The sequence below is a fragment of the Schistocerca piceifrons genome, chromosome X, assembly GCF_021461385.2.
Source record: "Schistocerca piceifrons isolate TAMUIC-IGC-003096 chromosome X, iqSchPice1.1, whole genome shotgun sequence".
Taxonomy (NCBI): Eukaryota; Metazoa; Arthropoda; class Insecta; order Orthoptera; family Acrididae; genus Schistocerca; species Schistocerca piceifrons.
The window spans coordinates 809,614,799-809,686,887 of NC_060149.1; the positions used below are offsets into that span (position 1 = coordinate 809,614,799).

The 72,089-nt window shown below is 44.0% G+C and overlaps 1 protein-coding gene and 1 pseudogene across 1 annotated transcript; both read right to left on the bottom strand.

Annotated features, from left to right (window-relative positions):
• Nucleotides 1-3,670: 3,670 nt before the first annotated feature.
• On the bottom strand, nt 3,671-38,922 carry LOC124723020 (U-scoloptoxin(01)-Cw1a-like). Its single transcript, XM_047248196.1, has 4 exons — nt 38,822-38,922; nt 36,594-36,659; nt 5,494-5,604; nt 3,671-4,453 (listed from the first exon to the last, which is right to left on the bottom strand). The coding sequence occupies exons 2-4, from the start codon at nt 36,657-36,659 to the stop codon at nt 4,274-4,276; spliced, it is 357 nt and encodes a 118-aa protein (XP_047104152.1). The 5' UTR covers nt 38,822-38,922; the 3' UTR covers nt 3,671-4,273.
• A 4,721-nt stretch (nt 38,923-43,643) lies between these two features.
• Nucleotides 43,644-43,757, bottom strand: LOC124723933 (annotated as a pseudogene).
• Between the last annotated feature and the right edge of the window lie 28,332 nt (nt 43,758-72,089).

The window sequence follows — 72,089 nt, forward strand, 5'->3', positions numbered from 1 at the left end:
AGATCAAGAGGTCCTGTATTTGATTCACAGCCAATCGTAGGATTTTTTTCCATCACTTTTCACTTTTTCCATCTGTGTCAGTATTTGCTAATTTGAAAATCATAGAATTGCAATGTGGTTGACAATCCACATTAAACTGCTGGCTCCTCTACAAAAATGCCTAGGTAAGTTAGTTCAAAGGTCAGAGGAAGGCAAGGGCATATCTCCTCCAGTAGGACTAAAGTGTTGCGGTGTTTAAAGCAAGCCCTGGCTTACTGACAACTTTACAATTACCCATTGGTTTGAAAGGTACACTATCAGATAAAAGGAATCCAGATATCTGTTAGTGGACATTAATAAGTGGTGTATCCACACTTCACCTTTATGATCACTTGAACTCTTCTGGGGGCACTTTCAGTGACGTATCTTTATGGCTGTGAAAGTATGGCTGCCCATTCTTCTTCAAGAATTGAAACCAGAGAAGGTAATAATAGAAGGTAATAGTATAGGAAACTGAGGTTTGAAGCTAAGCTGATGTTGTATCCTATCCTAAAGATGTTCCATTGTGTTCCGGCAGGGATTCTGGGCAGTTCAGTCCATTGTGTGAATTTTATTTTCCACATACCATTGCCACACAAATGCTGCTTTACAACAGGGTGCATGGCCATGCTGATACAAACAATCATCATTTCCAAACTCTCTCTTAATGTATGTAGTACACAATGCTGTACAATGTGTTTGAATCTGTCAGCATTTAGTATCTACTTCGCTACAATAAGGTGACCACACCCTGACCATGGAAAACACACCCATATCGTAATACCATCTGCTCCATACTTCGCTGTTGGCACAACACAATGGTAGGTAACTTTTTCCAGGCATTTGCCAAACCCAAACCCTCCTATGGTATTGCCACAGAACACAGTGTGTCTCATTGCTCCAGATTACTCATTTCATGTCATCCACTGTCCAGTGGCATCAATCTTTAAACGAAATCACATTTTATTTAGTGCTGACTACAAATGTGTGGCATATTAGGAGCTGTATAACCACTGTACACCAACCTTTTTAACTTGCTACACACAGTCATTGTCAGGACCAGTTTTCCTTTACAAGTGACTTAACATTTAGTGCCCCCTCTCCCTTCCTACACTCTCCCCTGTGTCAGTTTTAGATACTAATTGTGACATTCACTTGTCCTTGGCAGACATGTCGCTGATGTCACAATATGCAATGCATAACCTGAAACATAAAACACTTCACTAATTGTTACCATCTTTATCATGTGTAATAGCTGTGCACTGTTACTTGCCCCAGACATGACAAATATTTTCAGTGCCTCAAATATGGAAGGGATCAACTTTCATAGGCGAACATGTGAACTTAGCTGCTAGAATAATGTACGTCACTGAAAATTACAAATAAACAATTGTGAAGAAATGTCATCAGAATCTTAAGCCTCAGAGCTCAAAAAAACCCCAAACAGAATCTAGATACATGCCCAAGATTGAAATATATTACATTTGTGGACATAAGCTGCATAGGAAGAAGATTCCAAACATCCCATGGCTTAATCTCAACAGACTAGGGAAGGACTTAGTTATAACACAGATCCAAGAAGTAGCAAACAGAAAATTGAACGTGAGGTGTGGTGCTACAGAGGAAATCCCTCTCAAGGACAAAAATAATGAATACTGGGGAGACTCAACCTTTAAATGCCAGGTCAGTGAAACAATACATTGGCAGATCAAAGTCTATGTGTTTCATATGTGTCTCAAACAGACTTCATTCCACACAAGAATAATTTATCACTTTTGCATTATAATGTACAGAGTTTAGAAAACAAAATAGATGCTTTTGAACCATTTATCACGGGACTATCTCCACATGTAGTAATAGTTACAGAACACCACAAAACAGCAGACAACATTCAATATTGAAATTAGAAGGTTGCAACCTAGCTACGTCCCACTGTAGAATACATAATGAAGGTGGTAGTGTTGCCATCTACTCAAAAAAATGTAAGTTCATAACCACCACAGAAAAAGTGCTACAAGGGAATTCAGACTCACATTTTGCACTGTTCCTTTATGTCATAGGTTTATATAGATCTCCCTGTGGAAATTTTGATGCTTTTCTAAAATCACTTCATAAAGTTTTAAGTAAATGAATCTCGGGTGGTAGAAGTGTAAATTTTGTCATACTGGGAGATCTGAACATCAACGCTTTACATGATGGTCAGGAAAGCAAACTTTTTACAGATTGTATCCTATTTCATGAGGCTAAAGATCTTCTTGGACTGGTACCCACCAGAATAGCCAACACAAATAGTAGTTCAATTGATCATGTTATCACGTATTATGACTACATCATCTCAACAGATGTTATAAATCATCACCTCTCAGATCCATTAGGCCAAACACTAATGCTAAAGTATAATACCAAATTCAAACCAAGAAAAATGTACAAGTACAGGTGAATACTATCTGCAAACAACATTGCCACACTGAGACATAGTTTAAGCCCCTATGTCAAAGGAGCTGTTTTCAATGACTTGTTACGAAACAAAGTTAAGATATTTACAGGGGATACTTTTAAAAAGTGAGTTAAGCAGTGGCTTATCCAAAAATGCCCTTATAACTTGAATTTATCATGAATTAAAATGTAATAAGAAATAAGGTAAACTAAAAAGAATTGTAATTGTAAAAACTTTATATTTAGTTAAAAATTCACGTGCATAAAAAATTATGTGCTACAAGCAACAAATTGAAAACTGAAACACAGAGCTAGCACTTGGGCACCCCTCTTACAGTTGTGGTGCCTCTGGCATCCCTCTAAGCTTGGCGCCTCTAACAGCAGCTTGTGATGCTTGGGCCTCAAACTGGTCTTGGTCATTGTGGTAGCTGGGATGCCAGCAGCACTTTTGAATTCGTGAGTGTTTCTTTGGCTGATTTCAGGCGATTTTCTACAACCATCCTCCACAGTGCTCAATGGTCCTTGTCATTCAGAATATGAGGTCTTCATTTAGCTGCAGCAGTTGCTTCACAGACGCATCAGCAGCAGTCACCTTTGAAAGCTTTAAGGGATGAAACAGCTCTGTTGCGTCTGTTACTCAGGTGGCATCCAATGACCAGCTCACATTTAAGTCACTGAGCACTCTTGACTGACCAAATCTGCTGTTACTGCTTCTCTACTGACAACACAAATCTCCCCACTTCCTTTTATATTGGCAGGTCTGCCTTTTAAAACCTCTAATGGTCATTTCTGTATTACATAGGGGTGTCCAGATACTTTTGATCATATAGTGTAGATTAGCGGCATTGGTTCCAGTCTTATATAAATAGACCTCACATCCATAGCTTGAGTATATGTGCTCTGTCTAATATAGCATTACTACCAAACAGCGATCAAACTATAAAAAATAAATAAGTAGCTCTGTTTTGTCATATTCTTTTAAAATGTATTTTTATTTTTTTAAACTGTTTTGTGGCTTTTCAAAATGTACTTGTACTGATTGAGTTATTAACATATGGACCATAATTTAACAGGAGGTTTTAAAAAAATAACAATTTGAGTATAAAAATGATGCAAGAATGATTTAATTTCTTCCATAAATTGTACACAAGTTATATAAATATTGATGTAACAACTGTTATGACTGAGAACTCTTTTTTGTTCTTTTTTTTTAACAACACTGACAAATTCTTTACATATCTTTATACTACAACAAACAAACACAGAATGCAGGAAACTAAAAATCTCTGGCTGAAACTGGCCTTGAATAACATGACAAATCTTGTGACTTAAATACTGCTGGATGAAACAGCTTCACCCTCCAGTAGAAACTGGAAATTATGGTAGAGCAAAAACTCATACATTAAAATAACTAATCAGATGTGAGTACCTGTAATCAAAATTTACTTATTTTAATTCTGTTGAGAAGAAATGGAAGAAGGAGGAGTTGTGAGACCATATAAGTATAAGTATAAGTGAAGGTTAATAAGTCCTTTTATTTCACAACTTTCTTCCTCAATGTTGCAGATCTAACTACTTATACATTCCTCACAATTCTCCTTCTCCTTTTTCTCTCTGTAAGTAGAAGAGAAACCCTCGGCTCATCACATTTCATATTCATATTCATATTCTGCTTTAATCCATGTTTGTTGGATATGCGAGTATTTTGACTTTAGATGGTTATTAGCTGTTTTTTTATTAGCTCCTCCTATGAAATGATTTATGTGCACCTGTGACATTCAGATGTGTATTTTCTCATGAAAATTAAATTCAAGGTTTTCTATATGTAATTTCCGTCTTTGTCCTTGTATAAGTCATCATTTATCCCATACAAATCTGTTGAAGAAGGACAATCAACATTGTAAAACCAGTCACAAACGCGAAAATTCTGGTTGAAAACTGTTCCATTTGGGCAAAGAAAGCTGAACTGCTGGCCTGAAGGAAGACACCAGTGCCATACCTGCAACAATGCAATGCATCTTTTCACATGTGCAGCATTTGTATTTAATATAATAGTAAACTTAAAACAAGGTATACACAGTATTGTCAATGGTGGTAAGTATTACACTTTCAAAATGTCTTACAGACGATAAATTTCCTTTTAGTTGAAACTAATGAGAATTTTTAAGTCATGAAATATGAACATTATAAAAGCCATACATTTTTTATGATCATGTGAGAAAACATGGATCTTAATGGAGAAACAAAGGTAATAGCAGAAAAAGGAACATAAGATATCTAGTCTTTAAATATTACATATTAAACTTTAATTAAATAATTTAATGAAATAAAAAGTGTGGCTTATGCCAATATTGGACAATTGCTCACAACAAAATGGCAGGCACTCATATTATACAGTTTCTTCCTTTCTTATTGGCCAACATTGTGTTTTCATGTGTCAAACATGCTAAGTGACAATTAAAGTTATTTGTAGTTAAAATTTGTCTTTATGAAACTGACTCTGAAATAAGCTGAGTGATTTGATAATTTCTTTGCATGTTGCTTGAGGATGTACTTCCATTTATAGTGAGACTTTTATTAGATTATTTAGAAATAGAATGTCCTTTTCCTGAATTCCTGAAGAAACAATACCTCTACAACAATATTTACATCTCAAACTCAGTAGGAGGCAGTGCCATTCTAAATTAAGTTCACTCATTTATACAATATCAGTATGTTGCTGCACAATCTTCATGCATCTCATTTCACTGATATTTTGCTAATTCAAAAAGTTATTTTGAAGTAACAAACATAGTTATGATTTCAAGCAAACCAATATTTAAATATTTATCACACTTTATCTGTTCATGGAATCAAATGGGAATTGGCTCAATTTTTAGATGTTTCTCATTCTGAATAAAACTCCAACTTCATCATTAAAATAATAAGTATGAGATAAAAAGGTCTTAGACATGATTTTCAATGCAAAGAGTTGTTTTATTTCATGCAAATATGTGACTTCTTGTTAGTGAATGGTTCTCTTGTACTCTGTTCACTTACTTGGCACTGTGTTTCAACATCTGCATAGTAGCCAGGACCTCTCTGATTGCAGGTGAAGCTGAGACCTTGTGGAACTTCATTGTATGTGGGGTATTCGAGCCCTTGCTCTTGCTGGAAAATTTCACACATTATGGTAAAGATATTAGCTGAGTGGAGTATGTAACCTTCGTGCATTTTAAGTTAAATTAATGTAATATAATTTATCAGAGTCTACAGGACTGTGTGAGCCAAAGCTACTTGAACTTAAAGTGGGTCATTACAATACATAGAAAGATGGTAAGAAAATTTACAAACAAAACAGTAAGACAAAAAATTAGAAAAAGAGCACAAAATGATTTAGAGTAATACATAGGCGACAAGAAATAATATGTTAGCATGCAAGATTCTAAACTGGGTCTAAATATAACTCCTCTACAGAATGAAAGAAATGTACCACAAGGAAGCATTTCAATTTTGATTTGTAAATATGGGTTCTATTATTAAAATTTTTCATTTATGGTGGAAATTTATGGAAATGAAATGTGTGGAATAGTGGAAACCTTCATTCCTAACTGTTAAATACATTTATCCAAGTGCTAATTATTTTTCTGACTGGTGTTCACTGAGTGACTGTGGCAGTTACCTTTGGATGAGTGCATATCATTAACCACAAATCTCAGAAGGAAACGTATGTACAGGGATGGCTGAGACAGCAGTCTAGGACTACTGAAGAATTATCTGTACCAAATTCAAGACCTGGCAGCTCAAATCATTAAAACTATTCTTCCCTAGTTTAAAAATAGTCACTTAAGTGCACTAAGCTGCCCATAAATATCATAACATAGGGTATAACTGAATGACAGAATGCAAAACAAATAAGCTATACATTTCAGAATCAGAGAAGATTATTCTTACAGTATTTTAGTTTTTGTGCACGATTATGCATGTGAGACTCCCAAGAGAGCATTTCATCTGTTTTCAGTATGACGATCAACAACGTTTGAATGATTTTTGATAACCTCATGAAAGTGAAATTTTACCTCTATGAAAGTTCCATGTCAAAAACTGAGTGCACTGTGTTGATGTTAAAAATGTATTAGTTATCTGTAAGCCATAAACTAATGCAATCCATTGACATATTTGCTAAATCATTTACATTACATTCTACATCCTTCACCGTGACACTTGTATCATCTGAAAATAGGAAAAAGGATGAATCACTTGCCATGTTGAGTGGCAGATCATTGATGTATGTTAAGGAAGCAGGAAGGAGTCACAGCAGCATCCTATGGTATCCACATGCTGTAACTCTTCAATCACATTAAACTCTGGTCTTTGTTTGTTGACAATGATGGATAACTTTCTGTCACTTGTTAGAAAACTGAAATGGACCATTGTTCACTTATCCCCTAACTCCATAATATTACATATTACAAGACTGCAGCATGATTTACACAATGAATGATTTTTATAGAAAAGAAAATACCAGCTGCCTCCTGTATATTTGCTATTGATGTACACTCCAAATTTAATTTATTTACCAATGTTTGAAGAAAGATTTCCTAAACAGTTAGTGATGGAAAATCTGTTTAAATCAGGTTACAGAGGTCGATTACTAAGGGCATCTAACTTTCTTGTGGAGAAAAAAGGTAGCTTCATGCAGCAGCCAAGAGATCAGATGGTCTGAATAAGACTAGGAATTACAAATTGTACAATAATATTCTCAACAAAACCAGACAGGCATTGAAGAACATGTTCTTGAGGACAGAAATTTATAATTCGAGTGCAGCGCAGAGGAGGTTTGCGTTACGGTATGATGTGTTTCTCGTGGTTAGGGCATTGTACCACTATTGCACTTTTACTGATCATCATGTGTAGTGACAGCAGTGCAGTGCAGTGGAAGTTTGCGTTACTGTATGGACGTGTTTCTCGTGGTTAGGGTATTGTACACCTATTGCACTTCTGGATCATTATATAGGTCCAAAATCGGTAACTGTCAGCTCAGTAGATTGAACACGCATTTCTTGCTGACATGATGTTCGCCGGTTGTTACACTGTTTGATCCTCTTATGGGGCTTGTTTAGGCCTTCTGTGAATATGTGGTGCCTGTTCCTTCGGAAATGTCCAAAAGAACGGACACTACGCATTCGCATAATTGATATGCCTAGATGGGCAATGGAGCTACGTTCTTCAATGTGGATGCACAAATGCGTCCGATCTCCTGTGGAAATCTCAGAGTAGCGAGCGTGAGTCAGCGCTCGGTGGGAGTGTGAATCGACACCGTGAGGCGGTCCGAGATAGTTCGCGTAGTGGCGATCGCGCTGTGTCCCGAATAGTGCAGTTGTTAACGCACCTGCCTGGTAAGCAGGAGATTCCGGGTCGGAATCGCCGCTGACTTCGCGTAATGTCCCTCTGCAGCTGACGCCAGTGATTCCCTTCAGTTTACATTACATGCTTCTACTTTCATCGAATATACCAAAATTAACCACTAAACCACCTCGACTGCTGCAGAATGTTTTGGTTCCGACACTGGTAAACAGCTAACCAATAGTCGAGAAAAAACGGAGAGAACTTTTGGTGAAGGAGAAAAATGGCTCTGAGCACTATGGGACTTAACTTCTGAGGTCATCAGCCCCCTAGAACTTAGAACTACTTAAACCTAACTAACCTAAGGACATCACACACATCCATGCCCGAGGCAGGATTCGAACCTGCGCCTAGAACCGCTCGGTCACCCTGGCCGGCGGTGAAAGAGATTCCGAATTTTCTCTCGTATAGAATAGGAAACATTGGCCAGGAACAGAACTGGCATTTACCTCCACTAAACTCGAATGTCGTCACGGGAAGGCAGGCACGCGATACGACGTTTAAAATTTACTTTCTACGAGAATATAAGGCTATCTATTATTTAGTTCACCTGTATTATCTGCGTAATTGAGGTGACGTGACTTAACACATCACGCGGGAAAAGACTGGAGGCGGACGTCGGCGTGAGAAACCGGAATCGCGAGCGGCGGGCAGGCGCACGCACTGACGCAAATTAGCGCAGCGCTGGTCCAATTACGCGCGGGAAGGCGCCCCAGCCCACACGCCGCGTCTTCTAATCGCTGCCCTCTTATGTCGTAACGCGCAGGGCGCTGCACTTTGTCTGGTCGCAGGAAACGCCATTAAAGGCTCACTTGCCGAGAGCTGATACCAATTCGCGTGCATCAAGCAGCTGCATTCCCGCAGTAGGCGATTTAGCTTCCATTCCTGCTCCTAGCCCCTTCCTCTAAAAATTTAAATTTTTCACAACTTCCGTTAGCTATGCCAGTAGATTCTAATCGTTTGTTGCGCTGGAAACTTGCGTGCCTATGGAGTATCGTCTCAGTTGTGTGCCTGGATTCGTGAAAGGTCACATTTCGTAATAACTGACGGAAAGTCATCAGGTAAAAAAAATGGTTCAAATGTCTCTGAGCACTATGGGACTTAACTTCTGAGGTCATCAGTCCCCTAGAACTTAGAACTACTTAAACCTAACTAACCTAAGGACGTCACACACATCCATGCCCGAGGCAGGATTCGAACCTGCGACCGTAGCGGTCGCGCGGTTCCAGACTGTAGCGCCTAGAACCACTCGTCCATTGCGGCCGGCTCATCGGGTAAAACAAAAGTAATATCTGGCGCTCCCCAAGGAAACGTTATAGGCCCTCTGTTGTTCCTGATCTACGTAAACGATTTAGGAGACAATGTGAGCAGCACTCTTCGATTGTCTGCAGATGATGCTGTCAATTACCGTCATGTTAAGTCATCAGATGATCAAAACGTATTGCAAAATGATTTAGACAAAATATCTGTACGGTGCGAAAAGTGGCAATTGACTCGAAATCATGAAAAATGTGAAGTCAACCACGTGAGCGCCCTTAAGTATACGCTAAATTTCAGTTACACGATAAATCACACAAATCTAAAGGCTGCAAACTCAGCTAAATACTTGGGGATTACACATTATAATTACGAATAACTTAAATTGGAACGATCATATAGATAATGTTGTGAAGGGAAAGCAAACCAAAGACTGTAATTTAGTGGCAGAGTATTTAGAACTACGTAACAGATCTACTAAAGAGACTGCTTTTACGCTTGTCCGCCCACTTCTGGAGTACTGCTGTGTGGTGTGGTATCGGCATCATCTAGGACTGACAGAGGACATCGAAAAACTTCAAAGAAGGACAACTCGTTTTGTATTATCGCGAAATAAGGGAGTAAGTGCCATGGATATGATACACGAATTGTGGTGACAATCATTAAAACATAGGTGTTTTTTCTCTGCGGCAGGCCCTTTTCATGAAATTTTAATTACCAACGTTCTCCTCAGAGTGTGAATATATTTTGTTGGCGCCCACCTACATAGGGAGAAATGATCGTCAAAATAAAATAAGAGAAATCTGAACTTGCATGGAAAGATTTAAGTTTTCATTTTTTGCGCTCGCTGTTCGAGAGTGGATCGATAGAGAAGTAGGTTCAAGTGGCTCTATGAACCCTCTGCCAAACACTTAATTGTGAATTGCAGAGTAATCATCTAGATGCAGATGTAGACGTAGAAACTTTTGCGGTACGGTTTTCAGCGTGTTTATAAGACCGAAAAAAAGTTAAGTTCTTTTTTCAGTCAACTTCACGTGGCAAGTTAGCCTACTGCTGCGCCCGTGGAGTATTATTCCTGTAGTAAGACTTCCTTGTTTAGACATCGGGGCAAAATACCATGTCATCTAAGTACTGTCTGCTGTGAAAGTGACATTGTGAGAGACCGTCTTTCTTTAAAAAATTTGGAATATAGTCACATCATTAAGGCAGTAGCAATGATGGTAAAGTTTACTAACAGTCAAAGCCGAATTCATGTCACAGATGTACGGAAATTCTACACACTGTTGAAAACTGAAAGGATACGAGAAGTGTCGTCCAAACGCTACAAACCATTATCACAAATTTACCTGAGAAATAAATACATACAAACACGTCAAACTATATGCATAAGGCAGTACATAGACCTGTTTTACGTTATCCTTTGTCTCCTGTTCTCTAAGTGCGAAGCAACATCTGACACAATTTGTCTCCTTCATGGACTGTGCGGCTGGTCTCGGCGGAGGTTCGAGTCCTCCCTCGGGCATGGGTGTGTGTGTGTTTGTCCTTAGGATAATTTAGGTTAAGTAGTGTGTAAGCTTAGGGACTGATGACCTTAGCAGTTAAGTCCCATAAGATTTAACAAACATTTGTACATGTTTTTGTCTCCCTCATCAGAGGTGACTTTATGACTTTTTAATAATTTTCATTCTAAACTTTTATGTACAGGGTGATTCAAAAAGAATACCACAATTTTAGGAATTTAAAACTCTGCAACGACAAAAGGCAGAGCTAAGCACTATCTGTCGGCGAATTAAGGGAGCTATAAAGTTTCATTTAGTTGTACATTTGTTCGCCATTTCAGCCAATAAAGTTTTTGGTCCCTTTTTCTTCGAAGGTGCTAATGTAACTGGACTACAGTATCTGGAGATGTTAGAGAATTGGCTGTTCCCTCAGCTCGAACAAGAAGCACAACAATTCATATTTCAGCAGGATGGAGCGCCACCACATTGGCACTTATCTGTCCGTAACTACCTGAACGTCAACTACCCGAGGCGATGGATCGGCCGCCAGGCAGCCCGTGACAGAGCACTTCATCACTGGCCTCCAAGAAGCCCTGATCTTACCCCCTGCGATTTTTTCTTATGGGGGTATGTTAAGGATATGGTGTTTCGGCCACCTCTCCCAGCCACCATTGATGATTTGAAACGAGAAATAACAGCAGCTATCCAAACTGTTACGTCTGATATGCTACAGAGAGTGTGGAACGAGTTGGAGTATCGGGTTGATATTGCTCGTGTGTCTGGAGGGGGCCATATTGAACACCTCTGAACTTGTTTTTGAGTGAAAAAAAACCTTTTTAAATACTCTTTGTAATGATGTATAACAGAAGGTTATATTATGCTTCTTTCATTAAATACACATTTTTAAAGTTGTGGTATTCTTTTTGAATCACCCTGTATTTACGTTCTTATTAATGCACAGTGGAGGCATTTTCTTATTCCAAGTATTCTAAAACCTAATTTATTTAGTTATTCATTTTTTTAGTTCCGTAATCTGCTTCAAACGCCGGTTCTGTAAATTTTCTCAGTAGCGTTTCACGAAGAAGACGTCGGCTTCTCTCTAGAGGTTGCCATTTGAATTCACGAAACATCTCTGTAACAATCAAATGTTGATCGAACCTACCGGTAACAAATCTAGCAGCTCTCCTCTCAATTACTTTGATGTCTTCCTATAATTTTATCTGGTGAGGATCCCAAACACTCGACCAGTACTCAATAATGGGTGGCAACACGCGGTCTCCTTTATGGATGATCTGCACATTCCTAAAATTCTCCCAATGAACTGAAGTCAACCATCCGCCTTCTGAACTACCGTCCTTACGTGCTCGTTCCATTTCGTATCTCTTTGCAACGTTACGTTATCAGCATATTATCCGTACGGTCGTATTTGTCTGCGCTGTTTCTTCTCGACCCTGGGACATGGGATAGGGTATGGACCCGCATCCGTTGAAGGTTCATTGAAGGCTGCTTTGATCTTGACTGGCGGTGCGGATGACATTTCGTAGCCTTCCATTATCCAGCACCAACAAACTCCTCAAACAGCAATAGGTTCGTGAACGCAGTTGCTGACGAGCTGAGTGGCCAAACTTAGCAATGCCAGCCAAGTTTTACTTCAGTATGTTTTGCAGAGAGAGCCACAAACGTGTAAGACGTCTAGTCACATAATGTCGACTACAAGCGGAGTGCCAGGGTGTTTATCGCCATTGCGAACAAATGCCAAACGTTATACTTTTGGGCGCTACCAGACAGAGCATGCGAAATAGACTCCTAGCTAGATAGTTTGAACATCAACGGCTGCATCAAGATGAGATATTGTGCTTCCTTCGGGCAACTCAGTATATGATACTTCAGCAGAAATATATCTGGCCGCATATGGTGAAGAATGTGTATGCCGTCTTCGAGGAATGACAATTAAAACGGACAACAGCCGTCATCCACCAGCAATTGCTGACGTCGTTTTCCGGACTCGCATACAAAGCGCGTGGGGAGAGATTCCCTAGGTATATTGAGACCCACTATGACACCATTCTTGTGAATTTAGGCATCTCTATTTGAAGTGCGTGAGAAATTCATTCCAAACAGAATACTTTCGAATAGATCGGGGAGATCATTCAAGTTCCTTAATTAGTGGTCAACCATGCTCCATGTTGAAATGAGACAGAAATGTGGTTCTCGATTACTCGCTGTACCTAACGCCGGTCACTGAATGGCATTTAGCACTTAGTTGATTCTAGTGATTTAATCCCGAACGTCTCATGTGACGCAATGTAGCCGGCCGAGGTGGCCGAGCGGTTCTAGGCGCTCAGTCCGGAACCGCGCGACTGCTACGGTCACAGGTTCGAATCCTGCCTCGGGCATGGATATGTGTGATGTCCTTAGGTTAGTTAGGTTTAAGTAGTTCTAAGTTCTAGGGGACTGATGACCTCACATGTTAAGTCCCATAGTGCTCAGAGCCATTTGAACCATTTTGACGCAATGTAAGGAAGGAAGAAAGGAAGGAATGGACATAGGTTAGGGTGTAACGTTCCATCGACGGGGACATCCTTCGTAAATGGAAAAAGGGGTACAACATGAACATTCTAAAGAAGATTGAGATTCACATATGTTTGAAAAAATACAAGTTGCAGTTTAAACGAACAAACCGGATTTTGAAATGAAATATACAGGGCTGAGAAAAATTGTGTCACGAAATTTTAACCGTGGATAGTTGATGCCAGTAGGAACCAAAATTACGAGTACTAATGCTGTGTAGGTCGACAACGCACAATTTTTAAACTACGGAAACTTGGCGCCACGCGCTCCGATTGGTCGCGGAATTGCCCTGTTGCCGGATGCTCTGGACAACGCATGACCGCGAATGCTTTGCCTGCCAGAGATCGTGATGTATCCAAGGCAGCCCGCATGCTCGGTGGTAGCGCACAAGCCTTCCACTCTGGGGGCCTCGAGACGAATCCGCCGGGCTCCCGACGCATCCATTGTAGTTTCATGATAAGATGTACCGGGAACAAACCCGTCAACAGCTGTTAGATCGCGTACAGAAAGTCTTTTACAAAATGCGTCGGCCCTGAAAAGGGCTTCCTTGTTGCTAGGACATTGTTTACTTAAAGCAGATGCTCGAACTGGCGACCCTCTGACGCGACACAAGCTTGGTAACCTCGAACGGTGTTTTGCTGAACTCTTTCAAAGATTCATGACATTGCCCTGATGTGATTGGCTGTATGTTGAATGCGATCCATTAATTCCGCTTCGTTTCTAGGTGGTTCGTGACCAGGCGGGTGAACTAGTACCTTGAAGAATCCCCACAGGAAAAAGTCTGGTGGCGTGAGGTCTGGTGATTGTGGGGGCCATGTCCTGCGAGCACCTCTGCCAATTACCCGGCCGTCGAAGAGTTCATTTAAATATCCTTGCACAGCACGACTGATATGTGTGGGCGCCCCGTCATGCTGCAACCAAATGCGTAGCCACATGTCCAGGGGAACATCTTCCAACAGGCCAGGTAGAGTTTCTTGCAAAAAGTGAAGGTAATTTGTCCCGGTAAGTCGAGGATGTAGAAGAACCAGGCCTATCACATGGTCAGCCACAATGCCTGACCTAATGTTGAGCGAAAATCGTTCCTGGTGCTGTGGACGTTCGTGACGTGAGGATTTCTCCTTGCCCAGTAATGAACGTTTCGAGTGTTGTAAAAGCCATCCCGATGGAAGGAGGACTCGTCGGTAAACAACACAATGGCGGGGAAGTCGGGATCTCGTGCAGCACGTCGAAGAAACCACCGGCAAAACCCTAGCGTATGTTCATAGTCCGCCACAGGATTTAGGTCTTGGATAGGGTGGAAACTAAGTGGATGCAGACCATCATCCCTCAAAAGCTCCCAAACTAACCGATTAGTGACCCCATGTCATGTCCAACCGCTCGAGTACTTGTCGTAGGTACTCCCTGGAAGCGATGGAGAACAGTTTCTTCTAATGCAGCATCCCGCGGTGTTCGAGATCTTTCAGCATCAGTATAAAATCCCACTAACGAGTCTGTTTCGCCAAGTCACCGGTGAATTGCTGTAAACGTTTGAGCGTGTGGGTGGTGTCTTGCTGGGTAACGTTCCTTATACAACAGTCGAGCTTCATGCCCATTACCGTCGGCTAGTCTATAAACAAAAACCATATCTCGTTGTTCTTCAAACGAGTACTGTGCCGCCATACTTCCTGTATGACTAAATCGCAGGTGATGTGGGTGTGCTCCGAAGCGAAGCTTACGTGTGGATGTCTCTGACGTGAGATGGAGACAAACAGCAAGACCTATTCGACACGTGTGCGTAAAAAATTGGGGCAGTTGCAGGGCGAGGGACGTTGGTATGTGTGAACCGACAACCATAGCGCTGCCCGCCAACCGACGAACGGCAACAGGGCAATCCCACGGCCAATCGGAGCGCGCGGCGCCAAGTTTCAGTAGTTTAAAAATGGTGCGTTGTCGACCTACACAACATTAGTAATTTTGGTTCCTACTGGCATCAGCTATCCAAGATTAAAATTTCGTAACACAGTTTTTCTCGACCCTGTATATCGACAAATTCTCTTCAGTGCATAGGTAATTATGAACAAAAGGTACCATTAACATTTACATCAAATAAGAAAATCGACTTCAATCAAAGATGGTAAAATGTAAGGACAGACTATATCTCTGACAGGAAAAGAAATTGATACTATGACATTTGCCTGATTACGTTATAAATATGACAAATCAAAATGATGTCATTGTTCATAAATAGCGTTAAAGACCCGTAAACATAAGTAAACAGAAAAAACTTTTTATAGCCAAGATCGCATTAATTAATACTTATTATTGACCACTGTTCTTCAGAAAAGTTTTTGGTTATAACCCATGTACCATTATAAGTTTACTATACAGCACATTACACATAGGTTTGTCAAAAGTAAAACCATATACAGATAAAAAGTACCCAGTGCAAATGGATATGTTCACAAACAGAGCACTCTACTGAGGCTTGTTAGTTCTTAAAATGCACGACATATAGTAAATATCCAGCACCCACAAAAACCTCAAACCGCAATATCTTCGTGAACAGTGAGTGGCAAAATTTAGAAATTTCAGACGAGTCCCGCTGTGACTGCAGTGCGTGAGAGCTTCACTCCGCCGGCCGGAGTGGCCGTGCGGTTCTAGGCGCTACAGTCTGGAGCCGAGCGATCGCTACGGTCGCAGGTTCGAATCCTGCCTCGGGCATGGATGTGTGTGATGTCCTTAGGTTAGTTAGGTTTAATTAGTTCTAAGATCAAGGCGACTGATGACCTCAGAAGTTAAGTCGCATAGTGCTCAGAGCCATTTGAACCAGCCTCACTCCCAGCAGTCACTCGCGAGCAGGTCAGTCACATCATTCAAGTGACCTTTCTCCAACTGAGATGTAGCCATGACGTACAGAACATGTGATGTGAACGTAAAAATTTGTACAAATGTGCGTTTTTACTAAATATCGTGCACTTATAGAACTACCAAGCCTGAGTGGAGTGCTACGTGTGTGTACATGTCCATTTGCTCAAGGTACTTTCGATATGGTTTTACTTTTGACAAACTTATGTATAATACACTGTATATCCTCCACCATAATGGTGACATAGCATGAGTGATAAACTCATAATGGAACACGGTTTATAACCAATAAATTTTTTGAAGATCAGAATATGATATTTCCAACCGTCGAAACCGGTCGTCAATAATGAACATTAATTAATGCGATTTTGGTTACGAAAAGTTTTTTCAGGTTAAATGTAGATCACTCCTTCCATTTTCTCAATACGGGAAACTTCGATTAAGCAAACAGCGTGTATACAGACAGCGAATTTATTCATTCAGTGTTTGAGAATGAATGAGAGGACTTAACGACTTGCAACAAACTTTACACATGCATTCAAACCTTCACGAATTTCTTTTATCGCTTACAACTCCTAAAAAATGACGACAGGAAAAATATTTATCACTTACTTCTTTTCCACTTTCCGTGCAGTAAAAGTACGGCATGAGGTATGACGTTATAATTTATTACTTTTTTAGTAATAACTGTACGCGATGCATTTTACAGACAGTATGCACATATACCACTGAATATAAGTTCAAAATTATATCATTGTATGACGCGAAGTTCAGGAGATATGAAGTCGTAAACAATGAGACACGTGAAAAACTGCCGTATCATGCATGACGCTTAAATTTATTAATTCTTTGCTACTGGCTCAATTCACAATAAATTCCGCAGACAGTATCCACATATGCCGCTGCGGGTACCTACAATATTATATCGTTGGACGACACATAGTTCAGGAGACGTGACATCACACGATGTGAGATGCTTGAAAAACTACGGCATCGTGCATGACGTTTAAATTTGTTATTTCGTTGCAACACACTTTGTAGACAGTATCCACATATGTCGCTGAACGTACCTACAAAGTTATATCATTGTACGACACATAGTTCAGGAGATATGACGTCATAAACATTTAGCAGAAGGCCAAATGCTGCGTGGTATGGCCGTAAATAAATACCTGGTTAACGCCGAGTTTCTCCGCTTGTACACAACTTTATGACCATTGCCCACCCCAGGCCTCAGTGACGCCAGGTAACGTTCCGAGTGCCTGACACGATAAGGGAAGTATTTAAATGGAGCAGGAAAGAATGGAGGGTCATTCTACAATACGGGCCGTAAATGGGCAAATCAAATGACAATATACTTTGACGAAGGGCATATTGTTATGGCGCGGCGCCTGGGAACGAGCATCTCAGAAACGGCGTGTTATTGTCATGCTACTGTCGTAAGCAGGTATAGAAAGCGGTTGACAGACGAAGAAAGCACGAATAGGCGATAAGGTGTTCGCCGTCCACACCATCACAGAACTTGGTGGTCGGAGGCTTGACCACTTCGCAAAGCAGCACAGGCGGCGATCTGTGGCAAACCTGACGGTCGAGTACAATACTGGTGGAACACAAGAACGAATATTTCGGAGCACACAGTTCACTTTGCACCGCCGATCGTGGGGCTCCGTAGAAGATGACCCGTAGGTGTTCCCATGTTGACCCAACGACAACGTCAATTGCGATTTCAGGTGGCACGGGATGGTCAAAATTCGATCACGGATCATGAAAAACGTGTAGCCGGCTCTAGTAGATTACGTTTCTTATTACATCAGGTTGCCGCTCGGCTAGCCGCGCGGTCTAAAGCGCTGCTTCCCGAACGGGAAGGTGTGCCGATCCCCACCACGAATCCGTCTGGCGGATTAGTGTTGAGGTCCAGTGTGCCGGCCAGCCTGTGGATCGTTCTTAAGGCTGTTTCCCATCTACCTCGGCGAATGCGGGCTGGTTTCCCTTATTCCACCTCAGTTACACTGTGTCCACGATTGCTGCGCGAACAATGTTTCCACGTACGCGTACATCATAAGTATTCTACCACGCAAACATTGGGGTTACACTCGTCTGGTATGAGACGTTCCCGGGAGTGGGGGTCCACTGGGGGTCGAACCGCACAATAACCCTGGGTTCGGTGTGGGGTGGCGGTGGGGTGGTGGACTGCTGTGGCCTTTTGTGGGGTTGTGGACCACTGAGGGCTACGGCGGGTCGAAGCTTCTCCGTCGTTTCTAGGTCCGCGGTTTAATACACACATACATACACACATACATTAGATTGATACGTCGACATCCAGGCGTCCAGTTGTTCTAAACATGCCCCGCGCCACAGAACGAACACAGCAGCAGCTCAGCAGGGCGGTGGCAGTACTATTATGCTGTGGATATATTCATGTGGACTTCCATGGGACCTTTGGTAATAATCGAAGGCACTATAACAGCTATGGACTAGGCCATTTGTTCCCAAACTTTCTGAGACCCTTACCCTTGAGTTAAATCAGACATTAGCTGGTACCCCGCCATCCTGTCCCTCTGTCGTCTGAAAGTCAGTATCATCTCTCTGCTTGGAAAGAACCTCCGTTTGAGGTTTTGAAGGATACGTATAGTACCGCCACCTATCGGAGCTTCATGAAAACTATAGAGACTGAAGCGGAAATATTCCACGATGTCCCGCAACAAATTCTACATTTTTTCAACTAAATCAGCCGAGAAAAAAAGTACTTCATTACTTGTTGATTACCCCTCGTAATTCCATTTATAGAAGCTGCAGAACAGCATACAGAAAAGAAAATATTCAAAATAAATAAACGCTTTTAAAGGGCACTGTTGTTTATAATTTATTGAAGTCCTTATTTTATTTTATGTATTTTACGGTTTCCAATTCATAACGTTCATCATCCGGCGTTCATTCCTCGTTATCATCGTACCGGGGCCGTTCGCACCTACAGGACTCCTCTATTTTGCTCTCTTTCTCTAACTCTACCACCACTCGACCTTTGTACCGATCTGTAGCAGGTCCTTCCGGAATCCATTCCTTTTTCTTAGGCTGCCCAGTGGCCTTCTTCCAACGATAACTAAAGTAAGCTCTTTTACAGACCGTGTGAGCGTTCATGTGACATCTCCACATATCACGCTCATTTGTCATCAGGCTTACGTTGGTTAGTCTGCTGTACATGTGATGTAATTCACGAGCGAACATGATCCACCAGTTTTCCTGATGCACATCTTGCAGTGGACCGAAGCATTTACTTAGTATTTTCTATTCAAAAACAAGGAGCTAGTGGAAGTTTTGTTTTCGGATACCTCCATTTAACGTAATTGATTGGATAAAGGTCTTATACATCTGGAAATTAAACTTTCAGGAGAGACTATAATACTTTGGATTTTGTTTGAGTAAGTGTGGTAAGATAGATTCCTGGTTTGCATCCTCACTTTAATTTCTATCTGGCATGATTTCAGTGCTTATATTCTCTGATTAATTCGTAGACCTTGCTTCCAGTTGTCAGTGGCAGGAGTGGGCCTCTTACACCAGGATGATCTCTGTTACTGATGTGATAAACTGTCTTCGATTCATTCAAAGATAGGCAAATCCTACTCTAAACAGACATCCATTTACACACGGAAATTATTTTTGCGTACATTACACTAATTGATTTTCCTGGTGGTGGTATTTTAGTGACATATGATAAGATACCATTTATTAGAAACATTAAACAGTTTTACTAAAGTGCAGTTATTTTTGTGTCCTAATGAACGCCTTGTTATGACTAGCAGAGGTTGTTAAAAATTTTTATTGGTTAGAAGATATAGTCATTGTCGGGAGACCGAGCGAGATGGCGCAGTGGTTAGACACTGGACTCGCATTCGGGTCGACGGTTCAATCCCACGTCCGGCCATCCTGATTTAGGTTTTCCGTGATTTCCCTAAATCGCTCCAGGCAAATGCCGGGATGGTTCCTTTGAAAGGGCACGGCCGACTTCCTTCCCCGTCCTTCCCTAATCCAATGAGACCGATGACCTCGGTGTCTGGTCTCCTTCCCCAAACAACCCCAACCTCATTGTCGGGAAACAACCAATATGGCTATGGACTGCAGATGAACGTAGATGGGAGAAAAATAAAAAGTCAGCGGCTTTGTTGAACACTGACAGCAGCGCAGAACCAAGATTTAATGTGTATCCTGAATGAAAGAGATAAAAAGTTCAGGAATGTACTGATGAGCAAAGAAAATATCCGCCTAAAGTTTCTGTAGATTTTCGCGAATACCTCTATGAGCGTAAATTCAATGGACATACTATTTCTGTTCAGTACATCATTTAAAAATTCTATTGTCTCAAGTAGATTTTCTCTGTGCTAATGTCGCAAATCTTAAGAAGACGCAATTTCCGTGGAAGTAGCTCGTATCTACTAATCACATCTTAGGCGTTGAAGTTTGAAAGATTCAATATGAATTTGTAATAGAATGTCAGAGGTGGTTTCTGACCTGTGCTCGGAATGCTCAAGTGGTAGATGGGGTTGACTACAAAAGGCAAATATCCAATCCATTATTACTGGTTTTCCGCCTTGAGGTTACTGCAATTTAGTTATAGAGAATTACACCAGACGCGTTTCGCTTTTATTTATAAAGCATCTTCCGTGGTTATTGTGCAAATTGAATTCATGTACATTTTTGGTTGTTTTAGATTAAAGACAGCGTTTTGTATATAAGGTTGGAGTGCAAGTTAATTACGGTGTTTCTTTGCATATTCTCCAAGCCACTGAGTCTCCTCTTCCTTGTTGGCAGCGGTTGGCGTCGAAAGACTTCGTTCCACATATACACTTGGTAGTTTTTGCCATTCTGCAGTATTTCTCGCGCTGCAGTTGGGTTATTTAGACTTCACGTTTGTAAACTGAACTGAAGTTGTATGTGGTTCTCTCTCTGCACAGTATTATAGTGTTTATGTCTGGTCGTTTGTTTTCGTGCAGGTTTGATAACAATTCAGCTCAGAGTTTTAATCGATATCCACATATAAATTCCGGAAGTCCTTATGCAGTACATTCTGGAGACTATTATGGATCAATTATAGCGATTTTATGTCCTATTTGATTCGTATATGGAATGAGTGAAATACAATTTTCTGCATGCGTCGGTGTACACCCTGTTCTCACATTGTCTTAGCCTAATTGTTGCTAAGCGAGATATGTTCTGTAGGAAGCTGAAATGTTTCTCATTATTCCTCGAATATAACTTCTCTGAATTTATCCAACAGTCTTTCGTGAGAACTAGGTCAGCTGTTTTCTAAGAATTGCAATGTAAGGTCCTGTAGCTTGGGAGCTACACTTTCCAGTGGGTGTTAACTGCGCGATTATAAATTTCATTTATGTTTCTTGTCGTACCATTGCAGTTGCAGCTCTGTTTCCCAGACTACTTCTATTTGCAATTCTTATCACTGATTTCATGCGTTTATTCAGTTTAATATCACAGTCAGGAAGTTTTATCACTGTTGAATAGTGAAACATTAATATTAAATTTTAAACATTTCGTTCTCACCGGCCGGAGTGGCCGAGCGGTTCTAGGCGCTTCAGTCTGGAACCGCGCGACCGCTACGGTCGCAGGTTCGAATCCTGCCTCGGGCATGGATGTGTGTGATGTCTTTAGGTGAGTTAGGTTTAAGTAGTTTCAAATTCTAGGGGACTGATGACCTCAGAAGTTAAGTCCCATAGTGCTCAGAGCCATTTGAACCATTTCGTTCTCGTTGGTAGATTGCTCAGTTCCACGTGTCTTCCAATAAGAAAAGAGGGAGATGATTCCTTGTTCTGAAAGACATCAGATATGTGCGTTACAATAACACGACTTTCATGACTTAGTAAAATCATCAACTGGAATGAATTCGTATTGCTTGGAAACTACGCTCGTATACTGGTCTGATCGTTCTGGTTAGGTCTCTGTGGTTTTTCCTAAGCAACTTCCTAGTTTGTTTCGCGAATGTTCCTTCACCCGAGGCAAATGGCAGTTTCTTCTACCATCTTTGTGCTACTATAATAAATCTCTGCTGTAACAACCGCACCATCGACGGTCCATTAAATCCTAACGGAGATACCAAACCTGAACAGAAGATACAAGACAAGCGAAGGAAAGTTTCCAGTGAGACAACTGAAATAAACTCGTGACCGTTAGAAGATGACGATATCTGAATCAGTAAGGTGCTGCAGAACTCTTGTCCACTGAATATTATCAGTTAAACGCTGTTTCTTTAAAATAACGTCTCGTTTTCGAACTGCTATAGCATGTCAGATACGTTGTAAAAGCGTAATAGCTACACTTCATCTGAAGTAGCGATCTCCTAATGGAAATGTATCTAAGGTTTACTTGATTGCTTCTCAGATTTTACTCGTTATCACTCGTGACCTTCAAACGCTGTGAAAGATAATGTACATCTCTGGTCTGTAGTTTTTCAGCAGTGGTGTTCGTAGACCAGTGACGAGTCGATGCAGAGCATGAGATTCCAGTGCATGTGAATATCAATGTTCAATGAAAAACTGCAACTCTGAAAACGTAATTACGACTGGTACCTTTGGTTCTTATTGTTCGATACTCAGAGAAGCATCTGTGAGTGAGAGCAGCTCGGTCGGACGGACTTCTTTCCGTTTGTTCGGGAAAAGTGAGCGCCGAGTATTACGCAGCCACAGATTAGAATCTCATTTTACGAGACGCACCGAGGGAATGTTTTCTTGCTTTCTCGCATTTCGCAAACGCCTTTCCTCCGTTGATGGTTGTCTCACGCTGCTTATTAGACCTGCACAAATGATGTCGCATTTCGAGGTCATTTTCAGCGCGAATGTGAAAAGCCTTACTTTTACAGAAAATGCATTTTTTGATGATTTTGATTGTACCATGATTGTGAAATTCATTTGGATGCAATGGCACCTCAGCGTGTCACAGATATCTAAGCTCTTAGAAGTGACACACGCATCCGTTTCCTAGACTTGGTAGACATGGTAGGAGTTAACTGGAAATCCGTACTCTTCGAATACCTTACAACAGAGTCTGGTGTTGAATATCTCTATGGCATTACCTCTCCTCTACTTGCCAAGTATTAGTAATGTGAAGTTATTAGGCCTCGAGCTGGCTATCTATGTGCCGTGTACCATCGTAGTAGCTCGCGTTGGAAACTTTACAAGGATACCAATTAGATTTTTTTCATTTTATTTTTTTTATTTTTTTTACATTTATGTTACGTGAACGTGTCCACTCAGGCATCTCAAGATTGTGAATGTTGTATTACGGTTTATTTTTACAATTCAGAATATAAATTAGTTAAAGTCGCACCCTAGTACGAAGTTACATAGGCTTAACAAACGACAGATTCCGAGAAGAAACCAATTTTACATCCACATTATCCTGAAAGGAGTAAGCAAGACGAAAATGGAACACAGGGTACAAAGAGGTTGCATGCTATAAAAATCTTACTGGCAACACAATAAGTAATGATAAAAGTACGTCAAGTTGAGAACTCAAATATCAGTGTTCCAAACCAGTTCGCTGCAGATCCCAAAAGTTGTTGAGGAACTCGACTTTGAAGCTTTCTAGGCGTCTTCAGTACCCTAAAACAAGGTCGTTCTTTCATTGGGCCACATGGCTCTTTAGTAGAATCCTCGCTTGCCATGTGGGTAGCATGGGCTCGACTTCCAGCCATGATAAATTTTTAAATAAAGGTACTTGTTCTACGAACATTTTCATGATACGTAAGCTATACAAAGACGAAAAAAAATTAATTTTTAGACATTCTTTTATAAAAGATCGGTAATTCAGATTTCATATTTGCAGTGAAACGCTGATAGTCATAATCAGTCTTAAATGATGATGATGATGAATGAGAACTGGATTTTTGTATGCGATATTCAATAGGGAATAAAAAGCCTTGAATTCTTTCAAAAATGACAATTGGATATGTGATTCTTAGTTTATATTTGATGAATTTTGTATTGATATGGCGTAGGTATTCGAAATGAACGGAAGAAACAAAAAAAAGACTAAAATCAAACTTGAAATAGCCATACAGCGATTACCAATATCGAGGCCTACTGTTTTTTTCCCCCAGCTTTATGCATTTTAAGCTTCACGGAAATGCTCGTAGAACATACACCTTTCTTTAAAAATTTGCCTTGGCTGGGAATAGAACACAGACCCCCCCCCTCCCCCACAGGGCAGTGGAGTCGTCTACCACCACAGTACCACACCACCTCTCGAAATACATAAATTACTTCAGTGTATGAACGACGCTCGGAAAACTTCAAAGTCGATTATCTCGAGAATTTTTGATAGTTGTTTTGAACTGGTTTGGGATATTGTTACTTGAGGTCTGAGCTTCGAGTACCACAAATATGAAAAATTACAAAAATCTGATTCCAGTGTTGTCTACTTGGTACTTATGTTGGGGGATCACAGCAAGAGACTAGTATGGAAATCAGAACGTCTTAGACTCACTGATTAAGGACTTTGGAAATTTATGAAACTGTTGATTTTGGTATTTGCTTCAAAAGAAATGTGTTATGTAAAACACAGCAGCTTTTTTCCGAACCATAAATTTTAATTAATGCCTGACACGTTTTGTGAGGCATGCCATCTAAGAAAATCACTAAATAAAAAGAAGAATGTAGATGTACATATATCTACTGTTTAGTCACATCTGATTCTAATGATAAATACAATTTTTGTATATCTTTACAGATCTGAATATCTTATACCTTACGAAACGCCTGCATTGGCAGAAGTAACACTGATACTGAAGAAACATTAAAGTGAAGACAGCAGACAGAAATTATGAACGAGATACATCAGCGCTCTACCACTACGCTGTATTTCTTGTTGCCTCTGCGGTAAAGATTACATTGTTTCCTGATTAAGCGACACAAATTATTAGAGAAGATGCAATGGATACCCGTAGACCTTCCACTTCTCGTGGTAAATTTGAAGCAAATGAATGATACGAAGGCTATTTAGACAGGTCCGACAGGTCAAGAAATGGAAACGACACTGAAAATCGGATGAAGCTTTACACAATGTGTTGGGCAATGTCTCTAACACGCCTATCTACCACGTCACGTCGCTCTTTTCAGTTCTGAGTACACAGTAAATACGTAAAAATGCCTAGAACACCAGTGTCTCCCGCCAGGTGAAAAATGGAAGTGAGCGTATGGCAATGTTGGCCGGGAGGCCCCAGCAGGGGAAGTTCGGCCGCCAAGTGCAACTCTTATTTTAGTCGACACGACATTGGGCGACTTGCGTGCTGGTGATGAGGATGAAATGATGATGAGGACAACACAACACCCAGTCTACGAGCGGAGAAAATCTCCAACCCGGCCGGGAATCGAACCCGACCCCGCTTGCTCAGGAGGCAAGCACGTTACCACCCAGCTAAGCAAGCGGACTACCGCCAGGTGTGGATGCCCGTTACGAGATATAGCCTGATTTTATGCAACCCCATATAACGCCCCTGTCATGCATTTCCTTCTTCATGACAGTTCTTGGCCTCACACTGCAGGGACAACGAGCGTGCCCCTGCAGCGTTTTCGTGGGAAGTGTTTGATCGACCACAAAACAGCCCCGACTTGGTTCCGTCTGACCTTCATCTCTGCTCACGTGAACCGCTAGCTGTGAAGATAACTTTCTGGCACCGACAGCGAACCGCAGACCAGCGTAGAGAAATAGTGGAAAGCACGGGCGCCTACCTTCTATGACAAGGGTATTGGAAAGTTGGTAAAACGCTTCCACAGATGTTTGCGTAGGAGCGGCGACTATGAAGAGAAGTAGCTGGAAGATATAGCAAACTGTTGCAAATGAAATATTTTTTATTTTCACTGTGGCTTCCATTTCGAGACTGATCGGACCTTACTTTTCGAAAAGACCTCGTTTATTGAAGATTCTCTTCACAGAATAATAATTCCTGTTTAGAAATGAACTCTCCACCATTGGGTATGAAAGAAAGTAATCCGATAGACAATGAAGACAAACTCAGCTTCACCATATGTAAAGCCAACCTTTGGCTCAAGAGAAATTCGTGGAAGGGGAACTCCAGTCACTTATGTGTGGAGGTCACTACTGAGGTAACACACCTTCGGCACCTCATCTTTGAGAATAGTGTGGGACTGGACCGAAGTGTAGCTTTATCAGTTCGTGTAGTGTGTATCCCTTGTTGATAAGGGAATATTAGACTCAGAAAACTAGATGAGTGAGTGTTCACGTTTACTCAGGTACCTGCAGCTGTATCCACTCAAGTGCAGAGCTCCCTCTTCTCACGTTATCCTGTCACACAAACATACACAGCCAAAGAAATACTCTTTATCAGGTTAAGTATCAGTTAACATCTGACAACTGGCGAGAAATGGGAACAGTTTCTTCTCTTTAACGTTATTTTCTTGTTCGTAAACAAATAAGCGTCTTTAAGTCCTTACAGTGACTTCGTCGAGACATACGGAATATCTGCTCGCATTGATAAACATAGAGAAGCGAATCATCGACAGTATATTTTTTTGCGTGCTATCATATTCGTAAAATGTTTTAGGTGAGCCGCAGAAATCTAAAATTGGTATGACCAAATGGAGGTTGAAGCCCTACTTTCCCGAGTGAGGAGCTCATGATCTTAACCAGTTTACCACCTTCGTTAGTTTGTGTTTGTCACATTTTCAGTGTGACACATAGAACATAAATTTTCAACTTCCTGCCAGGTAAAAGAATTCCGCGTTCCGTACAATATTTCGACAGCTGCCCTAAACATCTTCACTATGTGCTGTGGTGTTGAGTTCGTTAATAAACTACAGCCAGCCTATGCAGCGGAGCTCAGCGGTCACAGTTCGTAAAGAAGACGAGAACAGCCATCCAATACCGTGCAAAGAATAGACGCAATAACCCTGCTGAACACCCAGTAGCCTCCGGTTCTTAGGTTATTATTATTGTTTCTCGTCGAGACATAATTGAGTCATTATAAAAACTTTTCTTAGGAGATCGGGAACTGAGATAAAATGTATGCATTTTACCGAATGTATCCTCTTCATGTAATTGATCCTCATTACCCTACTGCTACCGCCGAGTGTCCTGGAGACATACTGTTTCCATTTTTTATCTGTTTGAGGTCGCTTTAAACACAGTGTTAGGCTCGTAGAGTCTCACTTACGAAAATTCACATCCACTTATTGTAAAGCCACTATCTTTTTCAATACTCTTTCGACCACAGGCAATCGCTCGTTACGTATAGTTATACACTGAAGAGCCAAAGAAACTGGTACACCTGCTTAATATCGTATAGAGCCCCCGCGAGCGCACAGAAGTGCCGCAACATGAGGTGGCATGGACTCGATTAATGTCTGAAGTAGTGCCGAAGGAAACTGACACCATGAATCCTGCAGGGCTGTCCATAAATGCGTAAGAGTACGACGGGGTGGAAATCTCTTCTGAACAGCAAGTTGCAAGGCGTCCCAGATATAATGTTCATGTCTGGAGAGTTTGGTGGGCAGCGCAAGTGTTTAAAGTCAGAAGAGTGTTCCTGAAGCCACTCTGTGGCATTCTGGACGTGGGGGGGGGGGGGGGGGGGCGGGGGGTCGCAATATCCTGCTGGAATTGCCCAAGTCCGTCGGAATGTACAATGGACATGAATGGATGCAGGTGATCAGACAGAATGCTTACGTACGTGTTATCTGTCAGAGACGTATCAGGGGTCCCATATCACTCCAACTACACACGCTACACCATTACAGAGCCTCCACCAGCTTGAACAATACCCTGCTGACGTGCAGGGTCTATGGATTCATGAGATTGTGCCCATACCCGTACACGTCCATCCGCTCGATACCATTTGAAAAGAGATTCGTCTGACCGGCCAGGCAGCCGACCGGAGTGGCCGTGCGGTTCTAGGCGCTTCAGTTTGGAACCGCGTAACCGCTACGGTCGCAGGTTCGAATTTTGTCTCGGGCATGGATGTGTGTGATGTCCTTAGGTTAGTTAGGTTTAAGTAGTTCTAAGTTCTAGGGGACTGATGACCTCAGATGTTAAGTCCCATAGTGCTCAGAGCCATTTGAACCAGCCAGGCAACATGTTTCCAGTCACCAACAGCCCAATGTCGGTGTTAACGGGCCCAGGCGAGTCGTAAGGCTTTGCGTCGTGCAGTCATCAAGGGCACACGTGTGGGCTTTTCGGCTTCTAAAGCTCATACCGATGATGTTTCGTTGAATGGTTCGCACGCTAACCCTTCTTGATAATCTAGCAGTGAAATTTGCACCAATTTGCGGAAGGATTGCACTTCTGTCACGTTGAACGACTCTCTTCAGTCGTTATTGGTCCTGTTCTTGCAGGATCTTTTTCCAGCCGCAGCGATGTCGGAGATTTGATGTTTTACCGGATTCCTGCTATTCAAGGTACACTCATGAAATGTTCGTACGGGAAAATCCCCACTTCATCGCTACCTCGGAGGTGCTGTTTCCTATCGCTCGTGCACCGATTGTAACACCACGTTCAAACACACTTAAATCTTGATAACTTGCCATTGTAGCAGCAGTAACTGGTCTAACAATTGCGCTAGACACTAGCTATCTTATATAGGGCTTACCGACCGAAGCGCCGTATTCTGCCTGTGTACGTATCTCTGTATCTGAATACGCATGCCTATACCAGTTTCTTTGTCGCTTCGGTGTATAATCACGTTATAATGGTATGTAAAACTAAACTTACATCTCGGAGCAGTTCACTAGGGCGGGCTATGTGTCGCGAATTGTGCAAAACACAATCTGTCTAGGATACACTGGTCTGTCTATTCACGCACACTGAGCAATCATTTCAAGCTTTAACTGTCCACGCGTTGCCATGTTATGGCAAGAAGGGTTTTAAGTCTTGGAAGTTGCTCACCGAATTCATGAACACTTAAGTGACAGTATTCGAGCATTAAACTGCTATCGTGAGACAATAAACATTGTAAGATCTGCCTCATAGTGATCCTCCGAAGTCGACAACACCATCCGATGGCTGCTATCTACGTTACGCGGAGGTACCCCAGGGAGACCACCACAGCAATGCGCGCTGTCTATTTAGGAGGCAACTGTGAGGCTGTATCGACCCAGACAATACGCAACCGTTTCCATACGAACAATTTAACCTGTGGGTGGCCATTACGAACAACATTCAAAGCCTGCCGAGACTGTCGTGCGCGAAGTAGGCGGGCGTGGGAAGACCTGGTATTGAAACAGGATCATTGACGTCGGGTCCACTTTACCGACGAGACAGGATGTGTCTGTCGCGTGACCATCGTCGTAGAAGAGTGCGCAGAGAGCCAGGCACAAATGAATGTGTTAGGCATTTAGTCCCCCGGGTTAAGCTGGGAGCTACATCAGTCATGTTTTGGTCCAGTATCATGTACGGATGTCAGGCAACTCCCATCGCTATCGAAGGTAGTTTGAGAGTTGTGCTATACCTGGAAAAGGTTCTACAACTTATTGTCCAGTTCAAAAGCCCCCCTTTCAGCGATGAGTCGGTCTTTCAAGACGAAAACGCATGAACACATCGCGTACACCTCATGAACGTCCATCTCAAGAAGCCAGGGATGAAACGAATGCAGTGCCCTGCGGTATGTGTTCACAAGAGCCAGACTCAGCATGCTTGAGACCAACTGGCGACTGCAGTGTGTTGTCGCAGAGATCGTCCTCACAGAGTGCATGATCCCAGGAGACCCGCGGTCGAACAGTGGGATAATCTTCAATAGCAACGTCTCTTCTTGACACCGTCCAAAGGAGTATCCAAGCATGTTATCCTGCACAGTGATTGTCAATACGGTACTGAATGTTAAGTAGAAGGAGATTTTGAATTTATAGGGATGCAAACGTGCCCTTTCGAACAGACGCTTTATTTTTATTTCACAGTAAAGTTATTACACTGCTTTGCAGAACGGAAGGGCGAGATAGATAAAGTAACATAACATATTAATTAAACGGTAGAAATGAATGAAAGTAGTGCACAGAAAGCTGGGCGTCACATGGCGTGAGGTCAGCGTGACTATAGCGCCAAAAGGGGCTGGCCCCACAAAACCAAGTAGTAGAAGGAACGGGAAAGGACAGTACGTGTCAATCAAAGAGTTACGTTGCACCGTGGCACTGTTCTTCATTACAATAAGGCCCTGAGAGAACATCTAAATGTCTTCGCACAGGAAAGAATGATCGGGAGACTAAAAGGAAGACATAGTGAGCCGAGTTTATCCCAGGAGTTTGGTATTGGTCACAGCACTGTTTCACGTACATGGCGAGTGTTACAAACAACAGGTACTGCTGCCCGGAATAGAGGAGGTGGTCGACCATTGTTAATTACTACAGTACGCTGTGGAACAGTCAAGTAGGGGCCTCGTCAAACGGCGGATGCAATTGCAACTACATTTAACAAGACTGCAAGGCTTGCAGTCTCACACTCCACAGCGGCACGGCGACTAAATAGCGGTGGTATCTTTGCCGACGACTAACTCGTCGTGTTCTGTTGACACCAGCACATCGGCGGCACCGTTTACAGTGGTGCCAAGAAGTTAGGGACTGGACCAGCGAGAGGTGGAATCACCTGTTCTTCTCTGATGAAAGTAGTTTCAGTCTGAGTAGTGATTCTGGACGTACCCTAATACGGTGCGAACATGTAATGCATCTAGGAGCATTGTCGAACATGATCGTCTTGGTGGTGTAAGTGTTACGGTGCAGGGATGAATAATGTTGCATTGGCGTATTGACCTCAAAACCTCAAAATCTTTGAACACGGTACACTCATCAACCAAAGTTTCTTTGACACTGTACTGCTTCCCGCTGTGTGTCTTTCCAGGGATGTTTTCGGCCCTGACTTTATTTTTATGGATGACAATGCGTGACCGCTTCGAACAGCGCTGGTGGAAGAGCTCTTAGAACGAGAGGATATTCGGCGAGTGCAGTGGTCTGCCCGTTCCCCCGACCTAAATCCAATTGAGCACTTGTAGAATGCGGTGGGGAGGCGTATTACAGCACTTCCACACACCCTAAAGGTCACCCAGCAGTTGTCAGCGACGCTTGTAGAGGAATAGAACGCCCTGCCACAAGAACTCCTTAGGATCCTTGTGGCCAACGTGGTAGTACGTTTCAGAGCACGCATTGCTCTCCGTGATGCTCACACACCCTATCTTGAAGCATGTACCGCCTATTGTAATGTTCAGAGGGCCATCATAAACTGCAGTGACTTCAGAGTAATTATTATCTTTGAATAAAAGTACCTTTAGATTTCGTTTCATTGGAAATTTCTTTCAGTTACCTTCTGTATTATACTGTGGCAGATATTTCTGTGTATCGTCCAAGTTTTATCGACCTTCGTGTCTTTTTAGTGACACATTTTGCGTGAGTTATTTTCGTCCTTAATTTTTGAGCACCAGCGTATTTTTTGGTTCCATAAGACTTAGCCTTTCATTCTTTGCTCTCCTAAAATCTAAGCCCATGCACGTTTGCAGACCTGCAAGTTGGACAAAACTTTAGTGAGCAGTTTATTACGCCTCGTTGTTTGTTGTTATTGTCTACAATCAGAATTTTTATAACTGTCCAATAGCATAACCAGTTACGACGTAGAGCGCATAACCATTGCTGAAGCTAATGTACAAATGAATTTATATACATGTATATTAAATAAACGGCAGCAAAACGACCTGATGAAATTAACGTTATGGAAGCCAAACAAAGTTCAACTCCAGATCTTTTTCGTATGTTAATGTTCAGCAGACTATTAGAGACTATACGTTTCTTATTTTGACAAGAACGAAGTGATCTTCTGAGTGGAGCTGTCACGGAGTTTGGCAGCCGATTTTTAGACGATAAGAGATTCCTATAGATTGCCTGGGTCAGTATTCGAAACACAATTCGTAGGAATAGAATTACAACGAGTTGTTCTCTGTGCTGCCTTTCTAGTTAAAATCGCAGCATTTCATTAAGAACAGCAGCCAATTTGTACGCTAAAAAATTGTCAGTGGTCAACGAGTTTGTACGCACTGGCGATGGACATACGTATTAAGGTGGCTCCACAGCCATCGCGCTGCGCTTCGCTTCACTGCCCCCGGCACAAATCTGATGTTTGTGGACGCGCAGCTGGTTCAGTTAGTAACTGCGCACTGTCTAAGATGGAGCGAGGCAAAATAGTACGTTCAGCGTTTATTGTGCTGTGCCATCATGTAAAAACAACAAGAAATAGTTGCCAACAACGAATAATCCAAATATTAAAATGTGGGAGAACGTTTGACGCGAAAAATCTTTTCACTTAAATAACTGCAGGCAGTAACGGACATTTCGATAGTATTTATCGAATGTTATTCAAAGATTAAAATATCGCGTCACTCTAGCGGAACCAGCAAAAATAAAGAAGGGCACAAATAACAGGATCGCTTACAAAGAGAAATTCGCAATAAACTTGGACTTTTTACAGTAGAGATTCATCCGCAAGCTAGGTATGTCTGTTGAAAGTTATCGAGCAAAGTATAGTAACTATCGACAGTGATGTTTGTACGGTTCGCACTCATGCACTGAACATAAATGTCTTATGGCGTTACTAGCTGGTATATCCCAAAGGGTGTGTCCAGCTGCCTATCGGCAAGAAAAACACTTTTTCCACGCACATTGGGATCTTTCCTCGCGGATATGTGAGAGTGGCGTTGTATGCGTATTTGTAGAGCGTAGATGAGTTTGATGGATGCGTGTATAGGGTGGTGCTATGTTTGTGTTATATGATGACGAGAGAAGGGAGAGGATGAAAGCCGGTGCTGGCACATAGCCTACGCCTCTCGAATAGCACCAAGAAGGCGCCATACGATGGATGGATCACTATCAGTAGTGTCATATGCTCTCACTTCATGAGCAGAGGTGTTTGGAATTTAATCCAGAACATTGGCGCAAAAACTGCTGATAATTAAGTTTACGCCACCGCCTCTCTTTCCCTTGCCAGTCAATTGAAAATTTACTTCATCACCAGGACTCGAAACCGCTTACCTCCGCGTCTACCGCCACCGCACACTGGTGCATTCGCGAGCTCGGTAACGGAGGCGGGTAATGATGCTGTGGCAGCCTTTGTAAAGGCAATTTTTGCTCGTGAAGTCACCTTGCAACAGAGCGCGTCAACGATCCCTGAAAAGCCGTCTAAATGCACAGCTCACGAATGAACCACACACTTTGATGAAATGATAGTGGATCGAGTTTACCAGTTTACGGCGCAGCTCAGTTTGGTGGACTATACCGTCAACAACACCAACGCCTCACGACTCGTAACCATTTAGGAAGGCTGCGCGTTCTGTGAGGACGCACCTTTAGATCGCAAGGTTCCGGAAGGGAGAGATGGACTGCCATACGTTTTCAGAACTTCTCCGTAAGTACTACGCTCGAACTGTTTTCGATGATTCTTTAAATAAAAAGTTAGATATTTGAAAGTCTCGTCGTAGACGAAGATATCAGAAAACGATCACATTCTCAGCCGGACAAGAAAGTGGGACGGATTCGTCAGCAGGTTTACTGAAGGCATCGTCCTGGAAATTTACAGGTCTGGTTTACGTAAAGCACGAAAATCTAGAATCAGACAGGCCAGTAGAAGATTTGAACACGGTTCCTCTCTCGAAAAAGATAGGAAAGAAGATTGAGTTTTGACGCACCGTCGTTGACGCTGTAATTGGAGTCAGCACGAGAGTATATTAGGAAAGGCTGAGGAAGGAAATAGCACATGTTCTTTTCAAAGGAATCGTCTCGTCGATAGGTTTACCTGATTTAGAAAAACAACTTAAAGCTTTGATCTGGATGACAGAACAGGGTCTTAAGAACCTGTAGTCACGAATGCGACTACTGTATTTGGACTACTGCACCACCTCGTTCGGTTATTGTCTCGAATCCAGTGCCTCACCTGCATTGCCGTATTGTTCGGTGTCGACACGAAGAAACTTGTTAAGCCAGACCATCATCGTAATGATTCTCACACCCCTGCCGTATGGGTTTAATAATTGTCCTGCAGCACAAAGCCATTGATAGTAGGAAAGACATTAGCCTTGAAGGTAGATTTCAGAAAGGCATGCGACATTGTATCACATGATTGAGTACGAAGAAGTTATGATCATATGGAGCAACGTCACACATATACGACTGGGTCGACGAATATTTGACTACAAAAACCCAGTACGTTATAATGGACGGTGAAAGTTCCTCAGAAATGAAAGTAACATTGAGTGTGCCCAAGGAAGCGTAATAGGACGTCTGATGTTTTCAGTATAAGTAAACGATTTATCAGACAGATTTAACAGAACTTTAAGATTGTTCGCTGACAGTTCTGCAGTATAAAAAAAAATATCATCGTTGGACGACCGTAAGGAATCTTAGAAAAACTTGCACAACATTTTCACTTAGACTAATGAATGGCACCTCCCTTTAAATGAGATAAGCGTAAAATACTGTCTATAACAATGAAAAAGAACCCAATAGTATCAGATTAACAATTAGTGGTGAGCATCTTGAACATTCACATCATTATACTAAGAAGTGATAGTAAATAGGACGATCTCGCAATATCAGTATTATGGAAAGCAAATGGAAGGCTTAAATCTAATGGAAATGTTCCGGGAAAGTGCTCCGGGAAAGTGCAATACACATGTAAAGGAAGTCGCAACCGAAATGACAGTGAAGTCAATTCTAGAGACTGTTCCAGTGTTTTGGAGTGTTTATCAAGTAGGTATGACAACAGATATCGAACAAATTCAGATACATGCTACTAGGATCGTAACAAGTCTGTATAGACCATAAGAAAATGTGACATAAATGCTCGGGGAACTGAAAAGGGAACCCCTGGATGAAAGATGACATAGTTCTCCCGAAATCTTGTAGAGTAAATTTAGAGAATCTGTTTTCAAATATGACTGTACAACCATTATGCTACCACTGTCGTATATATAGCGTAGGCATCATAAGTATAAGATACTACATTAGGCTATGTACAGATGTATATACATGGTGGTCAGGAACAGCCTGAAAAGCTTGTAAGAGTGTTGCAGGGTAGGCTACGCTGAGAAATAACTGCTAAGAGAAAAATTCGATACGTTGTCCCGTTTCCGAATTAATTAGCATTCGTGTTAGCCCATCAGGCGTTTGCACGCGCAAATTCTAGCGGTGTTCTTCATTTGGTTTCCTAAAACCGAACTAGAGAGCGATACAAAAATTGGACATGGGACAATAATAAGGCTAGAACCCAAGCCAAAGGTTGAGCAGTCTCGTGAGAAGAGCTGACACTAATTGTATGCGGCGGGCCGCTGGTATTTGCGCTCGCAACGTCCTGATTGGTTAAATTAAATGCTAATCAACTCGGAAACGGGGCAACGTATCGAATTTTTTTTTTTTGAACAGTTGTTTCTCAGGATAACCTACCCTGCAACACCTTTACATGTCTCTTTCTCCCACTTTGGACGCAAATGAAACAGGAAAGAAAATCGATTATATTGGTACGGTGTACCCTAGCCATACACTGCACAGTGGCTTGCAGAGTATATATGTAAATGTAGATGTAGATGCGGAAGGGCTGCACGTGGTCATTAATCATGTGCACGTAACCTAAAGCTTCCAAGGTGTCTTCTTTAAGAACCACAATACTATTACCGCCAGCGTATATAAATTACGTCGAGTGTGCATTCTCTTGGAAGACGGAGTATCATACCACTACTATCGAGCGAGGTGACCAATCAATTAGCAAACTGGGAGGAGCAATGATCAAATTGTCACCTGATCATTTAAGTCAATATTTTTCTCTGTTTCCCTAACATACTTCGGCTGAATGACGAGATTGTTCCGTTGGAAAGTCAATAGCTGATTTCTTGGCCCATCCTTCTGTAACGGAAAATGGAAGATTAGGGTTCGTTTACTTTCCGGGCGACCTGGATGTCACTAGACACTAAGCACAAACTCAGATAGGGCAAAGACGGAGATGAAAATTGAATGTGACCTTTTCAAAGGTACCTTCGTAGTGATTATCTTCAACGATTTAATGAAATAATAAAATGTTTAACTCTTAATGGATGGTCGGAGATTGGAATCCCATTCCTCTCGTATGCGAGTATAGCGGCTTAACCACTGCGCTAGCTCGCTCGGTATCTTTGTATTCCGTCATTTATGACCTCGTTGTCAACGGCATCTAAAACTTCCATCCAGCGTTTCCATTGTCCCATGGGAAAACCACGAAGTTTCCGTGCCCAACCAACTCCGGCAATAGATTCGATGTTGGCTCAACACAGTCGCAGGGTGTAGTTGAGCCAACAAGTATACAAATAGGGATATGTCACTGTGTGCTCCAGGACAATTTTGGCGTGAAACTTATGAGTGCAAGAACTTGGCATATTAGACTAGTTGAATACTATTCAGTTATCTTCCATGTGAATGATCTCGTGTGACTTGACCACACAATTGAAAAAAAGAAGACTTAAAAAGAAACAGTGGAAGAGGAGTTAGCAAAAATGTTATCCAGTGCGGAACAACGACAATAGAAAATGCTGTGAAGAATAGTGATCAGTATAAAAGAGAAACAATGTCAGCTTACCGCCAAGGCTAAACACGCCGCAGACACGAGCAACACGAAAGCCGAAAAACTGCACCACTGCGCCATCTGGGAACAATCAGTTAATAAGTAATTAAAATTAACTATTCTAGAGACTACTATTACAGAAAAAAATGTTGAAGTTCTCAGCTATTGTCCTTAACATGAATCGGAAAGTAATTTCTAATCTGATACATTACACTGTAAGTACACAAACTTATAAAATACAGAGACAAAATTATGTGGAAACTCTGGCTGTTTTAAATTCTTATCTAATTATGCCAACTTAGACCATGAAGTACAACAGAAATTGCGTTTCACCCATTGTTATAACGGAGCTCTGCAGCGAGGAAAGAACCTACAGTAGCTCGTTACAGAGGGCCAAAACACCCACTGCATTCTGCAAGCTGATATGACACAAAGGAAAGGATAACTAATGAAAACATCCACCGGTCGCAAATGCATGTATTCCTGCAGTTAACTCAACCATTTTTCAAATGCACATTGGTGCCTTGGTTTCTACTGCGATATACGCAGCTGCTGTGATGCAAAAGTCAGAAACTACATTTTGTAAAGTATCTGATGCACATGGTGATTACAATTAAACTTTCGCTACTTGAGACAGTGTAGACGGGAAACTATTCACTCTGTTGGTACCAAACTTTATAGTAGTGATATTCAAACTGTACTCTCCGGGTTTGCGTTGTTAGGCGCCGGTGTTGGTGCAGCGACGTAGGAAGGAAACAAAAGCATCAGTGTGCGTTATAGTTGCAGACGTCAACGTGTGTTTGGACAAACTGAGCACGGCTTTACCTGCAAAGCTGTTTTATCGAAACAACAATAATAGTGGTGCTGCTCTTCGTGAGTATCGGCGCATTAAGGGAATACGTAGAGGTACTTTTCGTGCACAGTAGTTAAAGAATACGATTCGTAATTTTGAATTAACGGGCGATATCGGGATTGTTCCTGGGAGAGGCCAACGGCCAATTGCGCCACTAACTGTTGAAGAAGTTAACTGTTGCCATGGCTAAGAAAGCTGGACGGCATGTGCAATCTTCAAGCAGAGCACGAGCTGGGTCGTGGCAGATAAACATTCCTTGGTGCACCGTTCGAAAAGGGCTGTGAGCAGTTGTGAAATAGTGTCTCTAGTGAGGTTCCAGGCTCTCGTGGATGTAGATGGTCGTCATATTGAGCAACGTTTGTAACCTGGAACGTAAACTTGATCGCACTTAACAAACGTTACCCCTATACAATACGACTTAAAAACGTATTATCTTCTGCATTCGTTACGAAAATGATAAGTGTTAGCTGCAATACTTATTATAGTGTTCAAAGTAATTGCTACCATAGACGTCAAGACCCACAAGTGCTCTCGAGCCCGTTAGTTCCAACATTTTTTTTCTCTGTGCAACAGCACCATACGCAGTAAACTCTCGTTATGTTATGTCCATTATATCTCCGTGATTTTTGCTTGGAACAGAGTTTCGATAAAGTAACGGGCGTTTCTGTATATCGTCAGTCAAAGTGCTCTAACGAATTCGTAACCAAAAAGTTGTTAGAAAAATCCGAACAAGAAGGTGATTCATGTGAAAACCTCATACATATATCCATTAACTACCACAAATATAATCGGATTCCCGTTCATGGCTGTACACTTCCTATTCGCTTGACAAGGTACTAACGAAGAACGCTCTGGTTCAAGCCACCGAGAAAGAAGTTTAAAGAAGTTTACTACCACTGCTATGAGACACACGTAGCAACCCTTACTACAGATTTCTACACACATGAAGCACTTGTAACTAAAATTGTCCATAAACTGCCTGCTAGGAGATTTGATTAAAAATTTTCATTATAAAAGAAATTAGAATAATAAATCTTTTGATGAACACGATTTGAAGCTTGGAGACAAAATATTACTGCAAATAATCCATCTGAGCAAGATCAGAGCAAAGAAACAGGACCAGACATTAAAATTCCTGTTCTTGTATACTCTTTTGAATACGTATCCAAATATGCATCACTACTCTGTATCCCCGTTTTAAAAATCAGTCCCGAAGATTGATTTGGAACCAATAGATAGTGAGAAGCATCTCAACGTGGGCACCGAATATGTGAACACTCATTCTAAAGGTCGCACACGCAGCTTCTAGCACGCACAGTCACGAAGGAAGTCTGCATTCCGCGGCACAACCGTCCAATGCTCCTCGGGTGCGCAGTCTAGCAGAAAATACCTCTGAAGCTGTCCTGGCTGCGGGCTGCGGGTTGCTCGACTGGACGCCGCTCCTCTGAGGATGCGCCTTGCCGTGGGGATGAGGAGAGAGCTATCTCACTCGCGTTTATATACGGAGTCCGCGCGCTCTCACGGAAACTCGGAGGTGGTTGGCGTAACTGCAAACGTTGCCCCACACAAGGTCGAGGGAGGGAGGTCACACTCGTTTCGCGACCCTCCCCCTCCCGCGTTTCCTCGGACTCGCTGGACACCGACCAAATTGGAGCGGCGGCGGCTACGTCGGGCGTCACGGAACAATCCCGTTGACACTCGCCCGTGTAAAGCGGGTTGCATTATCCCAGTTCTGTGCTGTTGGCAGAACTGATATACTCGACTTTTAATGGCAAGCGGTTAACATGATAACATTCTCCTACACTTTATGTGCGACTGTTGGGATACGACTACTGCTTTGTGTTTAAGTCTTTTGAGATATGGATTTTAACGTGAACTGTTCGCATTAATACTCAGCGTCGTCTTTGTTAACGAATTACTCTCTCCTACACAACTGCTCAGTCGCTGAGCGGAAACTTCAGCCAATAAGTCTTTTGAGATATGGATTTTAACGTGAACTGTTCGCATTAATACTCTGCGTCGTCTTTGTTAACGAATTACTCTCTCTTACACAACTGCTCAGTCGCTGAGCGGAAACTTCAGCGTAGAGCCAATGACCTGTCTATAACCTTCCAAACTAAAATATTTACAGATTTACGTTAATTTATGCTGTGTATAAATTGTTAGAGATTACGTAGTTCAGTATGACGGCAAGGTGAAAAGTCTTCTATCTATCTGTATTTTTTCGGTTCATAAATTCTCTTACTTCTCGATGTCGTCACCCTATAGGTAAATGTACTTTATGAAAGAAAAAAAAATAAATCTGTGAGCGGATTTCATCCCTGAATTGCAATTCTGGAACTTCTCAAAAACGAACCATTAATAAAGATAGCTGCGACCATTCACTTATGAAGTGTTTCTTCACTTTAATTAGTTTTAGAACCTTTTCAGGTTCAGCTTCAGGTGAGGCATGCAGAAGTTCGCGTATTTATACCGGGGTGCTGAATGACTCATTCGTTTTCTAAGTTCTATATTTTCCAAAGTACTGCATGTACTCATATGACTGATTCATAGACAGAACAGTAAACTCACCGAGTTTGCATTGCCGGCCGGAGTGGCCGAGCGGTTCTAGGCTCTTCAGTCTGGAACCGCGCGACCGCTACAGTCGCAGGTTCGAATCCTGCCTCGGGCATGGATGTGTGTGATGTCCTTAGGTTAGTTAGGTTTAAGTAGTACTAAGTTCTAGGGGACTGATGACCTCAGATGTTAAGTCCCATAGTGCTCAGAGCCATTTGAACCATTTTTTAACTTCCTGTTATTTAGGATGAAGAAACCATTGCGTGGCAGGCATTTCCAGTATGACGGCGAGGTGAATTTCGAGGTGGAGCGTTTCCTAGACATCCAAACTGTAGACTTATAAATTCGAGATCTCCGCCAAATCATCCAGCATTGGAAAAAGATGTGTGCTATTTTGGTGTGAATTTTTCCGAGGTGATAATTGGAACTTTATGACTACTCCTCGGAAATACTGCAGCAGCTTGTTTAGAGAGGGTGACGGCCAGCTTTTTTTCCGGGAGAGAGGGTTGTTTTGCGTAGAATACTATGTAAGTGCACTTCAACATCATTCTTCACCACTTGTCCCAAAAACATCTCGGTAGAAAGAAGTAATGATCTGTAATGTACTCCTTTCCTATTCTACGTTTGATGTATAATTCGCAGTATATCTCATGCAACTAGTTTTTTCTTGTATTATATTATTTGGAGTGCTTAAGGATGTGTCTTTTATTACATCTTCCGTACAGTACACTGGTGTGCAAAACTTAAGGACGAAAATAATTTCCGCGTGATGTTTAACTGTCTATAGCTCGGTGAAACTTGGGCCATACCTAGAAGGAAAGGCAGTAACTGAAAAAAAAAATTACGCGGTGAAAAATGACCAAAAAAAATTCTCAAGTGGCTCTGCGCACTCTGGGACTTAACATGTGAGGTCATCAGTCCCCTAGAACTTAGAACTACTTAAAGCTAACTAACCTAAGGACATCACATACATCCATGCCCGAGGCAGGATTTGAACCTGCGACCGTAGCGGTGAGAAATGACACCTTCATTCAAAGACAATAATCACACTGAAGTCTCCGCGATACATAAAGGTCCCCTGAACATTACAAAAGGTGGGGCATTGTTTTTGATCGGGCGTGTGATGGCTATGCACGCTCTGCAATGTGTTCCCATTCTGGACAGAAGTTTGGTGAGGAGCTTTTACGGTAGGTCGTTCCGTTCCTCCAAAAGTGCAGTTTGGCAGATGCTGGATGCTCGTTGGTGAATGTGGACGCGTTGCAATACGTCCCCCCAATACATTCCACGCGTGGTCGATGCTATATAAGTCATGGAAAAGGGCAGGCCAGGCCATTCTCCGAATATCCTCTCCTTCCAAAACCTCTTCCTTGTGGGCTGTTGGATGCGGCCACGCATTGTCATCCATAATAATGAAGTATCTAATGCACCCGGGAGCAATGTCGAACATGATCTGTTCGGTGGTTCAGCTGTTATGGTATGGGGCGGCATAATGTGGCATCGGCGTACTGAACTCCAAATCTTTGAACACGGTACACTCACCGGTCAGCGTTATTGTGATGCCGTATTCCTTACCTGTGTGCGTTTTTTCAGGGGTGCATACAGCCCTGACATTATTTTCATGGATGATAATGTCTGCATCGAATAGCGTAGGTGGAGGAATGGATATTCGGTGAATGGACTTGCTTGTCCGTTCTCCCTGACTTAAATCCTATCGAGTACGCCTGGGATGCGTTGGGAAGACACATTGCAGCACGTCCTCATGCACCAAAGACAATCTAGCACTTGTCAACGGCCGGCCGCTATGGCCGAGTGGTTCTAGGTGCTTCAGTCTGAAAATGCGCTGCTGTTACGGTCGCAAGTTCGAAACCTGCCTTCGGTATGGATGTGTGTGATGTCCTTAGGTTAGTTAGGTTTAAGTAGTTTAAGTAGCTGAACCACCGAACAGATCATGTTCGACATTGCTCCCGGGTGCATTAGGTACTTCATTATTATGGATGACAATGCGTGGCCACATCCAATAGCCCACAAGTAAGAGGTCTTGGAAGGAGAGGATATTCGGAGAATGGCCTTTAAGTCTAGGGTACTAATAACTTCAGATGGTAAGTCTCATAGTGCTTAGAGCTATTTGAACCAACTTGTCAACGGCGCTGGTGGAAGAATGGACGTCCTACCACAAGAATTCCATATCAACCTTGTGTTCACTATGAGAGCACGTTCCAGAGCATGAGTGGCTGTGTGTGGTGATCACACACCCCATTAAGAACCGTGTTTTGCCTTTTGTAATGTCCTGGGGACCATCATGAACCGCGCTGACTTTGAATAAAAGTGTCATTTCTGATAGTCTCATTGCGTATTTCCATCAGTCACCTTCTGTATTACACTGTAGTAGTTCTTTATGTGTATTGTCCAAGTTCCATCGAGCTATATTATCTGGCAGTGACACATCATGCGAAAGTTACAGTCGTCCTTAAGTTTTGCACACCAGTGGACTATACGATAGAGCTGGTGATGGAGCGATTTTTAGAGGCGGAGGTCTTGCAATATTTCAGTCGGAGTCTCTGACTTCCTCCGGATAAACATGAAGGGCGAATATTTCAAACACATGGATCAAGCAGATTGTCCGCCAGAGGGTCTTGATGCAGCTTCAAGAAAATAATGTTCAGACATTTTATGTTTTGTTCATAGGGATTATAAATACAGAAAACAATAAAAGTTTTTATAATCTACTCCTATCTTTCGAACGCATGCAAATAGAACTTCCAAATTCCGGTTAGTGCAGTCTGTATAAAACTAACTTTGTGCTTAGTAGGACATAAACAAATGTTGTCGTCTCAGTATGAAACTTTTAAAAGGATTCCGAAAGGTCTATTGATCACATCTGAATTTAAAGTACCAGGAACATTGTTAACTTCGTTGTGAAGAGCAGGAAAAAATGTTGCAGTGATGGGTAGCAAATCAAATAAATTACCAAAAATGAAATACATAAAAAATGTAAGGTATCGTAAATAGATAGGCGACAAAACCCGTTACTGTTTGATTATGCTGTTGCTGAATAATCACTGGAAACAGCCACATCCATGAAATATCTGAGAATACGCTCACGGATCGACTGAAAGTGAAACTACACTATAAAACTAATCGCAGGGAAGGCAGATGCCAGACTGATAATCACAGGGAGACTTCTCTGGAAGAGTATCCCACCATCGAAAGAGGTAGCTTACAAAATCTTTGTTTGACTAATACTTAAGGATCGCTCCTCAGTCTGAAATTTTTTCTAAGTGTAATAGTTGGACGAATTTGAGAAAATCCAAAGAAGAGCAGCAGTTTTGTCATGGGCTCCTTAAGTAAACATGAAAGCGTCACAGAAATATCCACTCTAAGAAGGTATTCGATCCTCAGTTATGTCAACGCCTCCTACCGAGCAAGGTAGTACTGTGGTAATTAACAATTTCGTGTAGCTCTGTGGTTGGGTGCAATTCTTTCAATTGGTCGCCACTTCGGGAATTTGCGCGCCTCTAACCTACCCCGTTATGCAACCAGGGAAAGGTGACATACAGTTTAACGTGGAATCCGAATCACGTGTTGTTCCTGGCGACCCCTCACATTGAGGAGAGGTGATGACTGAAAATTTTCGTGGCGTGACTGGAATTCGATCCATGCATGCGTTTTACCACTTTTTGCACAATTTTGCGTATCATCCTTGCGCAGAGGCCAAGCTACTCTTCTTCCTATGGGTCCAATTTTAGCATATGTTCCGCCGAAGCGAGTACACCACAAGACCACAAGACCGCAAGACCCCACACAGCCGTGTGGCTGAGACACAGGACTCTTATTTCAAGGAGCGATGTTCATATCTTACTCCGGCCATTCTGAGTTAATTTCTCTGTGCTTTCCCTGAGTCACTTAAAGTAAATATCTGAAGGTTTCCTTAAAAGCGCACAGTCACTCTCCCTCTTCAACGTTTCCCAATTCCACCACATGCTCCGTCTCTAATGACCTAGTCATCGGCGTGATTTTAACATAAATTTTCTTCCTTCCTTCCTTCATTACTTTCCCTATCGGCTCCCATGATATTACCAGAAACGCATTTTCGAAGCACTCTGGTCGTCAAATCTGCATCCGTTGACCTATTTAAATTCGATCAAATGATCCTTCTCCTTTTTCTCCCGCCAACCTCGAATTTCCTTGTTGCACCGTGTGGTAGCACTGGATGTAGTGCATTAGACAGAAATTCCAACTTAATCATCAATTAATCGCTTCCATTTAGCAACTCTAATACACATTGTAGAAGAGAAAAATGCTGCACCGTGAAGAAATTATAGGATGTGTTTAAAATTGATATCACATGTGACTGTTGTAAGAAAAACGTACGTTTCAGATAACAATGTTGTAATCGCGTCACAAAAACAATATATTTTGAAAACACCTTGTGTTAAAATAAGAGCTTATATACACTATGTGATCAAAAGTATCCGGACACCAGGCTGAAAATGACTTACAAGTTCGTGGCACCCTCCATCGGTAATGCTGGAATTCAATATGGTGTTGGCCCACTCTTAACCTTGGTGACAGCTTCCACTCTCGCAGGCATACGTTCAATCAGGTGCTGGAAGGTTTCTTGGGGAATGGCAGCGCATTCTTCACGGAGTGCTGCACTGAGGAGAGGTATCGATGTCGATCGGTGAGGCGTGGCACGAAGTCGGCGTTCCAAAACATCCCAAAGGCGTTCTATAGGATTCAGGTCAGGACTTTGTGAAGGCCAGTTCATTACAGGGATGTTATTGTCGTGTAACCACTCCGCCAAAGGCCGTGCATTATGTACAGGTGCTCGATCGCCATCCCCGATTGCTCTTGAACAGTGGGAAGCAATAAGGTATTTAAAACATCATTGTAGGCCTGTGCTGTGATAGTGCCACGCAAAACAACAAGAGGTGCAGGCCCCCTCCATGAAAAACATGACCACACCATAACACCTCTGCCCCCGAATTTTACTGTTGGCACTACACACGAGGCAGATGACATTCACATAGCATTCGCCATACCCCCACACTGCCATCAGATCGCCACATTGTGTACCGTGATTCGTCACTCCCCACAATGTTTTTCCACTGTTCAATCGTCCAATGTTTACGCTCCTTACACCAAGCGAGGCGTCGTTTGGCGGTTTCGTTGTTCGAAGTCCGTGAGTTCAGCAGAGCGCCCCATTCTGTTCTCTCACGATGTCTAATGACTACTGAGATCGCTGATGTGTAGTACCTGGCAATAGGTAGCAGCACAATGCACCTAATATGAAAAACGTATGTTTTTGGGAGTGTCTGGATACTTTTGATCACATAGTGTAGATCACGAAAGCGAATTAGCCACCTTTTTGGTGCCGTTATAAACAATTTTTTGCTAGGTTACTTCGATTCTAGAGCAAATTCCGCTAATACTTTTGAAACACAATGTTGAGTCTTCTTCTGGTTACCCATGAAATATTTAACTTCAAAGGAGATGAGTTCTCTAATAAATGCGGTATGTGCACACTGGTTTGTTGGCCGACACTCGCCTTCTTTTTACTTGAGGCCGCTTCGGCAACTTGCGTGCCGATGATGATGATGAAGGCAAAACACACACACACACACACACACACACACACACACACACACACACACAGTTCGTTACTGAACTGTGATGGGTATGTGAATATTTGGGTATGATTCGGTTGAGCATTGCTGTATTAAAAATTAAAATAAGTTGTGTATCTACAACCATCCCTTGATAATGATTGCTGTGGGGACTAATCTCATTTCTGTAGGAGTCGTGAATGTAGAATGTACATCATGCCACTCCATAGCATCACGCTTGCGGTTCGCTCTGCATAATGCTCTAGAAAACAGGCCGGAACGTGGAAGCTAATCCGGTAAAAAGGAGTGAGAGGAGACATTGTGGATAATGTACTGTTTAACAGGTGATAGGCGAAGCACTATGACTCTGCTTTCATTTTTGTATGTCAAAAAAAAAATGGTTCAAATTGCTCTGAGCACTATGGGACTTAACATCTGAGGTCAGCAGTCCCCTAGAACTTAGAACTACTTAAACCTAACTAAACCTAATGAAATCACACACATCCATGCCCGAGGCAGGATTCGAACCTGCGACCGTAGCGGTCGCGGGATCCAGGCTGAAGCGCCTAGAACCGCTCGGCCACATGGGCCGGCTTTTTGTACGTCATAGTGGGTGAGTGGTGCGGTATGCCTCGGGTGTCACTTGTTATTTATGGTACTGCAAATACTGATGTGCCACACAGCAGTTGCTACTTCTGAGGAGTTTCATAGGAAAAACTCGTGCACACGTCTGTAACCACATTTCAACAAGACAAAGTCCCATCACATACACTACTGGCCATTAAAATTGCTACACCACGAAGATGACGTGCTACAGACGCGAAATTTAACCGACAGGAAGAAGGTGCTGTGATATGCAAATGATTAGCTTTTCAGAGCATTCACACAAGGTTGGCGCCGGTGTCGACACCTACAACGTGATGACATGAGGAAAATTTAACCGATTTCTCATGCACAAACAGCAGTTGACCGGCTTTGCCTGGTGAAACGTCGTTGTGATGCCTCGTGTAAGGAGGATAAATGCGTACCATCACGTTTCCGACTTTGATCAAGTTCGGATTGTAGCCTACCGCGATTGCGGTTTATCGTATCGCGACATTGCTGCTCGCTTTGGTCGAGATCCAATGACTGTTAGCAGAATATGGAATCGGTGGGTTCAGGAGGGTAATAAGGAACGCCGTGCTGGATCCCAACGGCCTCGTATCACTAGCAGTTGAGATGACAGGCATCTTATCCGCATGGCTGTAACGGATCGTGCAGCCACGTCTCGATCCCTGAGTCAACAGATGGGGACGTTTGCAAGACAACAACCATCTGCACTAACAGTTCGACGACGTTTGCAGCAGCATGGACTATCAGCTCGGAGACTATGGCTGCGGTTACCCTTGACGCTGCATCACATACAGGAGCGCCTGCGATGGTGTACTCAACGACGAAGCTGGGTGCACGAATGGAAAAACGTCATTTTTTCGGATGAATCCAGGTTCTGTTTACAGCATCATGATGGTCGCATCCGTGTTTGGCAACATCACGGTGAACGCACATTGGAAGCATGTATTCGTCATCGCCATACTGGCGTATCACCCGGCGAGATGGTATGGGGTGCCAATGGTTACACGTCTCGGTCACCTCTTGTTCGCATTGACGGCAGTTTGAACAGTGGACGTTACATTTCAGATGTGCTACAACCCGTGGCTCTACCCTTCATTCGATTCCTGCGAAACCCTACATTTCAGTAGGATAATGCACGACCGTATGTTGCAGGTCCTGTACGGGCCTTTCTGGATACAGAAAATGTTCGACTGCTGCCCTGGCCAGCACATTCTCCAGATCTCTCACCAACTGAAAACGTCTGGTCAATGGTGGCCGAGCAACTAGCTCGTAACAATATGCCAGTCACTACTGTTGATGAACTGTGGTATCGTGTTGAAGGTGCACGGGCAGCTGTACCTGTAAACGCCATCGAAGCTCTGTTTGACTCAGTGCCCATGCGTATCAAGGCCGTTATTACGACCAGAGGTGGTTGTTCTGGGTACTGATTTCTCAGGATCTATGCAACCAAATTGCGTGAAAATGTAGTCACATGTCAGTTCTAGTATAATATATTTGTCCAATGAATATCCGTTTATCATCTGCATTTCTTCTTGGTGTAGCAATTTTAATGGCCAGTAGTGTATCACATGGTACGTGGAAGTCTTCAAACAAAACGTACATAATTTTCTCTCTGGTACACTTGTTGACTTGTCATTTAGTAGGATAAAGATACGCCGATGAGGTGATTCCGCAAAAGTGTCCTGCGGAAGTAAGAAAGAATTTAGTGCACATCAAAACAGAGTGGCAGGCTCTTCATGAAAGGGACGTCAGATAATTCTTGGACCTGAAGGCTTGATTTGAAGAATGTGTTACTGAAGTAAAGTACTGGTGGCCTGAAAAAAAAACACAAATTTCTTGAGTAATGTACTGGCATCAGTATTAACTTATTATACAGGAGTCGCCAATGTGTACTATAATTTTAAACATTTCTAATAATTTCCAGCCGATGTCCGCTTTTTGCCTTCCAATAATGCAATTACATTTTCCTTATGTACAGAGAGGCTATAGTTACGCACGCAAATATCTGTGCACAGACAACAGTGCTTAAATATGATAATTTAAATGAAGTCAAAATGTCGAAGTTCCCTCAAACCAAAAATCTATGAGAGTGAAATCATTTTCAAATAAAATTGTTGCAAGCTGTCCGTGTGTAGAATGGGGAAGGCGCGCGGTCTGTCTGATTTGACCGAGGGTGAATTGTGATGACCTGGAGGCTAGGAACGAGCACTTCGGAAACTGCACGACTTGTCGGGGGTTCGAGGAGTGCTGTGGTGAGTGTCTTCAACATGTGGCGAAACCAAGGTGAAGCTACGTCCAGACGTTGTGGGTTGGGCGGCCACCCCCTCATTACAGATATTGGACGTCGTAGGCTGGGCAGACTGACAAAACAGGACAGGTGGCGAACTGGGGCTGAACTAACATCAGACTTTAATGCTGGGTAGAGTACACGTGTGTGAAGAAAGAGTGCACTGAACACTCCTAATGATGGCATTCCGCAACCGACGACCCATGCAGGTACCAATGCGAATACCACGATATCGTCACGTACGACTGAAATGGGTAAGCGACCATCGGCATTGGACGTTGACACAGTGGCAGAGTGTTGCATGGACTGATGAATGCCGATACCTTCTTCATCATGTCGATGGGAGGGTGCGAATCCGTCGTCTTCCAGGTGAGCAGCTTCTTATAATCTGTATTTCGGGCCAGAGACAAGCTGGCGGCGGCTCCATTATGCTCTGGGTAACACTCTCATGGGCATCCCGTGGAACTCGTGCAAGGCACCATGTCGGTCAAGGAGCATCGTACACTGATTACAGAGCACGGACACCCCTTCTTGGCGATCATGTTTTCCGACGGCAGTGACAATTTTCATCAAGATAATGCGCCATGTCATAAGGCCAGGAGTGTGATGGAGTGGTTCGAGGAACACAGTGGCGAACTCCAATTGATGTGCTGGCCCTCCCACTCCAGATTTGAACCTGATCGAACACATCTGGGATGTGATTGAACGTGGCGCCAGAGCTCATCGCCCCCTATCCGAAATTCTGATTCACATCTATAGAACTCTTGATACACGCAGTCATAATGTACTGGATTTCTCATAGAACTCTACACGGATATCCGATATTCCGACAATTTTCCATTTTAATAATGGTCTCACGTTTGCTGGTTCACGACGAAACATGTTTGCAAGTTTTACCTATTAGTGACAATGCATTCATTGGAGTGGTATCTCCGTACATGAGATTAGTTTTAAGTCTCTCTAGATTATTTCAGACGAATGTCGGAATGGTTTGCTTTGCAATGGCGTGGCCAGTTCTCTTCTCCATTCGCGTAAGTGTTTCGTCTCTAATGATCCTCAGCTACTCGCTATCAATTGAACATATTGATTTTTACCCTGAAGGAATGGGACGCTGGTGTCGCATGTGAACTCCGAGGCAGCAGCAGTGATAGCTGGTTCCAGGTTCTGAGACACAAATATTTTTTCGTTGTTAAAATTTCTTAATGACTTAAAGCTGTGCATAAATGATTCCAATGACAAGTAATGGCTGCTATACATAACATGTGCAACACCTACAGTTCTGAAAATTATGTTGTGGAAGCAACAACTTTTACTAAGATAGCAGAGAATAAAGCAAAGCAGTGAAGAAAGCGACAACATACTTTATACGTCTAAGTAAGGATCGGCTACAGAGAAGTCAAAGAGAATCACAAAAAGAAATGTAGAGTGCCTTCGTGAAAAAACGACACATTTACTCTATGAAAAGCATACAGAAATGGTTTCGGTGCTAAGTTTTGAGAAAGCGTCTTACTTTTTCCAATGAAGTAGTGAATTCTTATACCTGATAGATTGAAGGAAAATCGGTCGCAACATATAGCTATACTATTTATTATTTACACGAAATAGTTATTTTACTGAAAGCCAAGCTTATCAAAACAGGGGCATGGAAATGAACGCACGAAACTTCTTTAATTTAAAGAAAAGGCGGAGACTGTCTAATGAGAAGCATGCTACTTTTCTTTTCGACTGGTTATGCACGACTTTCCCACAGCAGATCGTCTGATAACTCAGATGAGAGTCTCTGCCCGCCCTGAACCAGCAGCACGTGTTTTAGAATCTTGTAGATGCACACAGATTTCCGGAGTTGTCTGAAAGTGAGAAGCAGGCGAAAGGCGTTCATTTTACCACTTTGGATGGCTCTTTATGCTGCCGAGGCACAAGCAGCATCCGTAACTGGACGAAAGTTCTCGCGAACATATCTGTAAAACTGGATTGTTCCGCAAAGCGTACAGAATCAAAAATGAATTGGACAACTGATCACACTATTCCACCTGACATAGCCATATCATACCGGTATTATAACTCGTTGTGCGCTACTGTCAGAAAGGACACAGTGTGTAACAATTGAAGTAATATCCGGTGTTTACCAAGGAAGTATTATAGGTCCTCTGTTTCTAGAATGAAATTTTCACTCTACAGCGGAGTGTGCGCTGATATGAAACTTCCTGGCAGATTAAAACTGTGTGCCGCACCAAGACTCGAACTCGGGACCTTTGCCTTTCGCGGGCAGGTACTCTAACAACTTTTTTTCGACCGGAAATCGAACTCGGGATCTCCTGCATACATGGCAGACGCTCTATCCATCTTTTTTTCTTTGGGTTGTTTTTTTGTTTTTTTTTAGTATTAAATGGCTCTGAGCACTATGGGACTTAACATCTATGGTCATCAGTCCCCTATAACTTAGAACTACTTAAACCTAACCAACCTAAGGACATCACACAACACCCAGTCATCACGAGGCAGAGAAAATGTGGTGTCACCGCCAGACACCACACTTGCTAGGTGGTAGCCTTTAAATCGGCCGCGGTCTGTTAGTATAAGTCGGACCCGCGTGTCGCCACTATCAGTGATTGCAGACCGAGCGCCGCCACACGGCAGGTCTAGAGAGATTTCCTAGCACTCGCCCCAGTTGTACAGCCGACTTTCCTAGCGATGGTTCACTGACAAATTACGCTCTCATTTGCCGAGACGATAGTTAGCATAGCCTTCAGCTACGTCATTTGCTACGACCTAGCAAAGCGCCATTACCAGTTACTATTGATGGTGTAAAACATGTACCGTCAAGAGCGATGTTCACCATTTACGGATTAAAGTTAAGTATTCCACAGCTACGTCCTTTTTTGCTAGTCTCATTTCCTAGACCTGTTCCAGACCTCACGCCAGCCTGCGTGAGCTAAAACGCGTGCTTTTCGGCTTCCTCTCATAGTGGGTTGGCTTTCTGGCCAATCCACAACAGAAAATCCCTGACACCGCCGGGAATCGAACCCGGGAACCCGGGCGCGGGAAGCGAGAAGCGAGAACGCTACCGCACGACCACGAGCTGTGGACTTTTAAGTATTAAAGTAAGAAAAAATGGAGTAAAGGTGGTTTGAAGCTCAGACTGAGACTTCAACGTTACTCTTTTTTATTTATTTTTTATTTTTGTATTTAAATTTATTTTATTGTTTTTTATTATTATTTTTTTTCCAATGTCAGACTTACAACCTTTGCTGACATACATTTTGTTGTACTACCGCATAAATAGTACCTACAATGTCCAAATGTTGACAAATAGTGGCTAATTAGAAGATTAATGAATAAAACTGAAAATGTCCAAATGAAAGACATGAAGACATTGCGGATAGTACAAATACAAAAGAAATATGCTCCTGTAGCAATGAAATGAATAAAACTGAAAATGTCCAAATGAAAGACATGAAGACATTGCGGATAGTACAAATACAAAAGAAATATGCTCCTGTAGCAATGAAATGAAATTCGTGTCGGGGGGCGACACCTGCTCACGACCCGACGTTCGATAGAGCAAAAGAGCCATCTATGGACTCGTTCTCCAGACGTTGGTGTACGACTCGGTCGTCTTCTCGAAATTAACTAAGGGTCCGTAAGTGTGATCGATGTCTATCTCGGCTTCTTCGTCTATCTCATCTCTCACCCATCACACCCCATCTGGCCGGCGGGTCGGTAAATATAAGTCGCAAGTAATTAGCGAAGTCTTGCCATATTTCTTATGCTGTTGTAGCTTCGTGTGTCCATCCAGGAGAAAACGCCAAAAATCCATTTTGTCCTTTCCAACTGAGCTACCCAAGCACGACTCACGCCCCGACCCCACAGCTTTAATTCCTCCAGTATCTCGTCTCCTACCTTCCCAACTTCACAGAAGCCCTCCTACGAACGAGGAGACGAGGTACTGGCGGAATTAAAGCTGTGGGGACGGGCCGTGAGTCGTGCTTGGGTAGCTCAGTTGGTAGAGCACTTGCCCGCGAAAGGCATAGGTCCCGAGTTCGAGTCTCGGTCCGGCACACAGTTTTAATCTGCCAGGACGTTTCAGGTCTTCTGTTGTTCCTGATGTACAGAAACGATTTAGCAGACTATCTGAGCGGCACTCTTAGATTGTTTGCAGATTATGCTTTAATTTACCGTCATGCAAAGTCATCAGATGATCAAAGCGAATGGCAAAATGATTCAGACAAGATATCACTGACACCGAGGCAGAACCAGCTTTCATCGGAAATCACAACAGACCTCCACCCTACCCTGCAGTGACCTCTCGCTTGACCCCATCGAAGTCGCAAAAGACGGTGATTTGGGATCAGTGGAATGCACACTACAGGGAATCTGGCTCGGAGCTGTTCTTGAAGTAACCGATTTTAACAGTTCGTTGCGTCACTACGGTGCCAACTGCTGCTCAGATTGCTGCTGCAGATGCAATATGATGCGCCAGAGCCACACACCGAACAGGACGGTCTTCCTTATCAGTAGTGCCACGTGGTCGTTCGGAGCCCGGTATTCTTAGAACGATACATTCTCGTGACCACCGCTGCCAGCAATCGTGTACGGTGGTTACATTCCTATCGAGTCTTTCTGCAATGTCGCAGAAAGAACCTCCAGTTTCTCGTAGCCCTGTTACACGATCTCGTTCAAATTCAGTGAGGTGTTGATAATGGCGTCTTTGTCGCCTTAGAGGCATCCTGGACCAACGTCAACTCACTACGTCCAATCTCAAATTTAACTAACGATCTCGAGCGTTGCAGAATGTATTTAAAGCAATCCTGATTTGCCTAATCATAATGGTGCTGCTGGCGCCACTCTTATGCGACCTGCGGTAAATTTTAATGGATATCATCTTTCATTTGTAGAACTTTCGTTTATGTCACACAACTCATTCTTGGTGGTGCTGTTTTCTTCCGTTAGTGTAAAATCTCGGGCTTCCAGCCGCGTCATGTTGTTAAAATCCAACGTACTCCCCTCGGCCATTGGCAATTGGCAAATATTGCAGTGTCGCCGTGACCTCGCCGTTATACAGGGTGTTACAAAAAGGTACGGCCAAACTTTCAGGAAACGTTCCTCACACACAAAGAAAGAAAATATGTTATGTGGACATGTGTCCGGAAACGCTTACTTTCCATGTTAGAGCTCATTTTATTACTTCTCTTCAAACCACATTAATCATGGAATGGAAACACACAGCAACAGAACGTACCAGCGTGACTTCAAACACTTTGTTACAGGAAATGTTCAAAATGTCCTCCGTTAGCGAGGATACATGCATCCACCCTCCGTCGCATGGAATCCCTGATGCGCTGATGCAGCCCTGGAGAATGGTGTATTGTACCACAGCCATCCACAATACGAGCACGATGAGTCTCTACATTTGGTACCGGGGTTGCGTAGACAAGAGCTTTCAAATGCCCCCATAAATGAAAGTCACGAGGGTTGAGGTCAGGAGAGCGTGGAGGCCATGGAATTGGTCCGCCTCTACCAACCCATCGGTCACCGAATCTGTTGTTGAGAAGCGTACGAACACTTCGACTGAAATGTGCAGGAGCTCCATCGTGCATGAACCACATGTTGTGTCGTATTTGTAAAGGCACATGTTCTAGCAGCACAGGTAGAGTATCCCGTATGAAATCATGAAAACGTGCTCCATTGAGCGTAGGTGGAAAACATGGGGCCCAATCAAGACATCACCAACAATGCCTGCCCAAACGTTCAGAGAAAATCTGTGTTGATGACGTGATTGCACAATTGCGTGCGGATTCTCGTCAGCCCACACATGTTGATTGTCAAAATTTACAATTTGATCTACATCTACATCTACATTTATACTCCGCAAGCCACCCAACGGTGTGTGGCGGAGGGCACTTTACGTGCCACTGTCATTACCTCCCTTTTCTGTTCCAGTCGCGTATGGTTCGCGGGAAGAGCGACTGTCTGAAAGCCTCCGTGTGCGCTCGAATCTCTCTAATTTTGCATTCGTGATCTCCTCGGGAGGTATAAGTAGGGGGAAGCAATATATTCGATACCTCATCCAGAAACGCACCCTCTCGAAACCTGGCGAGCAAGCTACACCGCGATGCAGAGCGCCTCTCTTGCAGAGTCTGCCACTTGGGTTTGCTAAACATCTCCGTAACGCTATCACGGTTACCAAATAACCCTATGACGAAACGCGTCGCTCTTCTTTGAATCTTCTCTATCTCTTCCGTCAACCCGATCTGGTACGGATCCCACACTGATGAGCAATACTCAAGTATAGGTCGAACGAGTGTTTTGTAAGCCACCTCCTTTGTTGATGGACTACATTTTCTAAGGACTCTCCCAATGAATCTCAACCTGGTACCCGCCATACCAACAATTAATTTTATATGATCACTCCACTTCAAATCGTTCCGCACGCATACTCCCACATATTTTACAGAAGTAACTGCTACCAGTGTTTGTTCCGCTATCATATAATCATACGATAAAGGATCCTTCTTTCTATGTATTCGCAATACATTACATTTGTCTATGTTAAGGGTCAGTTGCCACTCCCTGCACCAAGTGCCTATCCGATGCAGATCTTCCTGCATTTCGCTACAATTTTCTAATGCTGCAACTTCTCTGTATACTACAGCATCATCCGCGAAAAGCCGCATGGAACTTCCGACACTATCTACTAAGTCATTTACATATATTGTGAAAAGCAATGGTCCCATAACACTCCCCTGTGGCACGCCTGAGGTTACTTTAACGTCTGTAGACGTCTCTCCATTGAGAACAACATTCTGTGTTCTGTTTGCTAAAAATTCTTCAATCCAGCCACACAGCTTGTCTGATATTCCGTAGGCTCTTACTTTGTTTATCAGGCGACAGTGCGGAACAGTATCGAAAGCCTTCCTGAAGTCAAGGAAAATAGCATCTACCTGGGAGCCTGTATCTAATATTTTCTGGGTCTCATGAACAAATAAAGCGAGTTGGGTCTCACACGATCGCTGTTTCCGGAATCCATGTTGATTCCTACAGAGTAGATTCTGGGTTTCCAAAAACGACATGATACTCGAGCAGAAAACATGTTCTAAAATTCTACAACAGATCGATGTCAGAGATATAGGTCTATAGTTTTGCGCATCTGCTCGACGACCCTTCTTGAAGACTGGGACTGCCTGTGCTCTTTTCCAATCATTTGGAACCTTCCGCTCCTCTAGAGACTTGCGGTACTCTGCTGTTAGAAGGGGGGCAAGTTCTTTCGCGTACTCTGTGTAGAATCACGTCGGAATGAAGCCTCATCCGTAAAGAGAACATTTGCACTGAAATGAGGATTGACACATTGTTGCATGAACCATTCGCAGAAGTGTATCCGTAGAGGCCAATCAGCTGCTGATAGTGGCTGCACACGCTGTACATGGTACGGAAACAACTGGTTCTCCCGTAGCACTCTCCATACAGTGACGTGGTAAACGTTACCTTGTACAGCAGCAACTTCTCTGATGCTGGCATTAGGGTTATTGTCAACTGCACGAAGACTTGCTTCGTCCATTGCAGGTGTCCTCGTCGTTCTGGGTCTTCCCCAGTCGCGAGTTATAGGCTGGAATGTTCCGTGCTCCCTAAGACGCCGATCAGTTGCTTCGAACGTCTTCCTGTCGGGACACCTTCGTTCTGGAAATCTGTCTCGATACAAACGTACCCCGCCACGACTATTGCCCCGTGCTAATCCACACATCAAATGGGCATCTGCCAACTCCGCATTTGTAAACATTGCACTGACTGCAAAAGAACGTTCGTAATGAACACTAACCCGTTGATGCTACGTACTGATGTGCTTGATGCTAGTACTGTAGAGCAATGAGTCGCATGTCAACACAAGCACCGAAGTCAATATTACCTTCCTTCAATTGGGCCAACTGGCGGCGAATCGAGGAAGTACAGTACATACTGACGAAACTAAAATGAGCTCTAACATGGAAATTAAGCGTTTCCGGACACATGTCCACATAACATCTTTTCTTTATTTGTGAGTGAGGAATGTTTCCTGAAAGTTTGGCCGTACCTTTTTGTAACACCCTGTATAGCCTCTCTGCTGGCTGTGACGTCAGTGGTGCTCTCTTCCTCGCCAGATATGGGAATGGTTTCGTCCCCTGACTGTCGCACCCGCTTTGGCCTCGCGATGGCCGTGTCCCAGATTGTGCTGAACTGTAAACCGCCGTCCTTATTAATGAGGTTGTCGCATATTTTTATTTCTACAGCTTCTTTTACAACGTTCTCCCAAAATCCATTTGTCCTCGTAATGACAGATGTTTCGTCGAATAGAATTCGGCATCGATTTTCTAAAGTATATTCGGCTCGGCACATTTTTCAGGATAGCGTAGGTATAAGCACCACCAGTGTTCCGTCCGGACTCTTCTGAGATGCTATAGTGATATCTAGCTGACTGCTAACCACTGATTTGGAAGTAGTTGTTGACAACGCAATATTTACTATTTTGAAACTACATTTACGAGTACAGATATTGGCGGTTGTATCAGCAATCTCTGTCTGTGTAGCAGCATTAGCTTCAAATACTGATTTCTGCAGTGCTGTTGCAGACAGGGTCATTCTGCTTGGTGGCTGCCCTGACTTGAACGATCGTTCTGCTTTATCATAACAGATTTTTCTGGTTACTTTCAGCTCTTGAATTCCTGTCATTGGGGCATAATCACGTCGGAATTCTTTTCACATGAGTTATCTGAGTACAAGCGACAGCTCCACGAACGCACTGCCCTTTTATAACTTGTGTACGTGATACTGCAGCAATCTGTACACATGGAATTCGCTATCCCATGACTTTTGCTACCTCAGTGTAATGTAGACACACAAGTGTAAAGAAAGGTCTATGTGTTTTTGATAAACGCTTGTCCTCCACACTTCACCTTATTACTTGTCTTTCATGTGGAGGCTAGCGCTTCTGTGTACAAGATCTTTATTTTTTTTTATAAAGTGTTTCTTGAAGGCACAGGCAGCAAGATCTTTCTTCAACAAGGAGCCTCGATTTCTCCGAATATGTCATAAACCCATTAATATTCCATTGCCATTTTCACGCTGTACTTTTAGTTTTCACTGTATTTGTGCAGCAGTTGTAAGTCGCGGAAAAACTGGGTCTGGCGTTGAACAATCTAGGTCCATAATGTTCTAATTCAGTTGTGTCAATACCACACGTTGGACAGGCTTTGAAAGAAAATTTTTCTTTCTCACATTGCGACTGCCTGTTTTTCTGTTTCTTTACTCTGTCTGCCATTGAAGTTGCAATTGAAAGTACATGCCCTGGCTTCTATTTCGCCAGATGATGTTTGTGTCCAAACATCTGCTTTAGGTATAGGTTGCGTCACCATGGAAGCATAGGAGATGGGAAAGATTTGAGGTTTTGCTATGTCACATTCGTTCTTGTTTTCCGCGTTGGGTGTATGTTCTGTCACTTACTTACTGAACCTTTCTCATATCCCGATGAAATTAGGCAGTCTCGGCTCCAGGCCAGTTAATGGAAACGGCCGGAGATAAGCCGTGAGTACGAGACTGATATGATCCGTTGGCGCTTGTAACAGCTCGTAGAGTTAGGAATGTAACATTAAACCTTAAGGTTGATAAAACCTGCTGTGATACACTCGGGTAGCGAAGGAGAATTGAAAGTAGTAATGAAACTGGCGCTCTTATTCTGTCTCTCTGTTATTTCTTCATTGTGTGTGTGTGTGTGTGTGTGTGTGTGTGTGTGTGTGTTTTATGGGCGCTCAACAGCGAGGTTATCAGTGCTCTTAGGAAAAGTAGTAGAAACGAACGTCGTTAAAATGTTGTAAAACAAGTAAAAGTATGTTTTACATAATTACACTCACCCTCAGCCAATCACACGCTCGATCTCCCGCACAATCACACTACCTTGAAGAGAGCGCAAGTATGGGCACAAGCTCTAAAACCGCAAATTAAAACACAAGTACGAGATGAAAGCTGAAATAATTACATAGGAATACGTAGCGGACTTATAACTTACAAACACTTGGAGGAGCGAGCCACCCTCATGACACATTAACAACTACTCCATATAAATTTAGGAAAATCTCGGACATCGCACGTAAACGTAAAAGCCGTGCAACATTCGCGTCGTTTACAGTTAAAATAGAGTGGAAATATGTCGGTAACGTAGCTGCTGTCTGAATATAAAACACAGTCTACTAAAATGTGTCGCACTGTGATCTGTATGCCGCAATCACTAAGCATTGGAGGGTCCTCTCACCAGTGCAAGAAGCCACGCATCATAGAGCTGGTTCAAATGGTTCTGAGCACTATGGGACTTAACTTCGGAGGTCATCAGTCCCCTAGAACTTAGAACTACTTAAACCTAACTAGTCTAAGAACAACACACACATACATGCCCGAGGCAGGATTCGAACCTGCGACCGTAGCGGTCCCGCGGTTCCAGACTGTTGCGCCTAGAACCGCTCGGCCACCCCGGCCGGCGTCATAGAGATGTGTCGAATGCGAAGACGAGTGAGATGGATCTCATTACGTCTGCGTGGCTGCACAGAGATAGGTCATCTCCGAGCTGTTGACGTTATTAGGCGTAGATTATTATCTGTCACTTCTAAATACGCTTCTTTCCATCTGTGCATCACTCTATACCTCAACAGTGAGGTGATAGTTTAGTAACCTTCAGCTGAGTGGCGTGATTGACAGTATTGCGATACACACTTCGCGGCAACAACTATCTATTAACGGAACTAAACTAGATACTGCTTCTGAGAACCAACGACCACACAACTTGATAACAGAAATGTCGACCCGCGACAGTGCCTAACATGTGCACACAAGGGCGATGATCAGAAATGTCGATGTCACGAGAAGCAGGGAGGATAAATTACAACACAGTCCCACGAGGCTGGGAGCTTGTAGACAGTGCACTGACGAGCAGCAAGGTGTCATAACGACACGGTCCTGCGAGGCAATGAGCTAGCGGCAATCACAGGCAGATTCTGCAAAGCGATGCACTCGTGAGCGCCCGACGGTAGCACAGCGTCGTACAGGGCTCGCGGTAAAAACGAGAGAACTTTGGCGGGCAGCGGCAATATCAGGCGTTGTTTTCGTATCTGAGATTCATAGCGGCTGTTGGTCGGCTGGAGCCGAGTAACTAGCTCTCGATGGATGGACACCGATCTAAGTTGGCATCCGCGGAGGAATACAGGCGTGATATCACGTGGATATGTGACCGTGCTCACGCTAGTAAGTGCCTGCGACTGCAGCGCTATACAGGGTGGTCCATTGATCGTGACCGGACCAAATATCTCACGAGATAAGCGTCAAACGAAAAAACTACAAAGACGAAACTTGCCTAGCTTGAAGGGGGAAACCAAGTGGTGCTATGGTTGGCCCGCTAGATGGCGCTGCCATAGGTCAAATGGATATCAACTGCGTTTTTTAAAATAGGAATTCCAATTTTTATCACATATTCGTGTAGTACGTAAAGAAATATGAATGTTTTAGCTGGACCACTTTTTTCGCTTTGTGACAAATGGCGCTGTAATAGTCACAAACATATGGCTCACAATTTTAGACTAACAGTTGGTAACAGGTAGGTTTTTAAAATTAAAATTTAGAACGTAGGTACGTTTGAACATTTTATTTCGGTTGTTCCAATGTGATACATGTACCTTTGCGAACTTATTTCTGAAAACGCATGCTGTTACAGCGTGATTACCTGTAAATACCACATTAATGCAATAAATGCTCAAAATTATGTCCGTCAACCTCAATGCATTTCGCAATACGACATTCCTCTCAACAGCGAGTAGTTCGCTTTCCGTAATATTCGCACATGCATTGACAATGCGCTGACGTATGTTGTCAGGCGTTGTCGGTGGATCACGATGGCAAATATCCTTCAAGTTTCCCCATAGAAAGAAATATAGAGACGTCGGATACGGTGAACGTGCGAACCATGGTATGGTGCTTCGACGACCAATCCACCTGTCATGAAATATGCTATTCAATACCGCTTCAACCGCACGCGAGCTATGTGCCGGACATCCATCATGTTGGAAGTACATCGCCATTCTGTCATGCACTGAAACATCTTGTAGTAACATCGGTAGAATATTACGTAGGAAATCAGCATACATTGCACCATTTAGATTGCTATCGATAGAATGGGGGCCAATTATCCTTCCTCCCGTAATGCCGCACCAAACATTAACCCGACAAGGTCGCTGATGTTCCACTTGTCGCAGCCATCGTGGATTTTCCGTTGCCCAATAGTGCATATTCTGCCGGTTTACGTTACCGCTGTTGGTGAATGACGCTTCGTCGCTAAATAGAACGCGTGCAAGAAATCTGTCATCGTCCCGTAATTTCTCTTGTGTCCAGTGGCAGAACTGTACACGACGTTCAAAGTCGTCGCCGTGCAATTCCTGGTGCATAGAAATATGGTGCGGGAGCAATCGATGTTGATGTAGCGTTCTCAACACCGACGTCTTTGAGACTCCCGATTCTCGCACAGTTTGTCTGCTACTGATGTGCGTATTAGCCGCGACAGCAGTTAAAACACCTGCTTGGGCATCGTCATTTGTTACAGGTTGTGGTTGACGTTTCACATGCGGCTAAACACTTCCTCATTCCTTAAATAACGTAACTATCCGGCGAACGGTCCGGACACTTGGATCATGTCGTCCGGGACACCGAGCAGCATATATAGCACACGCCCGTTGCGCATTTTGATCACAATAGCCATACATCAACACGATATTGACCTTTTCCGCCATTGGTTCAAAATGTTCAAATGTGTGTGAAATCTTATGGGACTTAACTGCTAAGGACATCAGTCCCTAAGCTTACACACTACTTAACCTAAATTATCCTAAGGACAAACACACACATTCATGCCCGAGGGAGGACTCGAACCTCCGCCGGGACCAGCCGCACAGTCCGTGACTGCAGCGCCCCAGACCGCTCGGCTAATCCCGCGCGGCTCGCCATTGGTAAACGGTCCATTTTAACACGGGTAATGTATCATGAAGCATATATCGTCCGCACTGGCGGAATGTTACGTGATACCACGTATTTACACGTTTGTGACTATTACAGCGCCATCTATCACAAAGCGAGAAAAGTGGTCCAACTAAAACATTCATATTTATTTACGTACTACATGAATATGTAATAAAAATGGGGGTTCCTGTTCAAAAAAACGCAGTTGATGTCCGTTTGACCTATGGCAGCGCCATCTAGCGGGCCAACCATAGAGCCATTTGGTTTCCCCCTTCAAGCTAGACAAGTTTCGTTCTATGTAGTTTTTTCGTTTGACCCTTATCTCTTAAGATATTTGGCCCGGTCACGATCAATGGACCACCCTGTATAGCACTGCAGTCGCAGGCACCTACTAGCGTCAGCATGGTCACATATCCACGTGATATCACGCCTGTATTCCTCTGCGGATGCCAGCTTATTTCGTGAGATATTTGGCCCGGTCACGATTAATGGACCACCCTGTATACTACGACTTGCACGTTCCGGAGTGGCGCGGCTTGCGCTCCCAGACCCTCTGACGGCTGAAGAGGGCTTAACGGTAAACAAGCCAGCGACTCTTCTATTGCCTAACATCCTCCAAGATGATGCATGGGCCGTACCTACCCCACGAAGCATGCCCGTAAGTGTGGTGACCGAACATGCAGGGTCGTAGCCCTGCATACACCACAAGTAGCCTGTAGGGGAGGCTGGCATACTGTACTGTCTGATGGTCTCAGCACGTCTCCTTGGCTATTACGCCTTCCATTCATTTTCCTTAATACCTATGTGTCCTAGTACCCAGCGTGGAGGTACCTCCTTCTCCAGTCTTCGTAGGTGGCAAAGGGTGTGCTGGATATTCTGGGCTATTTTATCTGCTGGGTACAAGTATGGTAAACAGCTAAGGGAACTCGAGAGAGTCGGAACAGATGAGGAATTTAGCATTCGCAACACGTGTCATCTACGCCCGTGCCCGCAAGATCGCGTATAATTTTGCATCGAACGCAGTGAATTCCCTAAGTAACCGGATCTTGAGTTCACGATCAAGGACAACAACAGAGCAGCCAAGAGAGTCCCCGTGTTTAGACACATCCATGAATACAGCTCATTTAAAAAGTCGTAAAATATTTCATTAAAAACATGTGCAGGTGAGCAACCTTTCCTGTACGACACTAAATTTAGAATTACTCTGGGCATCCGCAGTAACTAGGGTGGCAGTCGGTTCTAACCTGAAAAAACTGAGTGACAGGACCAACAGTGAATTTGATCGGGTGTCATGGGGCATTCACCCGGAACAAATGCAACGAACAATATCGAACATAATGAGATTAAAAAAATGGATAGAGCGTCTGGCATGTAAGCAGGAAATCCCGGGTTCGAGTCTCGGTCGGCGCACACATTTTTACCTGTCCCCTTTGATATATATCAACGCCCGGCAGCAGTTGAAGGTGTTGATATAATTCTAATTTCGTTCCGTTAATTTGTTACACCCGCGCTTACACTCATCCACCCTCCCACCCGCAGACACGCACACACACACACGCGCACACACACACACACACACACACACACACACACACACACACACACACACACACACACGCATGCATGAGCGCGCACGCACGCACACGTGTGTAAATGTCATGTAATTCACCGACGTTGTTTTCTTAGGGGCTACTTTCGTGGCACCTGGAGTTAGTAGATGTGAACGAATCCTATGTTGTACGTATTATAAGCCTATATTCTCCAAAGCCTAGGTCTCTTGATGGTGTTTCAGCATTTTTTTACAATGTGAAATAATTCAAGGTTTCTGGCAAGGTCCTCAGCAGTAAGTAATAATATAGGTAGTTAGACAATGCGCAAGGAGCAGATGAAGTTTGTTATAGAACTGCTTGTGGCGTACTTGGTTGGTTGTTTGAGGTTAAAGGGACCAAACAGCAAGGTCATCAGTCCCTTGTTTCAAATAGACTCCATTCTGCTAACGGGACATCTCAGAGAAGTCAGAACAATAAAACGGAAAAAGGGCAAACGTAAAAGGGCAGTCACGGTGTCATTAGTAAAAACAAATGAGGGAAGTTGGCAAGAGAACGAACCCAACACTATGCTGAAGCAGCATAGGCAAGACCACCTGTGACTTAAAAGGTACAACTGCTATAATGCAGAAAGTACGTATGGGAATAGAAAAACTAACCAAGCCTTAAAAAGAAGGGGTAAAAACAGAGTAAAAGGGGAAGAAAAGAGGATTCCGGTCAGGGAGGTGAATCGGGAATCTCTGAACACTGCCTACAATGGGAGACACCCAAACACTCACCGCCCTGCCCCAACACCAGAGGGAGATTAAAAACTTTAAAACTGAGAATAAAAACCACTCTCCCGGAGGAAACCTAGAACCAGAGAGACCATCCGGGAATCGTCAGCCAACATCAAAGGTAAAGTGTGGGGGAGTCTGTACTTAGCACGCAGAGCCAAAAGAAGGGGGCATTCAACCAAAATGTGGGCCACTGACTGGAAGGCTCCACAACCACATAGCGGGGGTGGCTCATCACGCAAAAGAAAACCATGGGTCAGCCTGGTATGGCCAATGCGGAGACGACACAGTGTGGTCGAGTCCTTGCGGGAGAGGCGAAAGGAAGAACGCCATGGGCCTGGATTCACCTTAATTGCACGAAGTTTATTAGACAGTGGAGTAGCCTCCCAAGAATTGGCCCATGACTGTGCAAAGTGGGATTTGATGTGAAGCCGTAAATCCGCTGCAGGAGGGGTTACAGAAAACGGGAGGTAAGTAACTGCTCCCCCAGCCAAACGATCAGCGAGCTCATTACCCGGGATACCCACATGGCCCGGGACCCATAGGAAGTCAATGGAACAAGCAGCACGGTGAAGATCAGCGAGATGGTCATGGATGGCAGAGACCAAGGGATGGCGCGAAAAACACCGGTCAATAGCAAGAAGGCCACTCATCGAGTCCGTACATAACAAAACGCGGTTGTGTTGGGATTGTTTAATAAAGGTAAGGGCCCGGGAAATTGCCATCAATTCCGCAGTAAATACCCCACATGAGGGTGGCAGCAGATGATTTTCCGTTCCAACAAAGGACGTGAAGGCATACCCAACATGATCAGCAGATTTAGAGCCATCAGTGTAAAAAACAACAGCATCCCGAAACTTCCATAAAATTTGGCGGAAAAAGGAACGGAACACCACCGGGGGATGGAATCTTTCGGACCGCGGCGGAGATCCATCCGAATTCGAGGCCGAGAAACTAACCAAGGAGGGGCGGAGGGGAGGGCGCGAGGAAGACAGGACAAAGAAGGAAGCTGAAAATCACGGTTAAGAGACGCAAGGCGCAGCCCAACCGGTAAACCCGCCCGAGGGCGGGAGTCGGGCGGGCGATGTCCATGGTCTGGGAATAGGATAGAATAGGAAGGATGAGCGGGAGAAGAACGGATAGTAAGGGCATAAGACACCAGAAGCTGGGACCGCCGAACAGAAAGGGGGGGGATCCCAGCTTCAACCAGGAGACTATCAACAGGGCTAGTAGGGAAGGCACCGGTGGCCAAACGGATACCACGATGGTGGACTGGATCCAGCACGTGCAGTGTGGAAGGAGCAGCTGAACCATAAACTTGACAACCATAGTCCAAACGTGACAGAACTAGAGCACGATAAAGACGGAGGAGGAGGGAACGGTCCGCACCCCAAGAGGAGTGGGCAAGGAAGCGAAGGACATTGAGTTTACGGAAACATCCTACCTTCAGGAGTCTGATATGGGGCAGCCAAATGAGCTTGTTGTCGAAAAGAATACCCAGGAAACGAAACTGTGGAACCACAGGCAATCTTTGTGCAGCGAGATAGAGCTCTGGATCAGCGTGGACCGTAGTACGGCGACAGAAGTGGACCACCCGCGATTTTAAAGGAGAGAATTGAAACCCGTGTGAGAGGGTCCATGCAGAAGCACGCCGTATAGCCACCTGGAGCTGCCGTTCTGCAGATGGCATCGAGGAGGAACTAACCCAAATGCAGAAATCATCCACATACAGGGCAGGGGCGACCAAGGGACCGACAGAGGCCACAAGTCCATCGATAGCAATGAGGAAAAGAAGGACACTCAAGACAGAACCCTGTGGGATGCCCGTCTCCTGGGTCCGTGGAGAACTAAAAGCAGTACCAACTCGAACTCTGAATGACCGATGGATCAGGAACTGGCGGATAAAAATCGGGAGTGGGCCCCGAAGACCCCACTGATGAAGGGTTAGTAAGATGTGATGGCGCCAGGTCGTGTCATAGGCCTTGCGAAGGTCAAAAAACACTGCAACCAAATGGCGGCGCTGGGAAAAAGCCTGCCGAACTGCGGATTCCAAGCGAAGTAAATGATCGATTGGAGATCGTCCCTCTCGAAAGCCACACTGGTAAGGGGACAATAGATCCCGAGATTCGAGGACCCAAGTGAGCCGACGGGCTACCAGCCGTTCAAGTAACCTACAACCAACATTGGTCAAACTAATTGGCCGATAGCTGTCAACAGATAGGGGGTTCTGACCAGGCTTAAGGACAGGAACCACAATGCTATCCCTCCACTGAGAAGGGAAGTCACTCTGGAGCCAGATACGGTTAAACACCCGAAGAAAGTGGTGCCGTTGTGGAGCACTGAGATGTTGAAGCAGCTGGTTATGAATGGAATCTGGGCCAGGGGCCGTATCATGAGAAGAAGATAGAGCAGAAAGAAATTCCCATTCAGTGAAAGGTTCGTTGTAAGATTCTGACTCACAAGTGGTGAAACATAAGGTGACAGCTTCAGCCTGCTGTTTTTGATGAAGGAAAGCAGCTGGATAGGAGGCCGACGCTGATGCCACTGCAAAATGGGTCGCAAGATGTTCTGCGAGAACTAATGGGTCCGTACAAATGCCATCTGGGAGGTGAAGGCCTGGGAGGGTGGACTGCCGATGGCAACCTTGGAGAGAGCGAAGTGTAGCCCATACCCGTGACAGAGGGACAGTGGAACCAAGGGAAGAAACGAATCGTTCCCAACATATCCGCTTGCTCTGTTTGATTAAATAACGGGATTTAGCGCGAAGGCGCTTAAAGGTAGAAAGGCTGGCTACAGATGGGTGCCTCTTAAAGTGTTGCAAAGCTCGACGGCGATCACGGATGGCAATGGCAATGGCCGTACTCCACCACGGGACTTGCCGACGACGAAATTGTCCAGATGAGCGCGGGACAGCAAGGTTAGCAGCGCGAACAATCGCGTCAGACACGTCACGTAGGACGTCATCAATACAACCCGACAAAGAGGGAGAAAACTCGACCTGTGCAGTGTATAGAGGCCAATCGGCGCGGTGGAAAGACCAACGAGGTAACCTGTCCATCGGGGAGCGGGAAGGGAGCGTGATAATCAACGGGAAATGGTCACTATCACAAAGGTCGTCGTGTGGCGACCAGTGTAATGAAGGGAGGAGAGAGGGAGAAGAAAGAGAAAGATCAATGGCAGAAAAGGTACCATGACCAGCACTGAAATGAGTAGGGGAGCCATCATTAAGAAGGCACAGGTCGTGGTCTGCAATAAATTGGTCTATAAGAAGACCTCGTCTAGATGGAAAGGCACTGCCCCACAAAGGATGATGAGCATTAATATCCCCACGGAGGAGGAAGGGAGGAGGAAGTTGCTGAAGAAGGGTGGTTAAGGCAGCAGGTGTAAGAGTCCTGTCAGGAGGGAGATAAAGATTGCAAACTGTGACTGCAGAGTCTAAGTGGACCCTAACAGCAACCGCTTCCAATGTAGTTTGGAGAGGAATCCACGTGCTAGCAATGTCTGTACGGACCAACATACAAACGCCACCAGAAGCCCACAAGGGTCCGACCCGATTTCGACAGAAAACACGGAACCCACGGAGGGTCGGTGAGTGAGCATCAGTAAAATGAGATTCCTGGAGAACCACACAAGCTGCTGAGTAGGACGAAAGAAGGGATTTCAATTCCGGAAGGTGACGATAGTAGCCATTACAATTTCATTGGAGAACCACAGAACGATGGTTTAAATGAGGGCTGAACACGCTAAATCCAGCCATACCGCCGGGTCCCCACCCGTCACCGACAAGGAGGGGGCGACATCCATAAACGATAGGTCAGAATCCGGTTGTGAAGTCGGGGAAGGGACCTCCGGTGACACCAGAGGCTCTTTGTCCCTGGACTTATGTTTCTTCTTCTTTTCAGGCTGAGATCGAGGAGGGCTGTGTGGCATAAAGGAGCCAGCTGCAGCAAGATCAGGAATAGAAAGAGACCGGGCGACCTGGGGGCCGAGAGACCGCGGCTCTCGCGGTCGCCTCGCTGCAGCAGACCTTTGACCTGGAAGGTGCCGGGAAGGGGCATCCCGGGAGAGGCGCCCTTGACCGGCAGACGCCGAAGGAGTGGGACACTTCTCCGGCTGGGGAGGGGGAGCAGCGCCCAGAGGAGAAGGTGTGGGAGCCGCAGGGGATGGGGGAAGGAGAGGGGTCCGGGATGGGGGTAAGGAAGGGGAAGGAAGGGATGAAGATGTAACCAAGGCGTAACTAGATGTCATGGACACAGGGTGCAGTGGTGCATATTTCTTACGGTCCTCTGTATAGGTTAAACCATCGAGGGACTTATACTCCTGTATCTTTTTTTCTTTCTTATAGACTGGGCAATCTGCTGAACGCGGAGAATGACTACCATGACAATTGACACATACAGGAGGGGGAACACAGGGACTCCCCTCATGGAGTGGACGTCCACAGTCACCACAGAGAGGGGCCTGGGAAAAGCGAGAAGACATGTGGTCAAAACGCAACCACTTAAAACACCGCATAGGAGGTGGGATGTACGGCTTCACATCACAGCGATAGACCATAATCTTAACTTTCTCAGGAAGGGTATCCCCTTCAAAGGCCAGGATAAAGGCACCAGTATCAATACGATTATCTTTAGGACCCTTCTGAACACGCCGAACAAAGTGAACACCCCGCCGTCCGAGATTTTCCCGAAGTTCCTCATCAGTTTCAATGATGAGGTCTCTGTGAAAAATCACACCTTGTACCATATTTAGAGACTGGTGAGGGGTAATGGACACGGGAATTGTGCCAAGATGGGTACAGGCACGAAGGGCCGCAGATTGGGCAGCCGAAGCAGTTTTTATCAGCAACGAACCCGACCGCATCTTGCTCAGGGAGTCCACTTCGCCGAACTTGTCTTCAATGTGTTCCACAAAGAATAAAGGTTTGACACTGGTGAAAGTATCTCCATCAGTCCTGGTGCAAACTAGATAACGGGGGAAAGGTTTTGCCCCTAGACGACGGGCCTGACCCTCCTCCCAGGGGGTAGCCATGGAAGGGAAGGCCGAAGGGGCAAGAGAAGCAGCACTTGAGGAATCAGTACCACGCAGAGAGACGGCCGCAGAAGAGCGGCCAGAGTTTTGGACCCGTGTGCGTTTCATCTGCATAGCGTCCGCCCTGATACCACCCACTCCGATCAGGAGCTCTCCTCACGGGCGCCACCCAGCCACAGCAAGGGCCGTCTGGCACGGCGGCCATTGCCGGGAGTTCCGATGCTCCAGGATGACGAGCAACCACTCCAAGGCATGCATGAGGTGGTCACAGCTCAGGTATCAGAAGTGTGATCCCTGTGTGTTCAGGGGGCTCAACCAAAAGGGTACATAGCGACCCCACCACACGGGCTGGCTACCGTGCTGGCTATGCACCCTAGCATCAGACAAACGACGTAAAAGAAAAGGTGGAATGTACTAGGAGGGCGCACGTCGGAGACACTAGGTAAGGTGCTCTTCCCCAAATGGCTCACACTACGGAAGAGAAATTTTGGAATGGAGGTCAAACCCCAGAGGGGGACCAAGGAATGCCAAAAGGAGGAGATGATTACACAACAAAGCCGGAGTGTAAAACCAACAGAACCAGGAGGATAGCGGGGGCCAACATAAGCAAGGACACCAATAGAGGGAGAGGAGAGGGCGAGGGGAAGGGCTATGGAGGGGAAAGGAGGGGAAGGGAAAGGAAATGCAGCCCGGGAGAGAAAGAAGGCTGCAATGGCTCGGGGCCCCGTGCTCGCCACGCACGTATCCACAAAAGAGTTGTGGACCCCCTGGGGGGGTGGCGTACTTCCCCAAAGAAAATTCAACGAACAGTCTCACTAGATCCGAAGAGGTGCACAAACAGCTGTCCTAAGTACACAAAAATCCATATCATTTTAGCTTTGAAAGTATCCAGTACAATGTTTTAGAAGTGCCGTTATCAGAAGGAATGAATGTGACCTCATTACAAGTTAGTATTTTGAAGGAAACGCACTTGCCCCACACCATGTGGCTCCTGTTTATGCTTCACACGTATTCCTAACGGCCTTGAGGTTCATGGGCAATTTTAGAAAAAATGTTACTACTTTGCTGGAAGAGTAACAATATGGTATTGGTATGCTGGTAAATTTGGAGCAGCAAGAATTTTATATGCCTGACGCACCATGAGGAGTTGCTGCTGGATGGTAAATGGCAGTTCCGCTGCCTCAGCACGGGACTGGATATGAGCTGGTTTTGTAAGTACCTGTAGACATCCTGATATCCTCGTGGATGGCATGATTAATCTTAATTTAAGAAAATCATGCTGATCCATGAACTCTCCACCCATAGTCAGGAGCAATCTCACGAAGGCTGTATAAAACTGGATCACACGTGTGCTGTCTCCTACACAAGACCTGTAGCTAAGGTACATTAAGATGGTCAGTGCTTTCTGGGGCCTTACCTCAAAGTCCTTTAGCTATGGTAACCACGACAGTTTTGAATAAAAAAGGAGACATCGAAACTTCACTGTATCTTTAAATTGTCACATTAATGTGACTACCTCCTATGTTCGACGTCAACGTGATATAACCACTCACAGACGGCAGGTGTCAGCACTAGCAGTGGATGTTATATAAAGTGCGTTTGGCGGGATACGGAAAGCAGTGCAGATGTTGTCGTAATGCGGAAATGGAGCGATTTATCTGACGTCCAAATGGGATGCGATCATTGGCTTTTGGTCCTAGAGTGGAAGTAGTTCCGAAATGGCTACGTTTTTAAACTGTTCGCATGCTGCCGTGATTAAAGTATATCGTGCGTGGCAAAATGGCGCTATCGAAAACCGATGCCGAGGCAGCTGTGGCGTGCCTTCGTCCGTAGATGACTGGGTGAATCACGCCTGCGGATATGTGTACGGGCTAACAGACATGCGACTGTTGAACAACTGACCTCTCAGATGAACGAAGGGGCTACCGACAGTGTCTCCTCAACGGCCGTTCAGCGAATGTTCCTGCGTATGGGCCTCTGCAGCACTTGCCTGAGTCATGTACTCATGCTGACTGGTGTTCATTGGCGACGAAGGGTAGAACTGGCACGCCAATAGCGCAACTGGACGTACACTGAGGGGCGACAGATGGCTTCTTAAGATGAAACACGTTATATGTTCCATCAAATACACTACTGGCGATTAAAATTGCTACACCAAGAAGAAATGCAGATGATAAACGGGTATTCATTCGACAAATATGTTATAATAGAACTGATATGTAATTACATTTTCACGCAAATTGGGTGCATAGATCCTGAGAAATCAGTACCCAGAACAACCACCTCTGGCCGTAATAACGGCCTTGATACGCCTGGGCATTGAGTCAAACAGAGCTTGGATGGCGTGTACAGGTACAGCTGCCCATGCAGCTTCAACACGATACCACAGATCATCAAGATTACTGACTGGCGTATTGTGACGAGCCGGTTGCTCGGCCACCATTGACCAGACGTTTTCAATTGGTGAGAGATCTGGAGAATGTGCTGGCCAGGGCGGCAGTCGAACATTTTCTGTATCCAGAAAGGCCCGTACAGGACCTGCAACATGCGGTAGTGCATTATCCTGCTGAAATGTAGGGTTTCGCAGGGATCGAATGATGGGTAGAGCCACGGGTCGTAGCACATGTGAAATGTAACGTCCACTGTTCAAAGTGCAGTCAATGCGAACAAGAGGTGACCGAGACGTGTAACCAATGGCACCCCATACCATCACGCCGGGTGATACGCCAGTATGGCGATGCCGAATACACGCTTCCAATGTGCGTTCACCGCGATGTCGCCAAACACGGATACGACCATCACGATACTGTAAACAGAACCTGGATTCATCCGAAAAAATGACGTTTTGGCATTCGTGCACCCAGGTTCGTCGTTGAGTACACCATCGCAGGCGCTCCTGTATGTGATGCAGCGTCAAGGGTAACCGCAGCCATGGTCTCCGACCTGATATTACAGCCATGCGGATAAGACGCTTGTCATCTCGAGTGCTAGTGATACGAGGCCCTTGGGATCCAGCACGACGTCCCGTATTACCCTCCTGAACCCACCGATTCCATATTCTGCTAACAGTCATTGGATCTCGACCAACGCGAGCAGGAACGTCGCGATACGATAAACAGCAATCGCGATTGGCTACAATCGGACCTTTATCAAAGTCGGAAACGTGATGGTACGTATTTCTCTTCCTTACAAGAGTCATCACAACAACGTTTCACCAGGCAAC

Excerpts from the sequence above, each read along its gene's own strand:
- LOC124723020 (XM_047248196.1), bottom strand. The coding sequence starts at position 36,659 with ATGGCGCAGTGGTGCAGTTTTTCGGCTTTCGTGTTGCTCGTGTCTGCG. Across the intron at positions 5,605-36,593 it reads CGGCGTGTTTAGCCTTGGCG|CAAGAGCAAGGGCTCGAATA; the intron begins GTAAGCTGACAT and ends GAAATTTTCCAG. Across the intron at positions 4,454-5,493 it reads ATGTTGAAACACAGTGCCAA|GTATGGCACTGGTGTCTTCC; the intron begins GTAAGTGAACAG and ends GCATTGTTGCAG.